This window comes from Epinephelus moara, chromosome 16, assembly GCF_006386435.1.
Source record: "Epinephelus moara isolate mb chromosome 16, YSFRI_EMoa_1.0, whole genome shotgun sequence".
Classification (NCBI taxonomy): domain Eukaryota; kingdom Metazoa; phylum Chordata; class Actinopteri; order Perciformes; family Serranidae; genus Epinephelus; species Epinephelus moara.
The window spans coordinates 37,031,975-37,103,404 of record NC_065521.1 but is presented as its reverse complement, the minus strand read 5'-3'; the positions used below and the strand labels follow the sequence as shown (position 1 = coordinate 37,103,404).

The 71,430-nt window shown below is 40.5% G+C and overlaps 4 protein-coding genes across 8 annotated transcripts; 3 read left to right on the top strand and 1 right to left on the bottom strand.

Annotated features, from left to right (window-relative positions):
* The first annotated feature begins 12,405 nt into the window (after positions 1 to 12,405).
* On the top strand, positions 12,406 to 19,100 carry LOC126403267 (zinc finger protein 90-like). The gene is made up of 4 exons (XM_050065836.1): positions 12,406 to 12,951; positions 13,093 to 13,171; positions 15,226 to 15,388; positions 15,513 to 19,100. Exons 1-4 carry the CDS (start codon positions 12,756 to 12,758, stop codon positions 16,614 to 16,616), a joined length of 1,542 nt encoding a protein of 513 aa, XP_049921793.1. The 5' UTR covers positions 12,406 to 12,755; the 3' UTR covers positions 16,617 to 19,100.
* Positions 19,101 to 21,342: 2,242 nt separating this feature from the next.
* Positions 21,343 to 37,753, top strand: LOC126403350 (protein-serine O-palmitoleoyltransferase porcupine-like). 3 transcript variants are annotated; one of them, XM_050065953.1, is made up of 15 exons: positions 21,343 to 21,510; positions 23,717 to 23,854; positions 23,962 to 24,154; positions 24,308 to 24,351; positions 24,467 to 24,648; positions 24,753 to 24,883; positions 24,981 to 25,001; positions 27,054 to 27,068; positions 27,175 to 27,300; positions 30,620 to 30,720; positions 30,853 to 30,929; positions 31,042 to 31,105; positions 31,315 to 31,400; positions 33,788 to 33,898; positions 34,239 to 37,753. In XM_050065953.1, the coding sequence occupies exons 2-15, from the start codon at positions 23,719 to 23,721 to the stop codon at positions 34,338 to 34,340; spliced, it is 1,389 nt and encodes a 462-aa protein (XP_049921910.1). In that variant the 5' UTR covers positions 21,343 to 21,510; positions 23,717 to 23,718; the 3' UTR covers positions 34,341 to 37,753. The 3 variants fall into 3 exon arrangements, with proteins under 3 accessions (XP_049921910.1, XP_049921909.1, XP_049921911.1); XM_050065952.1 differs by having other exon boundaries at positions 23,712 to 23,854; XM_050065954.1 differs by lacking the exon at positions 27,054 to 27,068 and having other exon boundaries at positions 23,712 to 23,854.
* A 5,591-nt stretch (positions 37,754 to 43,344) lies between these two features.
* On the top strand, positions 43,345 to 54,397 carry wdr13 (WD repeat domain 13). Of its 2 annotated transcripts, none has more exons than XM_050065643.1 (10): positions 43,345 to 43,413; positions 43,968 to 44,055; positions 44,185 to 44,416; positions 44,852 to 44,961; positions 45,213 to 45,343; positions 45,429 to 45,736; positions 48,740 to 48,920; positions 49,086 to 49,227; positions 49,389 to 49,507; positions 53,486 to 54,397. In XM_050065643.1, the coding sequence occupies exons 2-10, from the start codon at positions 44,015 to 44,017 to the stop codon at positions 53,668 to 53,670; spliced, it is 1,449 nt and encodes a 482-aa protein (XP_049921600.1). In that variant the 5' UTR covers positions 43,345 to 43,413; positions 43,968 to 44,014; the 3' UTR covers positions 53,671 to 54,397. The 2 variants fall into 2 exon arrangements, with proteins under 2 accessions (XP_049921600.1, XP_049921598.1); XM_050065641.1 differs by having other exon boundaries at positions 44,185 to 44,476.
* An 8,364-nt stretch (positions 54,398 to 62,761) lies between these two features.
* Positions 62,762 to 67,905, bottom strand: LOC126403153 (probable G-protein coupled receptor 173). 2 transcript variants are annotated; one of them, XM_050065646.1, is made up of 3 exons: positions 67,595 to 67,905; positions 66,891 to 66,974; positions 62,762 to 65,915 (listed from the first exon to the last, which is right to left on the bottom strand). In XM_050065646.1, the coding sequence occupies exon 3, from the start codon at positions 65,746 to 65,748 to the stop codon at positions 64,537 to 64,539; it is 1,212 nt and encodes a 403-aa protein (XP_049921603.1). In that variant the 5' UTR covers positions 65,749 to 65,915; positions 66,891 to 66,974; positions 67,595 to 67,905; the 3' UTR covers positions 62,762 to 64,536. The 2 variants fall into 2 exon arrangements, with proteins under 2 accessions (XP_049921603.1, XP_049921604.1); XM_050065647.1 differs by lacking the exons at positions 66,891 to 66,974; positions 67,595 to 67,905 and adding an exon at positions 66,010 to 66,858.
* Positions 67,906 to 71,430: the final 3,525 nt, after the last annotated feature.

Genomic DNA, 71,430 nt, shown 5'->3' with positions numbered 1-71,430 from the left:
TTTGGCATCACATTACAGCCCAGTCGCCAGAAGAAAATGTTGGCATTGTACATTTCTGCAAACCATGAATACATTACATTTCCAAGCTTCATGTGTATCATATTAATGTTTCTACAGTGACATAGTATGTGAGCTGTCTCCACCAAGGGGAGATGTCTGCTAAGTTGCAGACCAGTGTTCGAGGCTAACAAACAACAGAAAAGGTTTTGATTTAGTGAGCCACTGCTGTGTTTCCAGCAACTTTTTAGGTACCAAATGTGGGGTTTTTTGGAGTCAATCATTGATGTTTTTCTAGCAGCTTTTTAGGCATCACAAAATGATGTTTTATCATGAACCTTCACTGTTTTTACAGCAGCTTTTTAACCAACAAGGCTTTTTAGGCTCCAAATGTTGGTGTTGTGTAGCAACCCATCACTGTTTTTCCAGCAGCTTTGAAGACACCAAATGTCAGTGTTTTTCCAGTGGATTTTTTAGCGACAAATCCCTGTTTTTCCAGTGGCTTTTTAGGCATCAAAAGTTGATGTTTTGTAGTGACCCATTGCTGTTTTTCCAGAGGCTTCTTAGGCTCCAAATGTGGGTGTTTTGTAGCAACCCATGACTGTTTTCCCCCAGCTTTCATAGTGACCCCTCGCTGTTTTTCCAGCAGCTTTTTAGGCGTCAAACTTCAGTGTTTTGTGGCAACCTGTTTCTGTATTTCCAGCTGATGTTTTGGCAAAACATGGGTGTTTTGAAGTGACCTATCCCGGTTTTTCCAGTGGTTTTTTAGGCATTAAAAGTTGATGTTTTGTAGCGAACCATCACTGTTTTTACAGCGGCTTTTGAAGCAATGAACGCAGGTGTTTTGTAGCGACCTATTGCTGCTTTTCCAACGACATTCATAGTGACCTGTTACTGTTTTTCCAGCAGCTTTTTAGGCACAAAACATCAGTGTTTTGTGGCAATCCTGTTGCTGTTTTTCCAGCTGCTGTTAGACCCCAAACGTGTGTGTTTTGTGGTGACCTTTACCTGTTTTTCCAGTGGCTTTCTTAGTGGCCCATCCCTGTTTTTCCAGTGGCTTTTTAACCGTCAAAAGTTTGTGTTTTTTAGCAAACCATCACTGTTTTTACAGCGGATCTTTAAGCAACAAATATGGATGTTTTGTAGCAACGCCTTACCATTTTTCCAGTGGCTTTTTTTGCAGTCTGTCCCTATTTGCCAGTGGTTCTTCAGGCACCAAATGTGGGTACTTTGTAGTGATCCATCGCTGTTCTTCCAGCGCCTTTTTTAGCAAACCAATGTTGTTTTTCCAGAGGCTTTTTAGGCTGACGTTTAGGCCCCAAACTTGGGTGTTTTGTAGTGACCTGTCACTGTTTGTCCAGTGGATTTTTTAGCAACCCATCACTGTTTTTCTGGTGACTTTTCAGGCACCTAACATAGATGTTTTGAGGCAACCCGTCATTGTGTTTCAAGCAGCCTTTTAGGTACAAAAAGTGGGATGGTGGCACAAAAAGCAGTTGTTTTTTTTACCTTGACATTGCTGCTTCTTCTGTTGGGATTTTGCCCCCCAAACTGGACATGTTAAGCCAAAACATGATCTTTTCCTAATCAGAACCAAACCGTTTTGGTGCCTAACCCTTATCACAGACTTGCACATTAACACAGCGAGAGCTAAATGAAATAAATCAATTACTTATATTAAGAAATTAAATCATATTGTAAAATTATATCTTAAATATGCTGGCTGTGTGACGACTCCAGCTGTGAGATTCCAGATTATTCCCAGGCAGTTTTCCTATCATGATGCTTTATCCTTATCGACTCTTCAGATCAATAGAGACTATATCATTCACCCAACCATGTATTTAATGATCAATATTAACATCTTTCACCTTCTGCCTGCAAGGACGCATGTTCACAGACACATACACACACCTTGATGCATTATGAAGAGAAAATGTACAAAATCCCATTAATTCCGGTCCATCCCTCCCTCTCCTCCCTTTAGTGATCTCACCTAATGTGATCCCCAATGGCTGTCCGCTGTCTAAATGCCTGCTTTTATAGCCAGAAGCTTTGATATTTATTCCAGTCCAGCTCAGAGCTCTGGCAGACAGCTGAGCTATCATGTTTCCAACATAAAAACCAATTAAAATTCCTTTCTAATTGCTCTTTAGATGCAAGCGCTGCAATACAACATTGAAATATCTTCTTTTTTTTTGTGCCAACACGCATCAGCCTGGCTCAGACACTTGGAGATGTTTACAAAATAGGCCTCTCTTTCCATCAGTATAACCATATCATAAACAAAACTTATCCCACCCAGGTGTTTTCAGGCATCTGCACGCTGTAGTTCTCCTCCTCCCACATACTCCTACTTATTTGCCCCAGGCTCAGTCAAATCAATATATCATTAGCCATTCTCTCTCCACTCACCCCCCTGTTCTCCATCCCTCACACTCCACTCTCACTCTGTCCTCCCCTCATATTTCACACTATTTCATGCTGTTTTTCTTCCTTCACCTCATCTCTCATCTTCACCCCTTTGGCCTCCACCTCCCCAATCTGGCTCCAGCTCTGCTTCTGTCCTTTGTGTGTTTCTCTGAACCTCACCGCTGATGTGGAAGACAGTGTGAAAGAGGGGTAAAAATGGGAGAGCGCAGTGGGGGTTAAAGGTGTAAGGGAGGAATTTGAGCTGTAGCAGGTAGAGATGGAGATGGTGGGTGAGGGCAGAAATATGAAAGAGGGTGGAGAAGGAGCAGAGCATGAAGGGGGAGGGGAGCCTCCCCGGCTGGCTGGCTGGCTGTGCGGGTGAAATGAATGTGTAATTGCGTTGTCGTGGCTCAACCCTTCAGCAGACAACTGGGTGATGGCAGGGGCGACAGCCACAACATTCCCCAGTGGAGGTGGCTGAGCCTGTGGGCCGCTGTGCATGTTGGGTAAACAGAAAAAGGTTGTCAATATCAGTGTACAGGCACCAACACCACGAGAGAGCAACACGCCCATACCCTGCTGCGTTAAGTGCTGAACATGGCAAGTGATGAGTGGGTCAGGAATGCTTGAAGACAGCATGAACAGTGCCGGCCGAGCAAATTCAGCTTCCCCTGGTCCCACAAAAAAAAAATTTTGCAACACATTCTCACTCTGATCTCATCACATACCAACATTTGGTCATGGACTTTCCACCTCCAGATATGACATAAAAGGTACCCTAGGTGTGTTGGTTGTTGACGTTCTGGGACGCTGTGTCAAGTTCTGCCTGTTACATGCATTGTCTTCTTTCAAAATACACTTCTGTTTTTACAGGAAATTTAATGTTTACATACAGTCTCTTTCAAAAGTCTGTACAACAACGTAAATTAACGTTTTTAACGCAAGTGGTTGGGTTTAGGAAAAAAGAACAGGGTTTGGCTTTATAATCCTATTTGACGCTAACACCGCTCTCCTGGGTGAAAGTCGGTGTTCTGACGCCACCGAATGCATTAAACGAAAACGCCGACCAGCCGTGTATCATGCAACGTTAAAGGACAGCTTTTTTCATCAGTGTCTGACGCTGCAGGCCACTGCCCCTACCAGATTTCATTGACTTTGGAGTGAGACAGGGTGATTTATGATATCTTTTATATTTATTACAAAGAAAAACAAGGGCTTATGAGAAATCAACACTAATAAACAGCTTAGATAACAAACAATAATAATAATTAACAAAGAATAGAAAATGCAGTATGTGCAAATTTGCAAATTTCTTCTTTTTTAATTTGTTTTTGTAGTGAACCTCGGATGGCTTTTCATTTTCTCCTGTCTAATGCTCTCTACATACGCTCCACTCCACCACACCCACCTTAGTGAACACATTAAGGTGATCTACTGGACAAGAGGTGGTGCCCTGACTATAGATTTTTGGACCATTTTGCCCTTATGTTTGATAGTTTTTTAGGGGTTAGCCAGGTAAATACGGTGCATTTTAAAAAAAAAAAAAAAAAAAAAAAAAAAGATATCATAAGTTTTCTGAAATTTTATATTTAAATATGCAAATGGAGCATGGTCCTATTAAAGATGCACTGATTTGCATACATTTCCAGAACAGAAATCTCAACATGGGATAAAACCAGGTACAAAATTCTTGTTTCATTTTGTTGAAATAGTAGAGTCAAAGGTTCTTACGGAGGGACTTAAAGATAAACAATGACTGGCCAGTTCACACAGTGAAAAAGTCCATAGTACAGGCAGGCAGTCCAAAAATGCATCCAAGGCATAGAGAGCAAAGAGAGCGGGCGACACCCTGATGAAGACGCTCTAGTCGAAACGCGTTTGTTTACCCATGTATTAATAAATGATTTTTAACTACAGTCAGAGTGCCTCGGATGCATTTATGGACTGCCTGCGTGTACTATGGACTTCTACACTGAGTGAGCTGGCCAGTCGTTTTTTATCTTTATGAGACTCTTTGCCCCATCCTTGAAGAGCACCCAATTTTTTTCCAACTAACTACACAGAGCCTTAACCCAGTGCAGCACTCCCTTTTTTCCCCTTGTTTTACAGAGGAAATTTTGGATATCTCTTTTGATCTCTCCACAAATCAGAAGATGCTGTCAACAGCCATGCAAAATCCAATCTCACCACGTTGTTAGAAATACAATGTTCTACTGCAGGCTATGGATGATTGATGAACAAAGCTGCTGTGTAAAACCCTTTAGAATATAGACAGGAATAAAACTGAAAAGTCTGGTGTATGTAAGTGCTACTGAAGTGTGTGAAAAAACTCCATGTGAGAAGACCGCCTTTTAAAGATATATAATGGAAAATTCAATACATTTTGAAACAAACATACAAAAAAAGACACTAGGGTAAAAATTCAAACTAATAGATGTCACATAAAACTCCCCCTGTTACCTACATTAAGACAAGATTTATTTGGTATTACAAGTTTTCTGACATGTTATGTTTAAACATGCAATTATGCCATCAATTAATTAGACATTATGTAATTAAATATGTCCTTTTTGCATACATTTCCAAAGCAGATAATTGAAACAAAAGAAACACCTAAATGTGAATTTTGGCCATTTTCTTTCCACTGGTCTGAAAGATGACATGTTCTGTAGCAAAATAGACCAGTGCATGAAGAAACTAGGTCTTAAACAGGGATGTCTCACTTTGAATAAATAAGAATGAAAAAAAAACATTTGGTGATGTGGGTGGTGGCTGATTTGGTGGCCACCTATGTCACCTATCTGTCTGCATAAATACTTGTTATTTTGATTGCTTTAAAACAAAGTGGATGATTTAAAACTGCACTGTATATTTCAGCTGTTAAAAACAGGGAGTGTATAATTGGCCCACTTGTGAAGAAAAACAGTGAGGGCTTGGCTTGTATCTCCCCCTCACTATCTCTTCTCTCCCCTCCGCTTTCACCCAAAACAGGCCACCCATTCACTCACAGCCCACCCCGCCCTTCTTACAGTTTTTTATATTCTCTCCTCAATCTCTTCTTTATTTTCCTCCCCCCTCCTCTCTCCCTCCACTTAGAATGACGCGCGGAGGGGTGAAGAAGAGGGTAATTAAAATGGGGATGCTGTGCAGTGAAATGAAGCCAGTACAAAGACACACCTCATCCCTAAGAGATGGAAATATGTATGGAATAAAAACCACTTGTGTGTGTGCGTGCTGCAGAAATAGGTAAACAATACCTCGTTTTTTAGATGTTATTTTCACCCAAATAAGACTGGAAACAGCCGACTTTGATGACCCACCTGCACCTCTGTCGCTCACACACACACACACGAGGAACAAAGCAGCAGCACAGAGCTTTGATTGATGTGAATAGCTCCAGGACAACTAACGAAAGAGATGAGATGGTGACAACTCACAGAAGAGAAGAGGGGAATCAGATCCCAGGAAGTGTACCATGGTAACTGCAGAAAGAGGGATTGGCAAGACCAGGGACGGTGCAGATGGAGGAGTCACCTTGAGGGAGAGGAGAGGAAGGAGGGAGGGAAGGGACACAGAGGCAATGCCAATTTATTCCTTTTCAGGTCATAAGCTTGTGGATATTAAGAAACACACTTGATGAGCAATTACACTGTGCTCTGAAGTGGAGTGTGGGATTTATGTTCGTACAGAAAGGTTATAATGCACGATAACCACAAAATCGTGTAATCCTGAGGAAAGCTTTACAGGTGTCTGCTACTGTTTGCGTTCATGTGTGTTTGTGGTACAAAACACTGCCTGTGTGTTCAGTGGTGACCAAACACAGCAGTCAGTACGACTCTGGTTTTACTCTCACTGGGTGGAAATGAAATAATATTGATTTAACTCTCAGACACAGCTTTATGGATTGATCTTCAAACCAGAATATGTTTGCACTACATGAGAAGTCGCAGTGGCGTTTATCCACAACATCACCATCCCTAAGCTCACCTGCTTACCATTTATCATGTCCACAAAATCAGGTTTGAGGTCTGTGTGATATAAAAAAGGACTCAAACAGGCACGTAAGTGGGAGGATTCATCAGTTTAATAAAGCCAGATAATATAAAGTCACATAAATTAATGTACCAGTTTGTTTCAAATTCTTCTTTTTAAAATGTCCTCAGGTGTTGATGTTATTTTACTGTTATTTTGAAATCCTAAAAACCAAAGGGGGCACCACTTCCCCTCATTGAGCAACAGTGACATCTGCTGGTGGAGCACTGACACAGACTCAAAGGATAAGTAAAGTGATAATCTATATTTTTCTTGTCGTCAGCAGATGTACAGAAAAGACCAAAACCAACAATCTGTGCTGCCAAAGCCTCACATATCTTATTCAGGGGCGTAAATATAGACAGTGCAGGCAGGGTGGTTGCACTGGGGCCCATGAGGTGAGGGGGCCCATAAAGAGAGGAGGCTCTCCAGCAATATCACAATCAGAGTCAGAAATACTTTATTGATCCCCAATGGGAAAATTATGATTTGTTACAGTCGCTCCGGTGTAAAGAATAGAGAATTATAAGTAGTAAGAATAAGAGTATGATATAGAAGTATGCACATATAATGCAATACAGTAAAGAAAAATAAAATAAAATACATTAAATTAAATTAAATCAAATTTAAGTGAATTAAGTTTGAATAAAGTAAAATAGAAATGAAAATGTGCACTAAAATAAAAAATAAAATAGTACTTAAGATATTAAAAATATTAAAAATTAAAATATATATCATCACTATGCTGAAGCTGTAAGTGTGAAAAGTGTGGAAATTTAACTACAATATGTAGAACAGAAAACAGGGCCTTGTGAGTAATTCAGATTGCCACCTTACATATGAGCTTGTATCTAAAGAAGAACTCTCATTAAATAAAAAATAGTGCAGTTTGTTAGGCTATATATCCTCAAAAAGGCAAACCCATCCCCAAACTATATTTCTAGCTGTGGTAGCTTTGCTGTAGTTCAGCTCTGTCCAGTGTGAGATAATTGGGAGCTTACAAAGCTTTCAGACTTCCCCAATGCTGTCAGTGAGCAGCACGGTAGCAGTGGGTGGCATGTTTGTTCATTTCCAGTAACATGGGCACTGCAGTCATAAATACTCACGAGAGGGCCAAAACTACACATGACAATAGTCCCTGACAAACACTGTTTATTCCCAATTAAGTAGCTTTTGCTAAAAACTTAAGTGCCCAGCTGTTTAAGGAAATAACTGAGCCTTTTAAAAAAAAAACTGCAACGTTTCAGTGACTAGACCTTCATCAGGTAAAGAGTTCTGTAACAAAGCGAAGACATCTTAAGCAGGAGTGACTGTGAGTTTGTGATTATTATCTCAGTTATCATCTCAGCTTTTAAACTGCGACACGAAAACACAAAATCACACAAACAATTCAAATTAGTGCAGCAGAAACTCACAGCTACTCCTATTTAATATGCTTCTCTTTGTTACAAAACTGCCTGATGAAGCTCTAATCACCGAAATGTTGCAGCATTAAAATCAGACAGTGTGCAGGAGTCTTTTCTACAAGTTGTGTTCTGCTCGTCCCTCTCCGATACGCATCTGTTTGGAAATAGATGTGTGAAGTATTCCTTTGTTCCTTTTATAAATGAAATAGCCTAATATCTATATATATATGTAGGCTGTTTTTATATCTAGGACTGAATGGGCGTGGGGCTGAGTGCTGCAGACAAGCTCAGAAAGTACAGAGAAACAGACTAGTGCATGCTTTGTTGACAATATGAAAAATATACAATATCATGAGCCTTATCCTCTAACTTTACCCAGTCTAGGGAAGAATTAAATGAGCAATCTAACTTGTTTAATGACTGATTTGACAAAAACAAAAATCTAAACACATGGGGAAACAACAGCTGCTGTTGAGAGCTGAAGAGCTGAGATTTAACAGTGCAGCCTTCTCCAGTCACCATAGGCCTCTCTCACAGCAGACATTTCTACCAGTCACAGTAATAAAAGCACAGGCGTTACTAATAACATTAATGATGGCTCTGTTCTATCCTCCCAGTAAGCGTCATTAATTTTATTATTTACACTTTCATGCTTTTACTGCTGTAACAAATCAAATGTCTTCCATGTAAAATTGCTCATGGCAGAGCGCACCACGTATCCATCACTGTCACACACAGAAGAAGAATCACAGCTATAGAAATGTACAACGTTTTACAAGACTCACGACATCCTGAGCAGTAAGGAGTCACATCTACTGGTTAATGAATACAGCTTCTTAAAGGGATTGTTTGGATTTTTTGAAGTGAGCTTGTATGGAGTGCTTATTCTTAGTCAGTTTTACATTCAACACGTCTGTCGACACATCCACAGTTTGGAGAAGCAGCAAGAGCGCTGACACGGAGACTAAGGGGTCAGCAACAAAAGTCAATGGCACATGTCCAAACACAATGTTTAATGCAGACAAATCTGATATCTCATTTGGGGTGGGGGTAGCTGGGTTAAACAGTCAAGTGTAATCAGGAATAAGTTGCTTCTGTTTATCTGTGTATGCTGCAATAAAAGACAAGTTTGGAGAAGCAAACAGGAGTACCGCCAACGAAGGAAAGCAGTGTATTGCTTCGGATGGGGGTATTTTCATTGCTTCACCTTGCAAAGCCGTTAACATCTTCAGTTCCCCATCTGTTCCCTCATCAAAGCCACCAGACTCTATTGACAAAAGCAGTAATTTTAGCTCGCTGGACCCAGGAGCTGCTGGTCTACCACTGCTCCCCTCAGTTAGTTAGTTTGTGTTATTGTGTGACTCTTATGAATCTAAACTTAATCTTTTAAATGCCGAAGTCACACAATGACACAAATAAAACAACTCTTCAAGGCAGTGGTTAGACCAGCAGCTCCTGTGTTCAGCAATATTAAATCACTGTTTTTCTCAATGGAGTCTGGATTTGAAGAGAGCGATATAACGGCTTAATTTCCCTGTTGAAAAAATTGCTATCTGACAGTAAGGTAAAGCAATGAAAATATTCTAAATATAGTGTACACTTAAACTAATTTGATTTCTTTAGGTGGGACTTTTTTTAGGTGGCGAAAATACATTTTGCTGCTGCCCCCGTCCACAGCAGTACATTGCTGAGCTTCGGTCTTGGACTCCTGTCTGCTTCTCCAAAGTTGGGGCATGCTAACTGACATCTGCTGTGTGTAATACACTGACTGTGGATAAGTAGCCTACCTCGTACAGCTGCACTTCAAAAGACGTGAATTATCCTTTTAAGGACTAGTGGATATTGATAAGTTACTTGAAAACAGACTGCTACTACACGTGTCTATAACTTGCTTTATATGTAAATGCTGCATAATAGCTGCTATTTGTTGCCTAATGAATTCGAGTAGTGCATTAAACTGAGTTTTTAATCAGAATGCACCATTATTTCAGGATTATCACTTCATTAGTTCTCACTGCATTACTGCGATCCTTCATTTTGAGTAATTCAGCAACTAATAGATGTTTGCTAATTCATTTCTGGCTTATTCCTTACTAATTAATTGCTAGCTACTCACAATCATATGCACCCCATTGTAAAGTTTTATAATGGAAGAGTAGGTGCTAATGCCAGTATCAGAAAGCCAACATTTACCAGCACTAACCAAGAAGGGGACATCCTTGATGTGTCAGAAAAAGGTTTTATTGTAATTGTGTTTTAAACTAAATTATACTCAAGGGCAATTTAGTTTTTTCGATTTGTTTCTGAGTGACAACTGGAAGGAAGCTGCTTAATATAAAGACAGAGCAGTAAGAGATTCCTGGCAGAGACAAAGCACCAGTCTGGGCATAATGGGCCACACAAATACACCCGAGACAGCGGAGGAAGTATTAACATATGGCAGGATATTACAAGCTGGAGCAGCCGACAGTGTAGCTCACACTGTGATGAGCCTCCGTCCTAATTACTGCCACCTCTGTGTGATTTGTAAATGGTCACATGACAGTGGCCACTGCAGCTGTGGGATCATAAGGGATGTGTTTAAGGTGTGGTTCTGCAGAGGAAACCTTTTAATGTTGAAATGCCTCATGTTTTAAAGTACCCCCGAGACTTTATTTGTGAAGATGCTGCACTGATTATTGGAAATTATGTCGGTAAAACCTTCGTTGGAAAGGACCAAGGGTGCTCCACTTCTTGTGAGTGCTGAAACACACATTAATCAGGTGCTAATTTCAGAACACACACCAAAACTTTTCTATTTTAACTGAAAATATTGTTTTAAACTACTTCAGAGAGAATGGAAATTATACTTTAAAGTAAGCTGCATATTTGGATGTCCTACAAAATCAATTTAATCTACAAATTGTCACACAAAAGCGTGTTTATTTATTTGATTTTTTTCATTATTGCCCTGCGTCACACCTCTAATCCATCATAGTGAAGCATAGGTTAATGTGTGCAGGTAATGCAGAAACTACTCAAATCAGTTTTTACTTTACAACATTTTAATTCTGACAAACTATTTGCTTCGACGTGTAAAAAAGCTGTAATGTTAAAGCATTGCACTAATTCTGTGACCTATTATTCTGTGGCATCATGAGGAATTCAATCTATGTTGCACCTGCAAATATTTTATTATACATTTATCCCGAACTGTATTTTGATATATATGGTACCAAAAGTCGTGTCACCATAATATTTGAATGGCATCACAATTTTTTATAACTGGGAGGGAAAAAAAAGGACTTTATAGCCACAGAGAGCGCCACAAAACTTAACTAACAACTTGGTCTTTTTGTTGGATGCACACAAATCAAAATATGTGACCCTCTCTGTGTCTGTGGTTTCATTTCTTTTCTTTGCGAAGATGTTATTTGCAGTTGTGTCCTTGGTTCAATTCCAACCCACAGCCCTTTGCTTACCCCCTTCACACTATAGCTGTCCTATCAAATAAAGGCAAAAAGCCCCCAAAACATATGTTTAATAAAATGCAAGAAAGAAAGTGCCTTCTGCTACAATGTATGTAACACAGTACATATATATATCATTTCATCATCATTTCAGATGCAAATAAATGTACTTTCTACTCCATTACATTTAACTGATGACTTAATGTTACTAGTTACTTTTCAGATTTTGATCAATAATTCAAAATCTAATCAACAAATAAATTATGATGATAAATATAATATAATATAATACAATATTATAATATCATATTGTATTGTATTATGATAAACAATAACTTATAATTTATTCATTTATATAGCACCTTTCAAAAGATACCAGGAGCCTCACCAAGGTATAAAATAAATTATGATGTGACATAATTATGATGTATTACTATAGGATAAGGCTTTATTGAGACCTGGGGAAAAAAGTTTACGTCTAAACAACGTACGACATGACATTGGACAACGTCAACATACATATTACCCAGCAATCATCAGTGCAAATTTGTATATGACAAAAATACCAAATAAAATAAGAAATTATTCATTAAATGCAATAATTTTTATAGTTTATTTGTTGATTTATAGCTTATGTAAAGTAAACGTAGAATTTTATTGTAGAATAGATGCTACTGACTCTACTACTACTGAAAAGAAAAAAGGAAACCATGGTGTGGATGAGTTTGCATTCATAAAGGCATATATGGCAAACTGAATGAGTAACAGGAGCCTGTTCTCTGGACAACACACATTTAACCAGGATGCCCCATTGAGATTGAAAAAAGGAGACCTGGCCAACGTAGCAGCCAATCGGAACACATTTAAAATGCAACAAAAATAACATATAATACAGAAATCCACAATAACACAACGAAGCAAACATAGTGGCCTCTCGAGAAAAATAACCACATCACCACCATAACCACAATTTTAGATCTTTTTGAATTTTGTCCATGGTGCAGAGTAGGAGGATGCAGTTTTGGTACATTAAACAGCAGCCACTTGGAGCTGGTACCTAGCAGAGCTGTTGGAGGGCCTGCTCTCTGAGTGCTTCTCCCGCCGCCTCCAGCAGGGGTCCTCAGTGCACCGTGTGGTGGTGGACACTGCTCCTAAAGAGACACACGAGCACAACAAACCTCTCTTCTACGCTCTTATTTTACGTAAATGAAAACCAAACATTCTGCCAAGACCGATGTTTTTACCTAAAATGTCAAATACAACAGGTAACTGTTACATGTGGTTGTTTATAGCGGGGTTCAACGTTAACCGTTAAGACAAACCGTCCTGTATTTACAAACTCAGCTTATGTATTCACGAGGATGCGCGCGCCACTTGGCAACGGAAGTTGAACGTTGTTGCTGGTGAAAACTTCCTTAACCGAAGCTAAACTACTGTTTCCAAACTGTTTTAAGCTAAAATGTCGGCGTGTTGCGTATCTGGCTGTAAAAGTCGACATTCTTCAACCAGCAAACGGTTTTACAGAATACCAGCCGGGTCTCGACCGTTTCAGGCCAACCGGAGACGTTTATGGCTCCAAGCTATCGAGAAAGTGAACGGCAGCACCAAGGGGCTCAATGGAAATGCCCGCATCTGTGGCGCTCATTTTAAGTCAGGTAAGAACCATGCTATCATTTTACCACATGCTAGGTGACTTAACGTTATTGGTTAAGGTGGACATATTTTGGTGAAAGTGAAATGTAGCTAACGTTAACTCTAAAGTTACCTAAAACTTTTGTGTTGTTTATGTTTTATAGGGGAAGCGTCCATGGACCACGACAGTCCCGACTTTGTGCCCTCTGTGTTTACATATGCTGACAAGAAAAAAGTCAAAAGGTGAGAACTAAAACCTAAATTTGGGAGCTAGTTAGCATCTGTGATGTGCTAACCCTTGTTTGTGCCTCTCATTTAGCACACCAGAGTGTCAAACTGCTGCAAGTAACAGCTTGTGCCATGTTAGTGTGTTAGCTAGCAAAATAGTGGTGGAAACTAAGTACATTTACTGAAGTACTGTAACATTACGTAATTGCAAAGTTTAGGTACTTGTACTTTACTTGAGTATTTCCAGTATTTACTTCTATATACCTATGTTTAATACTCATACTCTACTACAGTTATGAGGTAAATATTGTATTCAGTACTCCAGGACACACCATATTTATTTGATAGCTTTGTGGATTCAGACTAATAGTACAAAATATAATCAACAAATAAACTAAAATGTCTAATTATGGATAAAGATAAAGCTTTATTAATACCTTGGTTAAATTCATAAGCTACCCAGCAATATATATAGTGGAAAAACTTTCCCCCACATTTACCAGCTGCAGCATTAAAGTGTTGTAGACATTAATGTATCGGTAATGAGTGATTTTACGTTTGGTACTTTTAAATATATTTTGATACTAATTCGTCTTTACTTCAGTAAAAATTTGAATGCATGATTTTATACCTAGCAGAGTATTTCTACACTATTGCTATTTTGACTTAAATACAAGATCTGAGTACTTCTTCCACCACTGCAAACCAGCAACTACAAAACCTTCCATTACACTATCAGGCACATGTACTAACATGTTTTTAAAAATCCCCTCATTTACAGGGTGTCTGCGGGTCATTAAAAAGTCTTAAATTCAATTTTATAACAATAAGGCCCTAAAAGTCATTACATAGTCTTAAATTTGAATTTGTGAGGTCTTAACTGTTAAAAACATCTAATTTCATTTATACGTCTTTTAATTTCCTTTTGTGAAAAGGAGTGAAGCTTTTTTTAATGTAAAAGTCCACATTTCTAATGTTACGCATGTTTTTTTTAAAAAATATATATATATATATATATATATATATATATATATATATATATACATACATAGATACATGTATATTCATTTTACTTCATACTCACACTTACCTGTTGGCAAAATTTAGACCAACTTAATTCACTCTAATAACTGTATTCTTACAGAGCACCTACCTCTGCACAAGACCACATATATACCTTTTACCTACAATGCTGCAATACTAATATAAGTCAAACATGATTTGTCCAAAAATCTGTTCTAATTTTGGTTAAAAATGTGTCTTGAAATAGTCTTAAAAAGCATTACATTTACCTGTCTGATACCTGGAGACACCCTGATTTGTTATTACCGAGCTAAGTCTTGCTCTTTGTCTCTTGATGTGGAGGTAATTTGACTTAAAAACACAAATTCAGGGGTTTTAATTTAGGACTTGAACAATAAGCTTATCAATTGATCAGTTGATTGCCAGACAATTAACAATTTTATCAGCAGTTTCAGTAATTTTTCAAATAAAAATGACAAGTATTTTCTGGTTTCAGCATCTTAGATGAGAGGATTTCATTCTTTTCTTCATTTATGATTATAAAATGAATATTGGGGGCTTTAAAACATTTAGTTTAGCAAATGCAGCATTTTTAAAATGTTGCCAGGGGAATATTTCACAACAGGTCAAGAAAAAAAATGGTAGATCAATTAATAATGACAGTCGTTTGTTTCAGACAGATTTTCATGGTACTTCATGTCTTGCACATGTCTGTAGAAAACATGTCTTAAAGGAGAAATACAATAATGCTCAGTCATACATGGCCACAATATGGGGTTTTCGGTCATGTAAAACAAGTAAGCATTGCATATGAAATTACATTTGTGGCACTGTAAACAGTTGGTAAATAAACTTAGCTGTTTATTGAAAATCATTAAGTGTGGTAACTAACTGCTTCAACTTTTTAGTGAACTGAGCCTTGTCTGTCACACCACAGGCTGTTACTGCTCACCATTTTTATTGCATATGAAAAATGCAAAGCTTTCCAATCCATTTTAATGAGTAGACATACGTGACACAATTATTTTTCTCAATTATTTTCAAAGGTACTCCAGTCGTATAAAAAGACAACGATGCACAGCCGAAGAAGAAGAAGAAGAAGAAGAAGAAGAAGAAATTACTCCACACAGAGCTGATTCTCCGGTGGACCTCCAGTCCTCTGATTTGACAGAGGAAATACAGACATCATTATCTCCATCAGAACCAAAGGTAGCAGGCAGCCACTGCTTGTTATTTCTGCATTCATTTAATTCTTTTAGAAAATCAGTCTATTTAAATGTGTTGTTACTGTGGTTTACTTAAGATGGGGCTCTCCTGTGTGTGTGTTTCCTAGGAAGGAGAAACATGGACTGAAGAGGCTGAGACTGAGAGTGAAACCACACCAATCAAATCACAAACAACATCACCATCAGCAGACTATCCAGTACTAGACAAAAGGATTCCCATTGTGCTTCTAAAACGTGTGTTTGTACCAGCAGGTGGGTATCAGTGTGAGCAGTGCAATCAGAACTTCACCAATGTACCACAGCTTATAAAACACAGACAGGTGCATCATGAAGAAGATGAAGAAGAAGAAGAAGAAGAAGAAGAAGAAATAGACAGCACTGTCATTTGTGAATCTTGTGGAAAGGTTTTCACAAGTCAGGCAGATTTCACTGAACACCAGTGTGTCCCAAAGCCTTCCTTTCCGTGCAACATTTGTGATCGAACCTTCACTACAAGCCATAACCTCAAGCGTCATAAACTGCTGCATGTCAAAGATGGCAGGAAGTGCCACCAGTGTGGCATGCTATTCTGTCAGCGTCATAACCATGTTGTATTCACGCCACTGGCCGAGTCTGTAACTGAGTATGAAGAGGATCCCCCCGAGCCTCAAAATTTAGACGCTGATTTGACGCCAGAAAACCATCTGCTGGAGAAGCCAGAGCCAAGCCAGACTACTGACCTGGGTGACGATGCTCAGAGCAGCATGACTGTTTCGTCTATACCCCCAAACCATAAGGCCCAATCTCCAGCCCCATCTCAAGCCTCACACACCAAAGTGTTACCAGACATCCCTCCACCGGTGTTTCTAATACTCCCCTCTGTGTCACGTCTACCTCCACCGGTACCAAGGATCTCAAGCAAATCATCTACCTCGTCTCGGTTTAAGACACCCCTGCCCAAGTATCCTGTAGCCTCCATTCAGCCCCCTCCCCCACCAAATCTACAGCTCCCACCCTCCCTGAAGCTTTTCTCACCACAGTACCTTACCTCAGCATTTCTTGAGGTTAACAGAAATTATGATTATATTTTAAGCAAACCAGCAGGTGTGAAGAAGAGGAAGAATATTGTGAAGGAGGAACAATGCGAGGGGCCTTGGATTTCTCCTCATGAGCAAAGTGTTGAGCGTGTCAAAAAGGAAAGAACTGCTTATGAGATGGAGTTCATGCTCTGATCCAAACAGCGGAGGGAAATATGTCACTTTAAAAACAGTGACTACATTTACATACCTTCATATGAATAATATACATGACAATATTCAGAACTTGATAAGGAACATGTGAAGAGCATTTTCCATTTGGATATTCTGAATTAGACCTTTTTCTGAATGAAACATTTTTGGATTAAGACGTGGGAAACACCTGGATCATTCAGGTTTTGAGAGCATACTTTCTACTCGTATGTAGCATATTTTTGCATTCCCAAAGAAAGGCCCACATTTCTGGTTGGTCCCCCCTCTGTTGGGGTACCTAGCACACAGATCTGGTACTAAAAGGTGGAGCTGTGAACACTGCAGTCTGTTGATTGGTCAATAGAGGACGGTCACTCTGCTCAGGGGTGAGTTGTGGCTGGTTTTGAGGCTCATGTAACCACTGTTCATACTGTGGAGAGTTTTATTAGTAAACTGTAGCTATAAAATGAGAGGATGTTTTGCTGCCTCTCACAGCAGCTGGAGTCTGAGAAATTTTTTTTTATATCACCGAGCCAACCGCCGGCAACTTTTAAGGTGGAACGTCAGCTTGTAATGTTACTCAATGCATAAGTTGATGAGGTGAATCCACCAGCACACCTTAAATTTCACAGTGACAACTTTGACCATACCTTAGTTTTTAATATGACATACACCTTTAGTAATGAGTGGATCTTCAAGCGTTAATATATATTTATTTCAACTGGGGTGGCATAAATCCCAGTCTTCACCCGGAGAAAAGAAAAGCATTGTGGAGTGTCGTTCCTGTGGACTCCAGCAACACTAAACCCCTGAGCTTGCCTGAGAAGGACTAAATGTACAAACCCGCTATTTTTAAACATCCCATGGAGAGAGACTCTCACTGCAGCCTGTTCTATTTTGTTCTGAAAATGTCGACATGCAGCCTCATTCTGTGGTACCATGTCTGAAGGGTTACTCTTGGTTCCAAAGGTACCATACTGAAAGTGTTTGATGGAAACAGGGCTAAAGAAGCAAAATGGCACAAGCGGCTCCAGCTGCTCTGCTTTTCCATATTTTGACGTAATGTGTTAGAGCACGTTATTTGGAGTATGCAAGACTGAATCATCACAATTTAACCTCAGCTGTCAAACTGGCCTGTTCACTAATTCTTAATGTTTGACATTTCCCTACTTCTTACACTAAGACTTGTGCCTTGTATCATAAAGCTAATAGCACATTCTGTCAAACATATTAGTGTGTTCAGTAGACTAAAACATATACAACACCATTTAAGGCTAATTCTGCTCTCAGTAAGCCACACTTATGCTCTCTGTTTGGCATAAAGTGGTCTCACTTTTTGTTTAGTGTTCCTGTGATAACATGTACACTGTGAACGTGTTGCTGCACACTTTAATTTGATCCAAACTAGTTCAACACACCAATTTATTTGAATGTCTAAACTTGTAAAGCTGCTGTTTTTATTAAGCAAGAGTTCTGTATGTAGGATGCGTTCCCGTCTTTATCACTGTTGAGGTGAACTTTGTGTTTTTCACTGTTGTCTGGTAATAACACTGTTCTGTACGTAAGCAGTAGCTCTAACTGACCTGGATTGTGAAACTGCACCAGGTGGCATCTGGACTGCAGGCTATATTCTGTATTTAGCAGTTTGTAGAGTAATAACCAGTTTAATCTCTAAACAAATGCACAGTGCCATGAATGATATCATGAATATCATTATCCAGCATCAAATATGAAAAGAACTGTCAGTGAATTCAGTTTTTATCTACCTCAGCGACCAGGAACAACACAGACAGTGTGTGTTATCTAACATTATAGATTTGTGTTTGCACAGAAATAACATTTCCCCCCATGTGTATATAAAGATACTGTAGCAGTCCCAGTATTTTGGGTACACAGTTGGCTTGTGTGTACTAAAGTCTGGAAGTGGCAGAAGGCAGGGCGGTGTATTGAGAGAGGAAGCCACTTGTTTTTCCTGTAACAACAAGCACCAAGCACCGAATCTGTCAAACTGTAAATGAGAGAGAAACCCTTTCTCCACCTGACACCGTGAACAGCGACAAGTTGAACGCGTTGCATCATATTCTCATTACTGTGGATGCAACACACTCACTGACTGAAGCTACAGGTTCTGAAACGGTTGTTAACGTATCAGCTTGCTGATAATCTTGTTTTTTTATTTTGTGTGTTTTATTTTATATCACCTCAGTCAGTACAGTCAATGGATGATAACTTTGTACCTGTTTTTGTGTGCCTTATACACTGTTGTGTCATAACACTGACATTAAAACTCTCCAGTAAAACCAAATTCCAATTTAAATGTACTGCTGTGTAGCTGTAACTACACTGTGTCCATGTCATGCTGATTCTCACTTGGACACAGTAACTGAAAGACAACCTGTGCAATGTGTCTAAACTTAATTATCTATCTAACATAATCATATATGCAGAAATAAAATCACTATACTAAATTTGCTGGACGTTTTTTCACTGGAGGAATCTTCGGGGGGCAGGGGGTGATTGTGTGGCCCAAAGTGTCTTCAGATTTGTCCTGATGGTGGCACTAGAGAGGTCATTAAATTGACCCAAAACTGTCTGCCCGCTTGTCTCGGACAGGCCCCTTTATCAGGATGTCATATTGCATTAGGATGGCCGGCTTGTTCTGTGAGCTGCGATACAATCCCATTGCAGAAAAGAAGCCAGCAGTACAATAAAAATAAGGTGCCTTCACGCTCTCATTCGACGGGCCTTCTTGTCACTGTATATGCCTGTGGGTCTGAAAGAGTACTTTGACTTCTGTGACCACAGCAGGGGTTAGAAGTAGAACTAAATCAGGCTGCTCCTCAATTTTACAGCTCATTTATAATCAAACTTTTACGTGAAGGGTTATTTTGGATGCACGGGTCATAGAAAAAATGTTTTTTAATGCTCTGCAGTACCACTTGGTAATAAGGAACCTGTTTAAGACATGAATACCACTTATTAATGGTTAAATGCATAACAGATCAGCCTTTTATAAGAACATTTGGGTTGCCAGGTTGTGATGAATCTCTCTGGCAGGTGTTTTTACTCTTTCAGCATCTGCCCCTCAATCATTTATCAACATCTACAGCTGCAGACGTAATGGTTTGTTGCAACAAAAAACAAAATCCTAATTACACTTTATTAATGACATTTTAATAGAGCAGAATTGATGTTATAGTTGACACTCTGGCCCTTTACAGACATTTGTAACTGCAGCTCTGTTGGCTGATTAGAAAATGGAGAACTCATCACCCTCTATCAGTGACTTTTACATTTCTAACTGCAGAACGGATTAATTATTAAAAAGTCTAGATCCATTAACCTTTATTAATGAGGAGAAGAAACAACAGCCAAAGGGATTTTTCACAACCAAATGTTGTTCTTATTAATAGCTTTATTATTACTAATCTATAGCATGAGTAAATATGCTTTTAACCATCAATATAGCCATTAGTGTTGACTTATCACCCCTTAAAAAACTGATGACGTGTTGCCTGTATTACATAAATTATTGTGTGGTTTTAAAGGATTTTGCTAAAAGTAAATACATGTACATATAATAACAATGCATTGGAGCACTATTTACTTTTATTTTATTTTTATTTTTACTTTATTTATTTCATATATTTTATTTTATTTTATTTTATTTTATTAATTTATTTTATTTTATTAACCCCCAGTGAGGATATTTTACTTGTTTGTTTTGTTTTTTCTTTTCTTTTTTATTCACTTCTCTTTCTCAGTATTATCACTAATTATTCATAATTTTCTTTTTTCCCACTTTTTTTTTTTTTTTGCATTTAGAAGTGGAGCTCAGTGTATGCCGGTGGTGATTACATACAGCACAACAAATACACAAGCGAACAGCATCACTCCATCATTACAAAAAACTGAAACAATCAAACAAATAAAAACAGCGGACAGAAACTAAAACAATGTACCTCACACAACACAGGGACAAATAGACCTACAATAGAAAATTAATGTTGGCGTAACAATATAGGCCACATATCTTTTCTCATCACCCCTTGGCTTCAATAAACTTTTCCTATCTATCTAACTGGTGTTTAAGGAAGCCCTTAAATCTACAGATGTACTACTACTCCAGTTACCCTATAAATGAACCTTCTCTAATAATAATAATAATAATAATACAATTTATTTATATAGCACCTTTCAAAACACAAAGTGCTGTACAATAAAACTAAACACAACTAAAACACAAGAAGAGAAGAATAAAACCAATAACATGTCATAAAATGTCATTTAATAATTTAATATAATTAACAGTTGTTAACAGATTGTTTTTCAGCAGCCCTACATTTCATTTTTAGAACATTTTATTTGGTAACTTTCTATACTTACAAAGATAGAAATATAAAGTGCTGCCTGTTCTTGAATTTGTGGCTTTAAAATGTTCCCAAAAGAAAAAACTAGGTTGATTTTATAAGTCATTCCCACAGTTCACCCTCCAGAACCTCTTGTACCACATCTCAGAGCCAGATGCGAGTTCACTGTCTCCTGTCTGATTCCGTCTGCACGCTGTACACATCCCATTGGCCAGCAGGCACCGGTAATGGTGGGCGATAACTCTGATTGCCTGTTCCATCTGTCACTCAAGCGCCCCGACGGCAGTGATTGGCTGACGGGCCCGGACCTAAACAGCTGATTGGCTGTCGCGTCTCCGCCTGGCTGCCTGAATGACAGGCGAGTGGTGCTGATGCTGTGACAATGGGAGTCATCCAGATAAGCATCATCTGGACCGAGTGTGCTTAAAACACAGCGGCAACACACGCGCTTCACTCACTGTAACAGGGACGGGAAAGCAGCTGGGTGAGAAACACGAGGAGGAAGCTCCAGCTGCTGCTCCGAGACGGTAAGTTTAACCCCGGAAAACAAACTGACGTGCCTGGGGCGTCCAGTTAGCTGCTCCTGACGTGGGGGGCTGGGGGACCGCTCTCAAGTACGTCGGTAGCAAGACTGTAAAGCCCGCTGGCTAGGTGAAGCAAGGTTAGCGGTCGTTTCCAGCGCAGGTCTGAGATGCTTTGCTTTCTGCCAAGTGGCACAGCGCTGAGCGGACAGTGCAGTTAATGCAGCGGTTGTAGGAATGCAGCTGTGAGTCAACTCATCCCCTTGGTCGACTGCATTGCGGAGGGAGCATGCCTTGCAGAATAGCATATGTCTCCTATTACTCATACTGCTTTGTATAGAAGTCTTCAATACACAAATACAGCCCTAAATAATTCAGCATGTCAGTGTGCTGTGTGTACATGCAGAGATTTATTTCTTACACATACAGTTTGATGCATTTGGTACAAAACTAAATATATATTTAGATGCCAAAGATAGCGTAAATATATGCTCCTGCCGTCACTGAAACTTTGACATATTGCATGGATTTGCACAGATTTGTAGTGAGGTGCTGAGCATGCTGGGATTTGAAGTTTGATCTAGTGTGTGTCTGTTGACAGTGAGTTAGTGCTTGCCTGCAAGTTTGCATGTATGTGCTTAAAGGGACAGTTCACCCCAAAATCAAAAATGTATATTCTTCCTCTTACCTGTAGTGCTTTTTATCAGTCTGGTTTGTTTTGGTGTGAGGTGCAGAGTGTTGGAGATATTGGCTGTAGAGATGTCTGCCTTCTCTCCAGTATAATAGAACTAGATGGCACTCAGCTTGTGGTGCTCAAAGTGCCAAAAATATACATTTGAAAAACTCAACAGCGATGTCTCTTTGCAGAAATCAATTACTCAAGATAATCCACAGACCTTGTTGTGAGCAGTTTCATGCAGGGACTATTTTCTTTCTACCAAAGTACAGCCAACAACTGTGTCATTGCTCAAAAGGAAGCGTGCATCCACTGCTCACCTAGCACCACTGAGCCAGCTAATGTGACATCTCAGCCAAGGAGGACGCCATTAATATTTACATTTCACTGTTACGAGCTTCTCATCCATGAGTAGCCTAGATGAACGCTTCCCTCTGTGCAGTGATATGGTCGGCAGGTATAGTGCGGTAGAAAGGATATAGCTGAGTTTTTCAGGCTAAGGAACCCTTAGCTCAAAAACAGACGGAGCAGGGACCTCCTTTTACATATATTGTTTAAAATTAAGTTGTACTTGAGGTGATTCTCTGAATATTTTCCGGTCTCCTCTCATTTGCACTTGACTATAGCTGCTAGGTCAGCAGCAGTTGTAACATGACTAGGTGCATTAGCCTCACCCTGTGCGCACTCGGGGTGGACAGTTTTCAGAGTCTCTTGTTTAAAACGTTACAAACTGATCCATTGCAGCTCACAAGAATGTCTGTACACTTGGAATAATAATGATGATAATACAGCTAACTGGCCAGGATGTTTCAATAGTAAGTAAATGTTAGCTTACTGCCATCAGACAGACGCTACAAAGTCACTGGAGAAAATTGCATTATATTATCATGCAGTAATGTGGCAGCCCCCCTGCAGTAACTTAGGACCCCACTGCAGTTGCAGACCCCCTGTTGAAGACCCCAGATCTAGTTCCTTCATATTGGAGGGAAGGCTAACATCTCTACAGCTGGTAGGGTTGCAACAGTATGACGTACAATAACTGTCTCAGAAAATAGACCCTTAAAGAAATGAAAACGGAAAGGGTAATTGTTGGTTGAACAAACGTTTCATTACTGTAATTGAAACTTTAAACCATTTTGTTAATGAAACTACGTGTAAAAAGTCTCCTCTTAGAAAATAACTAAAATATAGGGGAGATTCAACGTTCATCAACTTTTATATCATGGTATACCTTTAAACCAGTATATCGCTGCAACCCTAACCCTAACTCTGCAACTCACACCAGAACAATCTAGTCTGATAAATGCACTACAGTTAAGAGGAAAAATATGTATCTTTCATTTTGGATAAACGTTTCCTTTAAGTGCAGGACACATACAGTATGTTGTACTAGTGCGTTACAGCCATAGATACAGTATCTATACTGTATGTATGTATATATATATATATATATATATATATATATATATGCTGACACTGGCAGTACAGGTATTTTTTGTTGCTGTAAAAATGGCTTCCCTCTGCTTTCAAGTCTAGTGATGGGAGCATTCAGCCGCCAGAAGTTTTTCCAGGAGCTTGCTCATGGCTGCCTGCTGCCTACAGCTCAGCAGGGCCTGGAGCAAGTATGGCAGCTGCTGGTTATCTGCCTGCTGTGTCGGCTTCTCTGGATGTTGGGTGAGAGTCCAGTTACTTTGTGCCCACTCAGTGTTATTCACCCTTCATACAGCATCACTTGCATCATCATAACCACCATCTAATATTTCTTTATCTTGCCTCGTCAGGCCTCCCTTCCTTTGTGAAACACCTGAGCACAGTGGCGGGAGGTTTCTACACTCTCTACCTGTTCTTCGAGCTTCACATGATATGGGTGGTCCTCCTCAGCCTTCTCTGCTACCTCTTCCTCTTCCTGTGCCGCCACTCCACCATCCGAGGCACCTTCCTCTCCATCACGGTGCTCATCTACCTGCTGCTGGGGTAAGAGAGTCAGCCTCTGATGCCTGACAGCTCAGCGGCGCACATCAAGCCTGTGTTTGAAGTGAACACTTTGCAAAGTCAGTGTTGCAATGAAGTGTAATTTGTGGCGAGAACTACATTAAAACTGAAGCTATTCTTGTCCAATTTTATCAGGGAGCTGCACATGATGGACACCACCAACTGGCACAAGATGAGAGGTGGGCTGAGGATGTTTTTTAGCAATGTTTCACACATTTCTAAAAGATGAAAACAATAAATGTGATCATTCTCGATTAACCTTTATGATAACGGTCTTGCTGCTGCTGTTTCTAGGTTCACAGATGGTGGTTGCCATGAAAGCCATCTCTCTGGCCTTCGATCTGGACAGAGGTGTCGTGACCAGTGTACCCTCACCCATTGAGTTCATGGGCTATATTTACTTTGTGGGCACAGTCATCTTTGGTCCTTGGATCAGCTTCAACAGCTACAAAGACGCTTTAGAGGGACGTAAGCTGGTGAGTGTGATACAGTATCTATGAGAGGTTGGGCGAGGGGTGAGGATTATTTAAAAGAGACTAGCTGCTATTTGTTCAAATCTTTGGTTCTCTCTTCTCCTCAGAGCTTTTCGTGGCTTTTAAAAGTGTCTGTTAGCTGGGTGAAGAGCCAGGTCTGCCTTGTTATTTCCAACTGTGTGGCTCCCTACCTCTTCCCTTACTTCATACCTGTCTATGGAGACAAGCTACTACGAGGGTGAGTTTAACAACGTAGAGATAAACAAATCAAAATCCCTGTTTATTCCCCGGCTTGGATAGCTTACGGCTTAATTTTTTTCCTGCTTTGTTTACAGCAAAAAGAGGAGGAAGATCAGGTAATTAACTGTCCACCTCAGTGTTTCTGATACTCAACATTGCAGGCATGCCCTCTACCTTCTTTATTCTTGAATGCATGCTTATTTTTTCTGTTCACCAGTTATGCAACCCCTTCACCTTCACGCATGTATCCACATTATTACATCATTACCCACTCCATAGGTGTAGATTTCAAGGGGGGATGCAGGGGCCACATCCCCCTCAATATTAAGAACGTGCATTTGTCCCCCTGAATAAAAACATTAAAGCAGCAGAGGACTTTATTTTGATAAAATGAAAGACATTTACACCAGAAATTGAGCCAGAAATTGTGCAATTTGGTGCATAAAAATCACCAGAATGCAGTAAGTTAAGTGTTGCACGCTGCACGGCATAATTTTGCCAAGTGGGACATGCTCCTGGATCAATATCGCCACTTGCGTTCCTGGACTAACATTGTGTTTAACCAATCACAGCGCTCTGACATCATCAGTGGATGATGGGCTAGTCAGAGCTAGGACCCTACAATGCCAGAGTGACGACACTGACTGATTGGCTCCTGTGGTATGCTGAAGTTAAGCCTCATGCGCCCTCTAGTGGGGCATGAGGGCATTACCTTTCCGACTAGAAAACCCATTCACTTACAGTATGTCTGACGCGCACTTGCTTGTAAGTTGATGAAAACAGCCTTATTTTTACTTTTAGGCATCTTGGTCATATTAAGTAGTGCTTATAATGTGTTTATTTCAAAATGTAGAGAGTAACATTATGGTAGACAACTTTTTTTTTGTACCTGTAAACGGGTCAACGATGCTCCTATTACGGTAGATTATGGTAGATTATGCTTTTGGGTTTGCTTGATTTTGGAAACACACAAGAATTCCTGGTCGGCAGCAATGCAGCAATACTGAAGTTCAGTCAGTTCTTGGTCGGATATGCAACGCGCTATCCCGCCACTAGAGGGCACGAGTAGGGTCCTAGTCAGTGCTAGTTTTCCAAATTGAAGTTAGTACAATTAAACAAAATCCTTAGGAACATTGAACAAAAAAACCTAAACCTAAGCTACTGCTAACTAGGATGGCTATGCTAATGAGTAAACTTGCCAATAGATGAGAATGTTAGCGAGTTAGCTTGATAAGTAGGAAGGCTATGCTAACAAGTAAGCTGTTCAGTAGGGATGCACCTAATATTCGGTAACCGAATATATTTGGCCGAATATTGCAAAAAAACACACATTCGGTATTCGGTGGAATAAGTTAAAAGCAAGGCCGAATAATAGCGGCGTTTTGATAACGCAATCAAACGGCGTGCCATGACGGGCGGAATAAAATGTCAGTAGTGTGGCGATCTGTCCCTCACGGCACTCGCATTTGCGACTAAAAATAGTTTTGAGCGAGCAAAATAGGCTTAAATCATTCAGCACGCTGTGCAAGCAGCCTACAGATTTCAACCAGCAGCAGAAACGAAAGGCGAATCCCACCNTTTTCATTGGTATCGTACAGCGGGTCCCAATTTTGGTACCATGACAACCCTAATCTGGAGGGGGTTCATCTGCAAAAACTAATGAAAAACTAAACAATGATATTCAGTATTCGGTACTTGGTATTCGGCCAAGCGTTTAATAATATTCGGCTTCGGCCACAAATTTTCATTTCGGTGCATCCCTACTGTTCAGTAACAAAGAGTAAGGATAAAAGCATTTTTCAGTTGCAAAGTCCTGCGATGAACACATTTCCTTCCTTTTTTCCCATGTTGATCCTGGATAGGATACCATCATCATCATCACACTGATTCTGGATAATTTGTTCATGTCGACATTAACATGTCAATGATGGTCCTGGATCAACATCCGTATTGTTGAAACAAAAACTACAACCTAGACCTCCTCTCTGTGCAGCCACATTTGCACCAGGACACCCACCTCACCCTCTCATTCACCACAACTGTTTCACCATCTTGAAAAGCGTGATGAGACGTAGATCATCACACGGCAAATCAATAAAACACTTATATGAGTTTAATTACTAACATTAACTGCTACACTTTCTCTCTTTTATTCTGTTGCTTCTCAGAGGTACAACGGCAAAGTATGTACTTTAGTGTTGTGCTATGATTCATTCGATTCGATTTAACCCGAGACTGGAATGTAAAGTCTGTCTGTGTCTTCCTCTTCTCTTAATGTCAATGCATTAGGTGGCTGCTGGCGTACGAGAACACGATGTCTTTTCACTTCAGCAATTATTTTGTCGGTTATTTGAGCGAGACTACGACTACTCTGGCTGGAGCAGGCTTCACCGAGGAGAAGGAAAACCTCAAATGGTGAGAACTGCATGTTCAGTTTTAAGGCTACAGTCGGTATCTATTATGAAAATAACCTTTTGTCATACTTGCTGAAACTGTCACTGCAGCTGCACAGCACAACGTGACAGATAGTGTGGAAAAACTAGGGTCTGTATTCATAAATATTCTGTCAGGGAGTTCCTAACTTAGTCTAAACATTTCTAGCAGGGAGTCCTTGCTTAGGAGTGATTTAGGAATATTCTCTGAGCAGGAAGGGACAGAGACTTTTTACCTTGGTGAGGAGGTGTGGTTGACTCTGTTGCTAGGTGTGACATTGTCTTTTAAAAGATGTGATTGGTTGTCATTTTGTGAGCCTGCAAAGTGTGGACACCCAGTGGAGATGAAATGAACTGCACCACAATATGACACAGTAGCAGTGTTGTCATTGTTAGTGTGATCACTCTGCTGATGGAAGGCTGAGACAGACCCAAATCATCACTGCTGCACTGTTGCATTTTTTTTCCAGTTGCCAAATATCTCAGTGTTGTGATCACTTTCATTTCTGGCGTTATAGCGTTGGGTGAGAGATGTGAGCGCATCTCTAATGAGATCGACCACAAACATTATCCCTGCATGATCTAATCTGTGGCGTTTCATTAACTCACTGTCATTCAGCATTTGGAGAATATTTCTCCTGCCTCTTTGTCTTCTGCCATTTTCTCCTCTGCTTCAGAAACTCTTAAGCACCTGCAAAGTCCTCCTCTATACTCCTAACAGGTTTTTTTTTTACCCTAAATAACTTGCACCTTTACCTGGATCTAGTCTTAACTGTAAAGGGATAATTCTAGAGTACATGGTCAGTAAGCCAGACCCCCAAAATTTGACTGTAGTGCCAATTTGAAGGGACCATTTTTAAAAGTGATTTTTTCTTGAAGGTATATGTCCCAAGTGTTGGAAAAAGCATGATAACACTGCAGCAATGAATGGAATTTTGTCCTTGACCTCTAACGCTGCAATAGGGCAAATTCTGATTGCCTCTGCAGTCTGCAGTGTGCTTTATATGTCAATAATTAAAACAGACAACACATGAAAACAATGATTTTCAAAAGAGCTGATAAAAACACAAGTATCTAAATACTGAGGAGATTAAAGACAGTCTAAATGAATGCAAAACTCAAGTAAAATCAGGAAAGGCTCCCCAATAAAAGTATGTTTTGAAAAGGGACATAAAAGAGATCAGTGACTCAGCCCTATATCTATCTCCATGTTGATCTGATGTGCATCATAAAGGCACAAAAAGAGCTTTGAAATTACATATTACATGAATAGCCTAACAACAATAACAGCAGTCCTTATCAGAATAACTGAAAAGCTTTGTGAGTATGGCCTCAGGTTATTCTCGTGCTTCTAATGGCATTTGCTAGAATCTACCATGGTGTAAGGAAAACAACCAGTCAGAGCCGAGGAGTCTCTTTTTTTTGGTAATGATTTTTTAAATTAATTTTCTCATTTAACAGTACCTAGCGGAGTACAGAGGTAAAAATTTAATAAAACACTGATAGGAAGTAAAAAATATGAAGTAAGTTAATTAAAAAAAAGTAATAATAATAATGATGAAATATAAACAAAAAGCAAACCAAAGAGCAACAGACAGTTTTGACTTATTTTTGTTTTGTTTTTGAATGCAAAAATTAGAGTGAGAGCTGAATGTTTGAGCAGCTTATGGGCATGAGCAGTGGCGTGGGACCAGGTGGAAAGTGTCTCAGGTTTTGCACCATTAACCTTCACTGTAGATTTTTCTAGAAGACAAATATCATATAACATTACAGCCCAGACTCTGCTCACAACAGGGCTTGGTTTGAACCAGCTTTTAAGAATTGTCTTCCTTGCAGCTGTCGAAGCAGCATGATTATTTGTTTTGTTACAGATGGCAATATAACGTTTGGGTTATAACCGAAAAACCAGAAAGCAAAGTTCTTAGAAGAGGAGAAGACATTATTCCATATCCTAGGCCAGTCCAGGTCAGATCTAAGGTTGTTCAGATCCCTGTCCCATACCAATGTAATACATAGGTGGTTAAGATTATGTGTCAATAATTTATAATACAATGAGGATACAAACCCGGACAATTGAGCCAAGTACATAAATTTTACAAGGAGATGGGAAACTTTGGGAGAGTCCCATGGTACTCCATATTTTTTTAAGGCGGTACGAAGTCAGAGGTAGAAGAACCATGAGGAGCCAGGGAGAGAGTACGACTTTGTGAGGTCTCGAAAGGAGTGTAGCTCGAGGAGTCTCTAACACAGCTGTCAATCATGTCAGTCACTGCTCATGAACTGTGGCCAAACTGTAAAACTAGGCAGCACTGATCAAATATGAATCAGGATTCTGTTACTGCATCAGCTGTTAGGCCTTGAACTTTGTCCCTCTTGCTTTTACATCCGTTACCTTGGAGATAGAACAATTACCGAGTTCACCCGGAGAGCTCTGCTGTTGTGATTTGCAATGTATGTAGTTTAACTTTAAAGTTCTACCTGCACAGATTGTAGATTCTAACATCTTGTACTTGCGACAGTGAAATTATATCCACACTTCTCTGTCGTTGTCATTTTCATAGTCATGTCCTTTTGTTGTTTGTGATACTTATGATTATTTTGTTTACTTGAACAGTCAATATTCCTATTATTACTATTCGACTGGTCATCAGTCACCTGAATGCGCCTTCATCCATCATTGCGACTTCTGACAGCTGTCAATCAGCTGTCAATCAGCTCAGTCAATGTGACGTATCGTCGGTTGCACAGAGGACTGTGGGTCAGAATAGCCAGAAAAGCATGCTGGCTTGCATACTGCAAAATCGGACCAGACGTAGTAGAACATCCTGGTATTTTTGACATACTGCATTTCACGCATGCATTGAACTATAAATACTGCATTAGGACATAGTAAATCATTTTCTGGCGTGCTATATAGTATGGTAGTAAGAGTATTGGAATGCGCACTTAGGCAATAGGCAATGCAATAACAGAATCCTTGTTCATATTTGTTCAGCGCTGCCTTGTTTGACAGTTTGACCACAGTTCACAAGCAGTAATTGACATGATTGTTAGAGACTCCTCGGCTCTGATTGGTTGTTTTCGTTGAGACTCGGTGGATTCTTGCAAATGCCAATACAAGCACTACAAAGAGGCAGAGTAACATGTTTTTTTACACAGATTATCTGTCTTGTGTAATATTGTGTGCATAGTTTCAGCAAATATGTTATTTTATTTATATACATGTTACCAACTACAGCTGTAACATAAAGTGTGTTTCTCTTTATTCACATTTTTAAGCAGCCCCCTCTTCTCTTTTGTAGGGACATGACTGTATCCAAGCCACTGAATATAGAGTTTCCCCGGTCGATGGTGGAGGTGGTAACATCATGGAATCTGCCCATGTCTCGCTTCCTGCACACCTGTGAGTTATAATGTTAACAGTGATTGCTTGATGGCAGCAGCTGTTCTTTGCTGTTTCTTCTCATTATGAACGCCGTGGTAATGGCTCATTCAAACAGACACTCTAAAGCAAGCTGATGCTCTCATCTCACAGATGTTTTTAAGAGTGCTCTCAAATTTGGGACGTTCTCCGCCATCATGGTGACGTATACAGCAAGTGCCCTGCTGCATGTGAGTACCATGTGGACATCTTACATAAGCGATCATACCTCATATACTGTGTACTGTTGTGTGTTTGTTTCAACAAGTGGATTGTTTAGACTCTAACTGTTGTGTCTGGCAGGGTTTGAGCTTTCATCTGGGTGCAGTACTCATATCTCTCGGGTTCATCACGTACATTGAGCACGGTGAGCGTCTGCCTAATGTCGTCTCTTTTCCACATTAGAACCTTTCCATTTAAAAAAGGTGCTTAGCTTTGCAGTTAATGGTTAATTGCGCCCGCTATTACACACTGCTTCTGTTCACTGCAGTGCTTGTAATTTACCTCTTATGGCTGGAAAAAAAGAGCTCTTCCTCTGGCTTTATTTTAATGCTTTGGCCTTGTTTTGTGTTTCAGTGTTGCGGAAGAGGCTTGCAGACATTTTTAATGCCTGTATACTGTCAAGGAAATGTCAGCCAAACTGCACTCACCGGAACAAAAAGGTAATGCTCACCTTTAGCCTCCTTTTCAGAGAGGAGGTCCTCTGTTAACAGTCATTTAAGATTAGCTGCGGGCTCATCAGTGGGTTTTATTTGAGTAATTTATTAGACATTTTTCACAAAATATGCTTATTTTCTTTCCTGCTGAGTATTTGGTGAGAAGATAAATACCACTTTCATGTCTCTAAAATATGTACACTACTGTAAATATGAATCTATAGCCAGAACACTGTTAGCTTAATGTAGCATAAAGAGTGTAAGGAGGGGGAAACAGCTAGCGGTCAGTCATATCAGTTTAAGTGTATGCTATATTTAGAATATTTTCACAGCTTTACCTTAATGTCAGACAGTGATTTCCAAAGGGAAAATGAAGCCGTTATGTCACTCTCTTCACCGCCAGACTCCATTGAGAAAAACAGTGATTTTACATCGCTGAACACAGGAGCTGCTGGTCTACTGCTGCCTTGAACAGTTATTTTATTTGTGTTATTGTGTGACTTTGGCATTTAAAAGATTTAGTTCAGATTCCCAAAAGTCACACAATACCACAAACTAACTACCTGACTGAAGCAGAGGTAGACCAGCAGCTCCCAGGTTCAGTGAGCTAAAATTACTGTTTTTGTCAATGGAGTCTGGTGGCTTTGACGAGAGCATAGACGGAGAACTGAAGCTGTTGACAGCTTTCCCGTCAGAATGGGCTGTCTGACAGAGAGGTAAAGCAGTAAAAAATACTCTCAATATACCATACACTTAAAATTATATTGTTTTTTTAAGGTGGGACTATTTTTAAGTGGCTAAAATATGTTTAGCTTCCGTGGCGGTACTCCTGCCTCCTTCTCCAAACTGGGGGCGTGCCGACTCACATCTACTGTATGTAATAGACTGACTATGATAAAAAATCCCATACAACCCCACAAAATATCTAACACATTACATTGACAACACATTATGCTTTTGTGCACATAAATGTCCACAATGCACGTCCACAGACATTGGAAAAGGAATTACCACTCCTTTAATAAGACAGAAGACAGAAGTGTACAGTTTATTACTACTAGCAGCCATCTTGGATTTTAAGGTCAAGGTTTATGAGGTTCTTCCGACATTCCGAGATGGATATCAGACTTCAGGGGGGCGTTTCAGTTGAAATTTCTGATGAGGGAGTCGGAAATTCCGGTTTCCTAGTGCAAATGGAATGCACCATTATTATGTGCTGGACTGTTTCTTGGCTGGGCACAGTTACACTCACTTTTTTTTAACCTTTAAAGTAGACAAAGCCAGGTCAGCCGTTTCCCTCTACTTCCAGTCTTTATTCTAAGGTATGCTAAGAATTTCCTGGTTCTGACTTCATGTTTAGAGAAGAGTCAAAAGCCAGTAAAATGTCAAACTATTCCTTTAAGAGAGAAACATAATGCAGCTCCAAATGTAACCTCACAGTGTTTTTACAGTTGCTTATTTTTCCATTCATTTGTAGGATGTTTATTATTTTCATTCTTATTTCTGTTTAGTTACAGTTCATTTTTAAATGTTTTTATTTTTACTACATGTACAATACATGCTTCATGCTGCACAAATAGAAATCTCTGCACCAACCACAGGCCTGTGGTGTTATGTCCATGTTTAATACATATCATGGTTTTGTTCCAACTAATTTATCTGTGCAAATGGTCATTGCACTGCCATCGTTGGCACTTCCTCTCAGAGCAGGAGGTGCTCAAAGGGGGCACTACCTAGTAGATCTTCTGGCCTAGTTAACATTCAGAAAAAAATGTGGTCTCTATTTTTACTCTGCATATATTTATGAATTAAAAAATATGAAGCCCTTTATAATTTTTTCCCTTTGATTTAGTAACAAGAAAGAATAATGATAAAGTTCATCAGCAGGCACAGAGACTCTCATTAGACAACATGAAAAATACTCTAATCATTACATTGATATATGTCTCGCCAAAGTCGTGTGTACGTCAGGTTTTAATGTTAGGAAAAAAACAACTGCAGCACTTAAAATACAGCAGCCCCCGTGGTCTGCCATGCGCTGCTAGTTGATGTATTTTGGGAATTTACTGGCATAGTGCCCGGCAAAAATCCCTTATGTTATATTGGTTACACACATCAAGAGCAGCCGGGAGGGGGAATAATGATTTATGCCCAGGAAAAGCAGCCTGCAACATATTGCTGATCGCAATGATATGTCAGCTTCCCTGAAAATGTGGTTTCAGATTATAAGTATTTCTCCCTAAGTTTAAATATTCACCAGCAACAAACAAAGTTAATGCTTGGTAGAGGAAGTTTAAGAGTTCAACATTCAAACACTTAGCTAATCTATTTCATCAAGACATCAAGAAAAACTATTGATATGTCCGTTATTCTTACTCTGTGTCCCTGTGCAGGAGCTATGGGTGTATGTGATTAACATAGCATTCAGTGCACTGGCAATACTCCACCTGACGTACCTGGGCTCTGTGTTCAACTCCAGTGTGGACTACATGGAGGAGGATGAGGTGAGGTCACAGATGTGTAGATGGATATATGCGACTATATTTATCCGCTCTGTACTCATAAAATGTACAGCACACTATGTGACATACGAACATGTGAAGTGCTGTGTAGGAATGTAACCATAGCTGCAGTATTTATAGTTCAAAGGAGAGAAGTGTACGGCCATAAAATTATTTCTGTGTAGAGGTGGTTGTAGATTCTGTTCAGACAGTCAGAAGGAATAAATGATGATTTGTAAAGAAGAAAAAGGGGGGTATATCTTTATGAAAGGTATAAACAAGTAAAGGTTTGTGTCTATGCATTGTCCCATTGAGCTTACATAGCATGTGCTGCCCCCTACAGGACGATATAACCCATCATACCATTCAGAAGTGGTCAGAGCTGAGCTGGACAAGCCACTGGGTCACATTTGGATGCTGGATATTGTACCGCCTCATTCTCTAATAACAGGAGAAGCAGAGAAAGTGAAGCAATAATGAGAGATGTAAGGCTGGTTCTCCACTTCTGCACTGTGACTTTATTCCGCATCAGACCGAAGAGAACCGAATCAACCTGTATACAACAATAAACCAACGCGCAGTGTTCAGGTTGCGCCGCATGTTGGCTGGGTAATCTATTAGTCTAACCTGCTGGGGACGTAGTTTTGATATCCATGAAATGATAGCCCGCTCCCTCACCCCTCCCTTCTCTCCGTATCTCATCCTTTTTATCTGAGCTGCAGTTGTCAAGCCCTCATGTTGTGACAGCAGTTACCGATGTCTCACTGTGAGTCGCAATCAATACCTATCAGCATGGTGGAGATCGGCTGCTCCTTTCTGTGGACACATGATAGAGCCCATTATCTAGGTTTCAGCGTCGACTGTGGCAGATGTCCTCCAGATGTGGTTTCCCCCCTCACCTCAAGTGTTTTACAATAATAGTTTTTAGGTTTGAAGGATGAGGCTGGTGATATTCTATGTGCTATATTCCTATTTTCAACAAACAAATCCCTTGAAAAGACAAACAGTACCTTAGTGTACGGAGGCCCACAGGGGACTTTATTAAAGTGATAATGTAAACTTGAAAATGAAAATGTAATTCCCAAATAGCAATTAAATTTTCCGCATATGTAAATGAAATACAATAATCTAATTTGCATTTTCACATATTCATATAGGCATTTTACGAGCCCAGGCTATTATTTGATAAGATCACTGAACTCAACAGGCCTATATTTGGGACAGGCCTTACACAAAACTGTTGCTCAGCAAGTATGGGAAATAGAGTCAAATTGTTTATTTGAACCAGTATGAATATTGTATAAAAATCAGTCTTTGAATAAGATATGAATTGTGTTACGTTGTGACACTTGTTTCATGACACTCGAGGATTACGGCATCTGGCACACTGACACAACATCACTTTATCCTGTTAAAACAATACTCACAACTCGGATTCATTTTTATGAAAAACACTTCTGATTCTTTTGAACTAACGACCCTTGCAGACTAAAGGAATATAAGTAACTTGACAGGTAATCAAGGAATAGACACATATTCTGACTTTGTGGCAGCTTCAGAGTAAAGGCGTCACCACTTGTTCCTTCGTCATGCTGGCAGTTTTGAATGAATTACAGTCTTCTCTGGTGCTCATGGTTTCAGTAAAATGAAATGAACTGAGCTAAGGATGTGTGGCATCTCCAATATTGACAAACGTTTAAACATTTATTCTTGTATGTGTGATATAAACAGCTAACTAATGTTAGCCTAAGTGGTCCGATTGTGTAATCCGGGTTTTATACATCCAAAGAATTTCTATAAAAATGAACTTCTTGGCGACCAGACCAGGCTTCTAATTGAGACAGGCATTTATTTGTCAAAATGTGTAGCAACACAAGGCTAGTAAAAGAGACTGGGCATTAAATTGGGACTAGGCTTTTAATTGAGGTATTATTGTAGAAATTAAACAACTGAATGACTGAATTTTTCAAAGTTGTATTCTGCTGTGCAGTGGACAAAATTCAAATGTTATTTAATTAAAATCCAGTCTAAACAATCTAATCTGATTTTCCATTCATGCTTACAATATTTAAGTCAAAATGGAAACGAAAATGAAAATGACATCCAACATTTTATTTTCAAAGGCTTAACCTGCTGAACAGTGGACAATATTTTGAATGTTATATCAAATTAAAAAAATTTAAATGCAACATGAAGAAGGGGTGGGCGAACCCCTAACCACACAGAGTCGGTAATAATTTCGCTTTCAGCCATGCTTTTTGTTGCCATGGGTAACAGTATGATGTCAGTATGTCAAGTTGAAATATCAAGAGTATCACGATATTAGTTCTTCATATGATATTAAAAAAAATACCGATATTATGAGATGATATGGCACACCCCTAATATGAACAATGTAGTCCAGTTGTCCATTTATGCAAGCATTATTTAGGGCACAATTTAAAACGCAGTTTTTTTGGCTTTTAAAAATAGAAATGAAAACGGAATCTGAAATTTCATTTTAAAGACTAATGTGAAAATGAAAATTGGATTATTGCATTTGGATCTTTTCTCAGATAACATACATATATGGAAAATTAAAATGCTATTGTGGAATTACATTTTCATTTTGAAGTTTACATTATTATTTTAATTAAGTCCCCAATGGGCTCCCATATTAGCTCATCTCAAAACGTTCTGACTTCCCGCAGCCTGTCTGTGACTCTCAGACAATCCACTCTATATGCTCACATTTTAAAAAAAGGCTGATTTTCTAAAACATGAGAGCACTGTAGGTTTTAGCAGATTTATTGGGAACTATTTTCAGCAGCGTATTAATACACGTCGTGCTCCAGTGAGTATATACGGCGCCAGGACGGCGTACGTGGGATTGACTCAAAATAAACTACAGTGCCCACGTTCATTGCAATGAAGGAAGATGTCACCCAGTGAAACAGTGGCTTACTGATGCATTTTGGACAGCAGGGGAGGTTTATGACACAGATAGATATCAGGCTGCAGCTACAGAGGCAACACTTGTTAGAAGAGTCAGTTACTTGATGGTTTTGGTCTTTTCATGGGATTTGTTGGCAAAGAAGATAACCAGACGTATCCTTTATAACAGAGCGTGTCTCTTGAGCATGTGTAAGACAACAAAGAGTTTACTTCTGAATGAAAAGAGCACAGGCTATGGTTATGACAAGGCAGCAATTATAATGTAAAATTTCCCCCTTTTGTGAATTTTAGATAAAGAAAATGAATCTATGAACTGATTTTTGTGGTGAAATTTCCTAATGGTGTTTGTATTTTGTTTTGTGTTATTTTGATAATTTTCTTTAAATTGAATTATTTGATTTGCTTAGAGAAGGTCTTATTAGTATTTGTGAACATTTGAAAAACTCTTTCACTCTTCAGTATTAAAAATAAAAGTTTAGAATCAGGGTATTTCACGTGTTACTGTAAAGGAAAACACTTCTCTATAAATTTCATATTAGATTAAATGATAAAGTATATTAAATATGTATCCTTAAGTAAAGTTTTTATCACACTGCTGCTTTAAATGATGCATTTACATGTATGTGACTGACTCTGATGGAAGAATCAAACGAGAGTCTATCAGATTGTCTTCACGTTCTGTCTTTATCTTTCTTAAATCTAGAACGTCAAAGGATTTGCTTCTTGACTAAGACTTAGTGTTTTAGATTAGAGTCTGAATGTTTGTTCATGCCTGAGAACAAGTGCTCAGTCTCTTCAGACGTACTCAATCCACTCAATCCGACAAGTACGGTATTTTAAATATTACTCTGATATTTGCTTTAAGCCGACTTTTCTCCCTGTAAATGTGAAGGCACTGACACACCTGTGATATTTTTATAAAAATTTTACATCAAATCTGGACTGCCGTCTGTTTAATTGAATGTCTGAGAAGATGGGAAATGTTAGATCAGGGGTCTTCAAAGGCCCCTCGTCTCAGAGAGAGACGGAGCAGGAGGCCCCTACTATACATATATACACTGATCAGCCAAAACATTAAAACCACTGACAGGTGAAGTGGATAACATCGATCATTTCATTACAATGCAATGTTCTGCTGCCCCACTGATTGCAACAGTACCCCCAATGGCAGTAGCCCCTCTGCAAGGCAGTGCACCATGCCACACTGCAGAAATTGCTCAGGAATGGTCCAAGGAACGTGACAAAGAGCTCAAGGCATCAACCTAGCTTTCAAATTCCCCGGATCCCAATGTGATCATGCAACTGTAGGACAAACCAGAACCCAGAGGTCCTTTGTGCGGGCCTCAATGGGTCAGAGCCAAGTCCGATCTATGGTGGAGCCTTTCTCCACCGTAGACTCTCCATGTCCTATTATCTGGCACCGAGGCATTGTCGACGGATCCGTTTAGTCCTGTGGGTTGTGAGGAAAGGTACTGGCATGCCCAATCAATGTTCGCTCGGATTAGGATCTGGGGATGTTGGAGGCCAGGTTGACGCCTTGAGCTTAGTCACGTCTGCCGAGCCATTCCTAAGCACTTTCTTGTGGTGTGGCATGGTGCACTGTCCTGCCTGGGGGCGCATTTCCATCAGGGAGTGCAGTTGCCAGTAGGGGAGTGGACTTGGTCTGTAATGTCGTTTTGGTGGGTGTAGCATGTCAAGTGGCATCAAGAGGATTGCACTGTAACTAAACGATCAATGTTATTCACTTCACCAGCCAGTGGTTTTAATGGTTTGGCTGATGGGTGTATAATTGAGTTGTATATCATGGGCCTTCATTAAAGGGATAGTTTTGATCTGTTGAAGTGGCGTTCTGTAGGGTACTGATCCACTGTCAGTGTATTAGATACAGTAGATGTCAGTCGGTACACCACCAGTTTGATATCCGACACAGAAGCTCACCAATGTTTTGCTTTAATAGGGGTCGGAACAAAATGTATTTTAGTCACCTAAAAAAATCAATATCAATTTAAGTTAACACTATCTTGAGAATATTTTTACTGCTTTGCCTTTCTGTCAGACTGCCCGTTCCGACAAGAAAGGCGTTAGCAGCTTCAGTTCTTCATCTATGTTCTTGTCAAAGGCACCAGACTCCATTGACAAAAACATTAATTTAGCAGGCTGAACACAGGAGCTGCTAGTCTACCACTGCTTCAATCAGTTAGTTTGTTTGTGTTATTGTGTGACTCTGAGGACTCCAAACTCACCCTTTTAAACGCCAAAGTCACACAAAAACACAAACAAAATAACTGTTCGAGGCAGTAAGACCAGCAGCTCCTGTGTTCAGTGCTGTTAAATTACTGTTTTTCTCAATGGAGTCTGGCTTTGAAGAGTGGGATAAAACAGCTTAATTTTCCTGCTGGATATCACTGTCTAACAAAAAGGTAAAGCAGTGAAAACACTCTTAATATAGCGAACACTTAAACTAATATTCATTTTTTTAGATGGAATTATTTTTAGGTGGCCAAAATTCCTTTTGTTGCTGCCCCCATCCATAGCACTACATTGCCTAGCTTCCATGTCGGACTCCTGCCTGCTTCTCCAAACTGGGGGCATGCTGACTGACATCTACTGTATGTAATACAGTGTCTATGGATAAGTACCCCATACAGCCCCACTTAAAAAAATCTGAACTATCCCTTTAACATGTAGGGTTGGCCTAAAGTGCTGTGTATAAGCATTCCTGTATATGGTGCATACAATACTAAGCTATTAAAATAATGATTATTGACAGATTTATATGTTTATACATCATGGATTCATTCATTTTAAGACATATTATCATTTCTGGAAACAGTAACTCTGAGGACTCCCCCACAGACCCCCTGCTGAAGACCCATGTGTTAGACTATCAGGTACACAGTGAAGCCAGATTCACACAGACTGCTGTAATAAATAGCTGTTTATTTGAATTATTATTTACAAGAATGTATGGACTGTTAGACAGTCAGTCATGATAGGAGGGTGATTTAGGGAAGGGTTGCAAAGGGTTGACAAAAATTTTTTTGCTCAAAAGAATCATCCGGTTTAACCTAGAGTCTGTTTCTGAGCATCCAATCAGCCAGAGTGGACAGTGAGGGGACGGGGACAGAAAAAGGTTGGAGAAGGGAGGTGGAGGAACAGAGGTTGAAGAACATATGGTGATGGATGGAGATCAGGTTCACTTTCTGCCTCTGTGAGAGGTGAGCAGATGCTGTGTTGGAAGGCCGTAGAACAGCCCAGTCTGCGGGCTCAGGGGGGAAAGTGCGGAGGGGAGGTGCATTCAGCCCTGTTTGCCCCGGGGGCTCCCATGTTTACGACGGCAGGACCCCAGCAGTGTCTCCAAAGCCATCTTCACAAATGCCTGGAAGTTATTGCTTCTCTCCCTTCGGCTGTCCTGCTAGGGGATGAAACACAGACAGATACCTTCACTGGGGACACGGCAATCATGGCAGCTCATTTCCACACTGTGTGCCAGACAGAGGGAATATTTGGTCGTGTCCCAAACCACTGAAGGCTGATATCTATCTTTTTTTCCCCCTACTTGGACATCATGTAGTTGCAGATGCAGATTAGATTCACCAGGTTGGAATAACATGCTGATAAAATGAAGCCTCATATAAATGCTTACCTCCTTGCTTCTTGTTATCATCTCCTTTCTGATCACCTTTCTTCGGCTGCTCTTTAGGACTCTGAGGTTGCTGCAAAATGAAAGCAAAAATAAATAAATTGCAGCAACAAACATTTATAAATTGAGGATGACATTTTTAATTTTCTTTAGACAAGTATAGTAATGATTTTCCTACCTTGGTAGCTGACTTCTTGTCCGACTTATTACCTGAAAATAGTGGAAACATTCAGATGTATGTCAAACATTTGGAAACAGGGTCATTTTCCTACTTTTTTTTTTTAAATAACTCATCTAATTTTCTTTCTTTCTTCTAGTATCTAAATAAAAATAACTATTTTGTAGACGTACATTTTTGTTTCACATTGCTTACCTTTTGTTCCTGGCATTTTGGCTGTGCTCCAGTCAGTTCTGATTTCTGAGAATGCAGTGCTTAATGTGGTGTTCGACTCGGTCATTTATGGCCCGTGCTTGTGAATGGCTGTGTCACTGGGGCCCCTTCGAGAAAGAGCGCCATGAACAAGCAAAGAGCCCCGTCAGCTGAGCAGCATGCCCCACAGCTCTGCAGGTCTTTGCTGAGCCAGGCGAAACCTCGGAGCTGACCTTGTCATACTGCCATTGTGAACCCACTGGAACTGTGTGTTCACCTATTGTCACCGACAAGAAAGCATTTTCATCAGGTTACCGGCGACGTGATAGTGGATTTAATCTTTTCTTTTTAAAAAAAGGTCTACTAAGTCAGGGATAACTTTTTTAAATGATGATCAACCACATTAGACACAGGACAGAGGATACAGGATTTTGTCCTCAGGAACTCAGTTCAGAGGATTTTGTTGTTACATATGATTACACTAAAATAGTCTCCTGTAGGAGGATCACAGCAGGGATCGTTAAGTGAGGCTCATATTTGAATGGTGGAACATTTACTCAAGTATTGTGCTAAAGTACTTATACATAACTTGAGTATTTACATTTTATTCTACCTTATACTTCTACTCCACTACATCTATTTGACAACATTAGGTACTAGTTTTTTTGCAGATTCAGATCCGCGATACAAAATATAAATCAACCTGTATATTACTATTATTATATAAATTGTGTTGGGAAGGTAACTTTTGAAATGTAATAGGTAACAGATTATTAGTTATCCTGTTAAAATGTAAGTAGCCTAATGTCACCATTTTAATTACTTAATCAAAGCCATGTAACTTATTACATTTAATTACTTTTTGATTACTTTTCTTACAAATGTTTTAAACTGGGCGATAAAGCTGAAAATGTCTGGACATAGTTTATGCCAAAAGAGGACATTCCCGTACCACAGGGAAAAGATGCAAAGCAACAGAGTGAATGTTATATTCTACATATAAACTTTTTACTAATAATAATATATTAGGATGTAATCCCTTTGTAATCACAAACATTTTGATTAGTAATTGTAATTAAATTACACATTTTCACAGTGACTGTAACTGATTACAATTAGATTTATTTTGTAATTTAACACATGTAAGTTACTCCCCAACACTGTATATGAATAATTATTATATTCTAATCTTCTCTACAGTGGGCCTATACACCACATAAATACAATTAGCTCCACCTTTACAAGATGCTACATTAGGGATCATTAGCCTACATATAAATACATCACTAATTAAAATCCGTTAATATAATATAGGCTGCTTTAGTCTGAAATGGGCCATTCTGTACAATTAGTGCCTCTCAGCATTTAGGTGCTAATACTTGTGCGCTAAGACTTTAAATTCAGGGCTTTTACTTGTAGAGTAAAATAGATTAAGAAGCCCCCACCCCCTTAATTCCTCTCCTAACCAGCATATGGCACTAAATCTGCTCTCAACACATGTATTAAATGGCTATGCTCCAGTAAAAGGTGACATTTCATCTGAATTGCTGCATTGTTGAGATTTATTCCACCAGAACCATTTAAGGTAAACTGATCCAAATTTCTGTCACTGGAAAATAGTGATCTATGTATTTATATTCAGCTGTACATAAAAAGCTTTGATATATGTATATATATGACGATGGGGGTTTTGTGGGGAGAGTCATTCGATTCATTTTGAAAGAAAAAACGGTTTCTCATTTAAAGTAAAAATGTGAAATGAGACCCTTTCTCAGCCAACATTTGTATTTTGCATGTGGCCAATATGGAAGCCGTGCATTTACTACCCACATGGGCACATAGCATTATTTGCTAGCTATACCTAATAATCATTGCTTACTATGTAGAATTAGTCAACATCTAGATAGATAGATAGATAGATAGATAGATGGATAAGCCATTAATATGTCAGGGTTGGGATTTTAGTTTGTTTTATTTAGTTATACAGCTCATTTTGTAGCTCAGGCCTTTACAAGATTTTCATTTTTGTGCTCTAACAACACAATTGGCAACTGTACCAATTTATTTCTTCCAACAGTGTGTTAGTTTATGCATCATCATCCTGCACCTGCTAAAATCATATTCACATTTTTAAATTTTACAGTAAATTGATTTGTTCTTAGGGGAGCATCTTATTCTAATAGTGTACTTTTACACATTGGTTGCTACTTTTACTTAAATAAAAAGCCATTAAATACTGCTGGTATTAACTAATGGATTATTTTGGCCCTGGAGGACAAAATAATAGGATGCTGCTAAATTTCAAAGCCTGTTATGAAAAACAAATGCCATTACTATCCCATGAGAGCATGCTGTTGGACATTAAATAATGTGTTTCCGGTCGTTATGTGTTGCATATGTTAATTAAATAAAACTGCAGTCAGGTGATCACACTGAAACAAACAATAAATCATGTAAATGCCGTGAATCATGATCCGGATCTATGTTCCTGCTCCACATCAGTAAGTGGGCTGGTCACACGGTGTCACGTGACCTGACACTAGAAGCAGCGATGGAGAAAAGCTAAGGAAGGTGAGCCGTGTTTCACATGTATTTATCAGTGTTTATGTGCTGTATTGTCACCATGTATTGTCTCATACTCAGTATAAACTTGCTAACTGATAAACTCTCCCTCTTCACTGAAGAATGAATGAATGACGGGTATTTTTAACGCGAGTACATCGCATATGATGTTGTTGCTAACCTGCTAATTGCTAGCTAACGGCTGTTAGCTTTGCGACGTTAGCTGTCAAGAATTGCTCGCCTGCTTTTGATGCTGCCTCCCATCTGCAGGGGAAAAACGCCCCAAAATAATCACTCTCGAGCTCCATTTAACTGTTTCACTGCACTTCAACAATTATTTTCTGGTGTCAAACTCCACGTAGCAAAACATGGCTCAGTATGAGTCCCTGTGGTGTCATTAGTGTCTGCATCATCACCTGATTCAGAGCTGTGGATGGATGGAGGGTGGGGGGTGACATCTCAGCTCTGTGACTATAACACTCATCAAGCTGGGCGTGACATAAGTGTAAAGTTTGTTAGTTAAAGTAGCTGAAAGATATGAGCTAAGTGTTGTGTTTTGACAGGAATCTGCCCTGGCAGTGGATTCCTCTCTACCCAGAGTGCTTGTGGAATGGCAGCAGTTTGGCAGCAGGTTTTGGCAGTGGACGCAAGGTGAGACTCAATCATGCAGCAGGCCTTTACTAGTCCACACTGATGAAGAAGCTATTCAGACGTGTAATTGCTTATGGATCACTTGTGAGTTATTGTGTGTGCTGTGTCACTTTCCCTCTCCCTCCGCAGGTACAATGCTTACCGCACGCCTACGTTCCCACAGTTCCGAACTCAGTACATCCGCCGACGCAGCCAGCTGCTCAGAGAGAACGCCAAGTGTGGCTTTGAGCCGGGGCTGCGCAGGCAGTACCTGAGGCTGCGCAGTCAGCTGCTGGCCCTGCGCTACGGGCCCCTGTCCGAGCAGAGCAGCTTCAGGGCCAGCAGTGTGCGCAGCTCCCGCACCACACTGGACCGCATGGAGGTCAGACCCAAAGAAACAGAAAGGGCAGGGGAAGTGGAAGAGAAAGAACAGGCGGGGGGTGTATGTACTGATTTGGAAAATGAGATATATAAATATCTGTGAGTTGGAGTGAAAATATAGGATACAACATTAGAGAGCCATCTGGATGGCTAGACCTTAGCTTTCATCAATCAGCAGCATAGCCAAGCAACACTTGGGTTGCCCATACACATTAAGCTGAGCAGCTTGGTTGAAATGGCTGGCATTGCCCATGTATATTGGCAATAACATTAATTTAAAATGCATGATGATTTCAATACGTTTTAAAGAATTATTTAAGGTTATTTCATGATTATTTGTGGTCACAACTCACAAGTGCTGTCTTTACACTCACTCCTATGAGGTTCTGTCTTCCCCCATGGCCCACTTCCCTTCCTATCCTCTCCTCTCGGGCAGGACTTCGAGGAGGACCCCCGCGCCCAAGGGGCTCGTGGTCACCGCCGGTCCGTCAGCAGAGGCTCCTACCAGCTACAGGCCCAGATGAACAGAGCCGTCTATGATGAAAGGTATGCAGGGATTAATGCCACCAAAGATCTTCAGCTTGCATTTAGCTTCTTGTCTCATCGCCTTAAGCAATTGAATTCTCTTTGATTTATTTTTTCTTTGAGCTGTTGTGTTTTGTTGGATTTGCTGGCTGTAATCCTGGTTTGGTTGCACTGAGTAATGATCAGATCTCTCATATTGAGTTGTCAGCTGTGGGCAAGGGTGTGTTGTATTGATTAGATGCTTACATGGTGGTTTTTATTCCTGGCTGCAGGCCTCCGGGCAGTTTGGTGCCCACCTCAGTGGCAGAGGCCAGTCGTGCCATGGCCGGAGACACAACTCTGAGTGAAAATTATGCTTTTGCTGGCATGCACCACATATTTGACCAACATGTAGACTCTGCTGGTAAGTAAATGGTTTTTAATTCACAGTTGTATACATTAAGCTTCAACATTTATTTCACTTTATCCTCCTCTGCTTGTTCTTTTAGTTCCACGGTTGCAGTTTGCCAATGACGACAAGCACCTCCTGGCTTGCTGCTCCCTGGATGGCACTCTGTCCATCATGACGTTGTCCCCATCTCCCCCCAGTGTGAAGGTGACCCTTAAAGGTCACGGAGGTCCTGTCACAGACTTTGCTTGGTCTCTGAGCAATGACATCATTGTGTCGACATCACTAGATGGGACTCTGCGTATCTGGAACACGGAGGATGGTCGGTGCATCCGAGAGGTCAGAGACCCAGAATCCAGCGAGTTGTTGTGCTGCACCTTCCAGCCCATGAACAACAACCTTACTGTGGTAAGTCCCATTTGAGACATGCTGTCATTTTATCTTCTCTTGTACTAATTCCCGGGTACCATGAAAACTTTTGCAAAGGGAATGGTACTCAGTTATGGGAAATAACATTGAAAATCTTGAAAAAGAACTTAATTAGACTGGAGAAATAACCATTTGTGGACAGATGGCTGTCCAACTGGCCGTTTTGTATTTTCAGTTTTCAGGGTTTTTTGAAATAAACTAATAATCTTTATCCTACGTTTCTTTTTTGTGTCATTAACTTTGAAGTCCTCCTCAACTCAAAAATGTATTTCCTTATGTTTATGTCCTCTAAAATGTCTGACCTTGACTATGTTGACATGTATCTGTGCAAAGTTTATCACCAGAGAGGTGTTTTCGTATTCCTCTATTGAAGGGGGCAATGTCTGTGTGCCTCACTAAAATCTAAGGTTCAAATGTACACCAGAGAAACTAGATTCGATTTGTCCTTAATAGGGGCGTTGGTGGCTTAGTGGATAGAGCAGGCGCCCCATGTACAAGGCTGTTGCCGCAGCGGCCCGGGTTCGAGTCCAGCCTGTGGCCCTTTGCTGCATGTCATCCCCTCTCTCTCTCTCTCTCTCTCTCTCTCTCCCCCCTTCACGCTTGGCTGTCCTGCCCAAAAATGTATCTTTAAAAAAAAAAAAGAAAGAAGATTTGTTACTAATACAGGATGTGTGCTGTCGAATTTGGTAAACACAATACCAGCAAAGAAACCTGAAACCTCCAGCACAGAGCGGACCTGTCAGTACAGAGAGTAGAGTTAGCATTAGCATAGTGAAAGTTTAGCCAGCAAACGGCAGATTGTGCAGTTTTTGGGTTGTAAACTGAACCCTGGAGCTCCCTTACATCATCTACCGAAAACCTCATTGTTACAGATATTTTTGTATATTTTGTATGTGTATGCTCACAACCCAAAGCGACGCCGTAGCGGCACGCATTTGGTGTGACGCGCTTGTTTTTCATCCGGCGCACAGCTCCGCGGACCTGCTTCCCCCTCTGGTGTTGTCAGATCCCGGTTCCCCCCCGTTCTGTGTCTCTCCTACTGTTTCCCACGGAGCTCTGCCCTGTTTGAAAGGCAAAGGAGGCCCGTATGTGGAAAGACGTCGCCTCCGAGATGTAGAATGTGTATTATAGAAGAGAAACACACATTTCAGGACCGCTGACTTGTATCATCAGAACAGACATGTCCTGTGATTTTAAGTCTCCTTTCATATTTAATAGAGGGGGCACAATACCTGACAGTAATATTCTCAGCTGTCAGGATGTGCCTGCTGTAAAGGGTAAATATAATCATAGAAGGCTGAAAATCACAGTGTCTGTTCTGATTATACAAGTCAGCAGTCTAAAGCTCAAGCATGTGGGGGCCTCCTTTCATATTTAATAGAGGGGGGGCCGTATCTAAAAGTACAGCTGTCAACATGGCCCCCGCCACAGGCCTTTGCCACCTTGGTCTTGAAAAAACCCAGGGAAAACCCTGTCTTATATGGGAAAACCATGTTAAACAAAATATTAATATTGGTACAAGTATACATACTTAAAAACAGTGTCTGCAGAGGGACTTTAAGAGTTGGGAAGGATTCACCATTTTGTGTCACAGCATTATACTTCAAATGTTCCACTGGATATTAAAGGACATCTTTAAAAAAAATTTCTTTCTCATCTGCACTTTTACATAGTTTACTTTTAGGTACCAACATCAAGGTCCTAATAAGAACAAAATCCCAAACACTAATGACAGTAGTTGTGTTTCTGGACTAAATGTTCAATACCGCCTGTGATACTTTGATGCCACAGTAAATCAGTGATAATTCAGAATTTATTTAAAAAGTAAAATTCTAAACATGTTTTTGGTTATGCTTAATAATCTACTCAGCAGTCTTGAAACAAGTTGCATAGCTGCTGCGTGCATTACTGTGGTAAATCACATGACACTGTAAATTCTGTAGTAGAGCACTAAACATTAAGTGTATGACGCATTATTCTGACATTTCAGATGTCTGAATTTAGCTCCCAGATTACACAGTGCAGCTTGAAAATCTATTTGCAGATTCCGCCTTATAAAAGGAGTTGAACCAGTTTGAATGACATTTGTGTGCCAGTATTTATTTTGTGTCAAATGGGAAAAGGACTATATTAGGACTAGTGTGAACACCTTGTGAGGCACGGCCCCAAAATCCTTTCTTGTCATGTGTGTTGTTACACAGCCGGCTGTTCTAATGCAACGCTTTCACTGTTTGCTTGATACTTGAGGGCACAATCGAATTTTCTGACATAAGACATTTATAATATTTAAAAATGTTCATGTTCATGTCAGATTTGCTTTCCTCTTGTCCTGGACCAACCCCAAATCCATTGCGATGCCTTTTGCAGCTTTTATTTTCTCTTCAATGTACAGAACATGCTGTAAATTAATTAATAATCAGGCATGTTATTTCACTCAATACACTGTCTCATTTTTGTGTGTTAAGTACAACAACAGAGTGGTAAATGTCCCGGATCATTTTGTTTTTACTATGTTTTTTTCATTGGCAAATACTTATATTGATGAGCAAAATGTAAAATGAAAGCAGAATTGTGCACAGCAGTGTCCATTTCCGCCTCATTAAATGGAACATGAGGTTGATGGATGTTTGTTTTTAACCGACAGTCTGTACCAACAACAAGCAGAAACATTACAAGAGGAAGAAATGTGTTTTTTTTTTGTTTTGTTTTTTAATGGTCTGGTCTGTCTCCCAGAGCAGACATGCACTGGTCTCATCTGTCTGAACACAAGATGACAGTAAATGTTTTCTGTTGGATTACACAGTGTTTAGTCATAGACCTCAAAAACAAAAAAAACATATTTTTACAAAGATTAACCTGCTCTGGTTTGTACTAGTCTAACTGCACCAGTGAAAACCCTCCAACCAGTGCTTCTCCCAGTCAGTTTATCAGTGCTGCCTTGTGGAAATAATAAAGGGCCTCACTCCCAGTTCTGTGTTGCAGGTGGGAAACAGCAAGCACCACCTGCAGGTGGTGAACATCTCCACTGGGAAGAAGGTGAAGGGGGGCTCCAGTAAGCTGACAGGCCGCGTGCTGTCTCTCTCCTTTGATGCTCCAGGGAGGATCCTTTGGGCTGGTGATGACAGGGGGAGCATCTTCTCCTTCCTCTTTGACATGGCAACAGGTACACTCACAGTATTTCCATTTGGCAGAGAAAGGGCAAAGTGCGCAGCGACTGAATCCCAAATTCTAATTAGTTTTTGAATCATGCACTGAATGTTGTCTCTGGTTGAGAGGATTGATGTGTCTCTGCCGGTCTCCGCTGTTTCTGCCTGCCCCCCCCCAACAGGGAAGCTGACCAAAGCCAAGCGCCTGGTGGTGAGTGAAGGCAGCTCCATCTGCAGCATATCTGCTCGGTCCTGGATTAGCCGAGAGGCCAGAGACCCCTCCCTGCTGGTCAACGCCTGTGTCAATAAGCTGCTGCTGTACAGGTCAGTCTGTAAGGGCAAGTCCCTGTTTATTAAAAGGCAGTTTTGTCTCTGCTTTGCTGGCATAAAATTCAAAGCTATCTTTATTAGTGTAGTCTGTATGCAAACATGTATATACATTTTTACATTGAATCTGATTTGTCATGCCTCCTTTGCATTGGCAGGGTGGTGGACAATGACGGTACACTACAACTGAAGAGAAGCTTCCCTATCCAGCATGGTTCCCAGCACGTTCACAGCATCTTCTGTCCCCTCATGTCTTTCAGACAGGGGGCCTGTGTGGGTAAGAAATCTGTCATACTGTTTTTCCACCAAACTAACCTTGGTTCTCGAACCGTTTCCACCAGCTTTGAGCAGAACCATTGTAATAAAGGATACATCACCAACCAAGGGCGTGGCCCAGTGCACAACAGAAGCTAATAGTAGTAGCAAGATGGCAGATCACATCGATTACCTGTATGCTGTGATTAGTAACAGATATCTGTATTTCCTAAAACCAAAAATGCTAATCCTAGTTTTAATGATAAGAAGATGTAGAAGACTATAGTCCCTTTTACACTGCCTCTTCAAGGTTGGAATTTCTTACCATTATGCCGCCTGGCTGTTGTGTATAAAAGGTACAATCGCGGAATTGAGGGACAGAGTTGTCTCGCCTTAAAGCGGGTATCGGAGGTAGTAATAACACAGAAACGATGTCTGTATAAAAGATACAGCCGGCAGGACAGGATCATGATGTGTTATGCGTCCGACCCACTGTGGGAGATTTAAAAATTAAGGAGTAGCAGTTAGCAGCTAACTCAAAGAAAAATAATAGTGGCTGAAAATGTCCACAAGTTGGGAAAACAATGAGGTCTGGGAGCTCCTTAACGGACAAGCAGAAGCCATTAAACAGGGCCAGGTAATGATTGTTATGCCATGTTAATGTTATTGTTTGTGAAGCGCCGCCAATGCGTACATGGCACACTAAAGCTGTTGTGTTACGGGTCACGCCCATCATGCCTCTTATGCTTCCACGATGCTGGCATGCTGTCTAAAATCACACACTGGATCGGCATGATGCTGCTGTTGTTTGTTTCTTTGTAAAAAGTTTTTAAAATAAGTTTATTATGCGTAAGACTCACTTCAGTTCAAGAAAAATGTGCTAGTTTTTAGTTCAAGCTGGGAACAATCTTTTGGATTCTGAACAAATTTATTTTTGGTCAAAATGTTCCAAACGGTTCAGAATAAGGTGCAAAAACCACAATGGAAACCATTCCATGTCAGTAGAAAAGGGGCACCTGTATTCCTGCTGTGACATTTGAATAGAAAATTAGTCCATAGTTCATTGTGTGAATCAGGCTGTATTGTGTGTAAGAGAAATGCAAAAAATAACATAATGCTGCTTTTGGATAAAAAGCAAAATTACCTTGTGGAATTTTCTTGGCTTTGTAATGCGTTCATGTACCAAAGGCTTGTAGAATGTAATAGGAGTATATAATCAACTGAAGTTACACAGCCTGTTGTTTGCATGAGTAATACTTGACCCCGCACTACCTCTGAGCTTCACCTTCTTTGACTTTCCACACCTTTTATTATTTGCTAACAATCAACAGTTCATTTCATTCAAAGCTTGTCAGTGTTTAAATTATCAGGTCGGTGTCCTTAATTAACAGAAGCAACCATTTTTAGTGGTTTAAAGTTTGTTGCTTTAACTTATCATTATGAAGTTAATGTTGATTGCATGATGTAATGGCTATAGATTAATGACACCATTGGCGTTTAGATTGGTTCCCTATAAGTCTTGCTTTCACCTCGCAATAAAAAGATCCTAAGTCCCCAAGACGGGGGGCTGGAGCCTATCCCAGCTGACACTGGGCGAGAGGCGGGGTACACCCTGGACAGGTCGCCAGACTATCACAGGGCTGACACATAGAGACAGACAACCATTCACACTCATATTCACACCTATGGGCAATTAAGAGTCACAAGTTAATCTTGCCGGCATGTCTTTGGACTGTGGGAGGAAGCTGGAGAACCCGCTGACACGGGGAGAACATGCAAACTTCACACACAAGGGCCCAGCCAGCAAGTGGGTTTGAAACTGGAACTCTTGCTGTGAGGCGACAGTGCTAGTCACTGCATCACCGTGCTGTCCATGGTAATTTTTATGAATAAGACAAAACAATGCAAGTCAAGGCCTCTGTTCTTGAGGAAAAAGAGACAAGTAGAGACAGAGGAAGACTATCAGTCAACATTGCTCCTGCGCTGTTGGGTGTGTGTCCCCTTTTCTTCTTCTGGGGATCAGTAAAGTACTCTATGTACTTACTGTTGACTACAGACCACAGCCTGATAGGGATAATATAAACAGAAGAACATTAGCTTGATCTTTTCTGGCTACAACAATATATCATCAAAAAAGGTCAGCAGCAAACCTACAGTATCTGTCCTTTTTCATATCTCTTTAATGTTACCACAGAAATAAGGAGTACACAAACCTGGCTGACATCATTGATCTGACATTAGGCTAACACCTTGTGATGTAGGTTAGCTATACATTGCTAACATTAGCTAATTTAAGATGTGACTATAATGTAATGTGTCCATGAAGACTGTGAAAGTCTCCCAGTCACATCTTTTATATCATCATATACATCATCAAAATCTGGGTTTCTTTGTAGTGTTGTTAACCAGCACATAGCCTAAGTATTACAAGAAAGCAGAAAGCTGACCGAGGTTCTGCCAAAGCTAGAGCAATAAGGGGTGGGGACTTAGGAATCTGCCAATCTGTATAATTTACCTGGAAAATAAAGGCTCAATTTACAGCACAAAGGAAGTGCATCAACCAGAGGAAGATTTTACCAGTAGCTGTCCTCAACTAGCAAAAAGTTTCAATATAAGTTTTTTGCAGTTGCTATCCCTGGTAGCTGAAATGGTGGATGGTGGAACAGCTGAAGTAACTGTGGAAGCTACCTGACACAAGAAAAAGAGCCCCGATGCCAGGTTCTGAGGAAAAACGATCCGATTGTCTTTGCAACAACAATAAAACCACTTGGAAACACTAGTTAGGGAAATAGTTGCCTGTTCTCACTTTGAGGATGTGTTGTAATTTCTTCAGCTAACGTGACGGTTAGCCGCTTTGTTTGCATGCAGGTTGCAGGAACATTAGCTATAATAGCTAGGAAAAAAGACTGCTAAACTATTTGCTACAGTTTTCAGGTGATTTGCCAGGCTGGTTGTGGATTTGTGATGTACCAGTTTCCCTAAGAATATCTGGCACTCAACTTTTTGGGGGTCAGTGTTGAAACTATTCCAGGCACTTGACTTGATAGTGTATCTATAAGCCCATTATGTTAGATCACACTGTCAGAGTCGCAAAACCTGTAGCAACATCACTCAAGACACCTCTCACAAGTATTTTTGATACCTGAGCAAATTGGTTTGACTTCTTAAAAAAAAAAAGGCATTAGCAATCCTGCAAACTGCAAGACATTATTAAAAGGTGTCAGGAAATTAGCTGAAAGAGAATTATTAGAAAGAAAATTAGAAATAATGAGAAGAAAAAAGCTAAGGGAAAATAACAAGGAAATTATATGTAAAAGTATTATGATATTACATTTAAAATTAAGTTACTAAAAAAATAAATATACTGATGTTTTTTGTTTGTTATTTTTATTTATTTATTTATTTTTTATTTTAGCCCATTTTTCAGGTCATTTCCTGATTTTATTTTACTTTTTTTGTGTGCTAATTTTTTTTACTTGTTTGTAACTTTTTTCTAATATGCTAATATTTGAGTTATTTCTTGTTTTTAAAGAGATCATTTAGCTCAGCTTTCAAAGGGTTAAATGTCCTTGTGTGAGAGCAACCAATTATTAAAGTTGATGCAGAACGATTATCTTGGACTACAGTTTCTTGCTTCATGGGCTTTTTGTGATTTTCGGGGTAATGTTATAGAAGAACAGATCATTTGAGAACTGATTTGGACATCGGTTACCATGGCAGCAGATGAAGCTTTGAAGCTTTGGGGTCAAATCTAGTAATTTTGCATGGGACATGAACAAAGTGGCTTCATATCTGTATCTCTGAATAGTTGAGCGGCTTCTCCTGCTACAAATTTAAAGGCTGTATTGTGCATACAAGTGATTTTAATATTGCATCTCTTGACACTTTTGAGATTCCCATTTTCAATCCACAATGACTTCTTAGAATAAACTATCATTTATTTATCTCTTTGTCCTTGTAATTTAACTTCATGATCCTCCGATTTTTCCCTCTGATACAGTGACTGGCAGCGAGGATGCCTGCGTGTACTTCTTTGACGTCGAACGCAACACCAAGGCGATAGTGAACAAACTCCAAGGTCACGGGGGACCAGTGCTGGACGTCAGCTTCAACTGTGACGAGAGTTTACTGGCATCCGCCGATTCCACTGGCATGGTCATCATCTGGAGGCGGGAGCAAAAGTGACTGATCCACCAATAAAAATGCTTCCATCCACCTGCCGCTCTTTACCCGTCCAGTAACAAGTCTGTAGGTTTTCACTGGAATGTAACAGGCTGCATTTAACGTTCAACGTAATAATAACTCAAGTGCAATCAGATAGAACACCGTGCTGTGTAGGTGGTAGGGAATGTCTTAGAAATTCAAGGGACTGGGGGGTGGGTTGTGAGTGTGTATGTATGTATGTATGTGTGTGTGTGTGTGTGTGTGTACTCCTACAGCTGCAGCTGAGAAATTGCTTTTCAACAAAGAGAGAAAGAGCACTACTCCCATGCATGTGTCATGGCTTACCTCTGACTTGTACGGATATGACTGAATTCATGTGAAGAGGCTACAGCGTAATCTTCCAGAGAGAACAGGTCCAACACTTTGTATCACACTGACAGCCCCTCTGGCATAGATCTAGTTCACTATTTATGTGACTGTTACTCAAGCGGTGTAATCAAGTGTAGTAAAAAAATCGCCGTCTTTGCTTTCAGTTCTGCAATTGCCTGTTTGCATTTGAGACCATGTGCATGACATAGAACTCCGAATCGGTCTGTGGGCATATCAAATTGATCTTCACAAAAGACAAGTGTGTTTTTAAGTATGTGTTTGTACTTATCTGTGTCTGTGTGTGTGTATTCAGTTCATGCTGGTTGCAGATTCATATAATTTATTTAACGCACATACAGAATAAACTACTGTAACTGTCTGCAGTCTTTGGTTTATTTTGGTCGAATATATTGTAACAAGAGAATTTTAAAAAACGGAAATACCAGTGACAGCTTCATAATATAGTACGGTGGTCAAAACCACAGTGTAGGAGAGTGTTAGTCATCGTGTGGGTCTTCAACGTGTACACAGGATTCCCTCTACATCAGTGACTGCTGTTGCATTTGGAGCTGGGAGATTGATCTATATTGCATTATTAGATAAGGTGTTGTCATGGGATTTTGATTTTAACATTGTGAAAGAGCTTACATGTTGCGTTTTCATGGTCTTAAAGGCTTTGAGGTTCAATAATATTTTACCTTTTGAGTGTGTTCCAGCCCGTTTGGCCATCAATCCAAATATATGGATGTTAGGGCGGGGTATTGTTTAAAAGATTACACTACCAGTATAAATATCAATAGAGTGCGTCATTTGATACCATTTAATACTTAATTCAATACCCATCTTGTACATGAAACAGGATTCCCCTGTTCATGGAAAACCTGGAAAAGTCATGGAATATCACAGTCCTCTTTTCCATTCCTGGAAAAGTCATCCATCCATCTATTTTCATCCACTTATCTGGGGCAAGGTTGCAGGGGCAGCAGGCCCAGTCCTCCCTCTACCTAGCAACACTTTCCAGCTCCTCCTGGGGGATCCTAAGGTGTTCCCAGGCCAGCGGCTCTACTCCGAGCTCCCTCCGGATGTCCGAGCTCCTTAACCTATCTAAAAGGCTGAGCTCAGCCACCCCACGGAGGAAACTCATTTCGGCTGCTTGTATTCGCAATCTCATTCTTTCGTTCACTACCCAGAGCTCATGACCATAGGTGAAGGTTGGGGCGTAGATGGACCAGTAAATCGAAAGCTTTGCCTTCTAGCTCAGCTCCCTCTTCACCACGACGGCCAAGACTGCAGAAGCCGCACCAAACCGCCGATCCATCTTGGCATAATGGCAAATTTATTTTCTAGCAGATGATGTAATGTAGCTCTAATATGTGTCGATGTGTGACAAAGTTTTGTTTACTGCCACATAAGTTTCTTGACTTTTTCCCCATGTTTGGTCTCCACCCTTCATGTGTCCTCGCTAGCTAAAATTATGTTTGAATAGAGTTTGAATCTAATATGTTTGAAAAACAACGGGCAAGTAGGGCATGAGGGCATTATGGGTCCTTGAAAAGCCATGACAAAGTCATAGCCATACTCTCCAACATTTTGGTGGAATCTCGGCACACTGAGCTGCCAACTCCGTCAAATACTGCGCGCTTGACTTCACCACCCCACAGACTGTATGGGTTGTAGCTGCTGCGATTTGAGCCATATGCACAACACATTAAATGGAAGAACACTTGCGGTGATTGGTTGCAAGCAAAACCCTACAAATAGTCATGTTTCTAGATGTGAGCACATGAACGATCGAATGCAGGTATCATTTGACTGGAGAAATATTAATACTACTTGCTACAGGGTTATTTCTGTTGATAAAGGTTTCAAGTACGATTGCCCTAATGCACCCCAGCCCTAATGGAAGCAGGGTTCCTGCAGATCCTTATAAAGTCTTAAAAGGTTGATAACAAATAGCAGATACACTGCACACAAGAGGGCTTAAATGCTTCTTATTTTAATTTAGTCTTCATTTTGAAATGCTACAAACGTGTTTCGCCCATGGCTTCATCAGGTTTGTTGTAATATACAATGCACAGGTGCTTTTAACAAGGCCGCAGCTGCAGTGAATCCAATTAGCAGCAGGATAATTATGTGCTGAGTAGATCCATGTATGGCTCTGTACACATGCCCAACATCCAAGAACATTGTATGTTACAACATACCTGATGAAGCCATGGGAGAATGGCATTGTTTGTAGCATTTCAAAGTGAAGACTAAATTAAAAGAAGAAGCACTTAAGCCCTCTGTGTGCGGTCTGCTATCTGCTGTTTGTTATCAACTTGATGTTTCCTGTCATCACCTGCACCAAGTTATGAGGACTGACAGCACTGTGCACGGGGTATGTGCTTTTGAATGAAGTCTTGAAAGGTATTGAATTGATTGATCTAAAAATAAGGTCTTTATTGGTATTAAAGCTTTTTAAACCAATTTTCTAAGTCTTAAAAATGCTATCACATGGAAATAAGGATCTTATGAATCCTTTTTTCTGATGTTGCATTGTAAAATCTAAAACTAATTGGTAACATTTATGTTTCCTAGATAACTGACCGAATGTCTCTCACATTAATGTTGCTACTGCAGAACCAACAACACTCATATTTTGCTTCCACTTAGGATGTTTACAGCAGAGGATCCACTGTCCCCTAACTAGCTGTCATTGTACCCTGGACGACATGGGGAAAGGCAAATCCAACAAAATGGAGCTGTTTACAGGTAACTATGGTTTCATGCCATGGCTGAAATGAGTACAAGGCAATCCTAACTCCACATATTTTATGTCAATTCATGTTTTTTTCTTTAGTTTTGGTTTTTGTAAAATTTGTCATAAATTACTTTTCCATTACTTCCATTCCAATTATTTAACTAAAGACTGATGTCTTTCTCCCTGATTTTGTGTTTAGATGGGCGGATACAATTTCAGAGTTTAAAAAAACTCCCTACGTTGCAGAACCAATAGTAAATCCGCAGGGCGGTCCTTCGGTGGCTCGCTGAATTTTTTTACTCGTAAACATAGTCCAACTGTGTTAAAAGTTTCAAACAAAGTTGCTGTAGGTCCTTCATTTCCACAGTCTTGTGGACTGAGCACACGTTTGATAAAACGGAGTTAAATCTCTCGGCATCCATTTTCAAGCTCTCTGTGTGTTTGTGTCCTTGTGGACGAGAAAAGGGGGAGCGCACATTTCCGGAAGGGCGTGTCCTTTTAAAAAATGCAAGAGACGTTGCTTTGTTGCCGGCCGTTTTCTCCGGTGTGTTAAACACACTTTAGAAAGGAGTGTCCCCAGACTATCAGAAGGTGGAGATCTCTGATTGTCTGGTGGCGAGACTAGTTCTTTACAGACATGCATGTTCCCCAGAGGATGAATCCAGCTGACTTTGGTGATCCCTTCACTTTTCATCCAGTGAATTTAATTGGCTTTGTAAAATGTTTATACACCAAAGGGTTGTAGAATTTTATAGAAATATCTAAAATCAGTTGAAGTTATTGTCTGCATGAGTAATGTTTGACCCTGCTCCACCTCAGAGCTTCACCTTATTTGACTTTCCTCACCTCTTTATCTCCTAACAATCAACAGTTCATTTCATTCAAGGTTTGTCACTGTTTAAATTATCAGGTCGGTGTCTCCAATTAGCAGAAGCATCACACTCATAAAAATGCCCTCGAGCATCTTCAGTCAGGGAAATGTTGTAATGTTATTGTTACAAAGGCCACTGAGGTTTAAAACACAGACGTGCATTCTCCAGAGGATGAATCGCACTGACCCCCTGACCTTTCTTCCAGTGCTGCCATGAGGTTCACATTTGTAGTTTTGCGTGATCCTGGCCAAACATCGGGTCAAAATTCAAATTTGTGCAAAACTAGAGCTTATGACTTTATGAACTAATACATGACATTCACACCCACGTCTGTACTTTGTGTTTAGTGCTAATTAGCAACTGTTATGACACTAACATGCTAAACTAAGATGGAGAACATGGTAAACATTCCTGCTAAAGGTCAGCATTTTAGAATTGTCACTGTGAGCATGTTCCCCCAAAGTGCTGCTGCAGGAGTGCATGTCGTTGAAGGAACAGTTCACTGAATCAAAAACACATATCTTTCTTCTTACCTGTAGTGCTATCTATTAATCTAGATTAACTGTGGTGGAACTATTTTCTTTATACCAAATTAGGCTACACCCGCCAATGGCATCACTGTGCAAAAGGAAGGTGAATCTACTGCTAGCTCACCTAGCAACACTGAGCTAGCTAACATTACAGCTCAGCAGAGGAGGACGCCATTAATGTTTACAGCTCGTGCTGTCTCAAGGCTCTCGTCCATGAGTAGATGCACGCTTCCTTCTGCACAGTAATACAGTTGACATGTGTAGTTTGGCAGAAAGAAAATAGTTCCTACATGAAACTGCAACCAGGTCATGATTTCTGGACAGACACATTGCTGTTGAGTTTTTCAAATGTATTTTTTGGTGCCGAGTGTCTAGTTCCATTATTTTCAAAAAAAGGCAGACACGGCTGATATCTCAATGCTTGGCAACTCACACCAAAACATCTAAACTGATAAACAGCACCACAGGTAAGAGGAGAATATATTTGACTTTAGGGTGACCTATCCACTTAACAAGTAGTCTTGCTCAGCTATTTAAAACACCAACAATAAAACCTCAAAATTATTATTATTGAGGTTTTCGTTCAAATATTTCATAGTAATTGATGTTGACATCACTACGGTGCAGCTAGATGCAGGAACTGTACAGTCTGTCAGGTTGGTCAGAGCACCCTGACCTTTTCAAACTGTGATCCCTTAAAATAAACATGCCCTCATGCTCTTAGAGTGGATATGAGTTGTGAGCAATTCAACCATGGAGTGATATTTTCTTTTCCGATTTTGTTTCATTTGAAGGATTTTTAGAGACTGGAGAGGTTTAAAAATCTATTTCACAAGGGAAAAAATGCACATAATGGTTAGCAGAGGTGTCTGATGGGCCTTAAAATGTTTCTTGGAACCATTTGACGGATGCTGACCCCCAGTTTGGGAACTATTGAGACGCAGATTCAAGGTCCTACACCAGGGTTGGAAATAAGCACCAGCCACCGGCCAAATGTTGGTAATATAGGAAGTGGCTGCTACTGTAGATTTGTGTCCCTCACCAGCCAAAAAACAATGGTAATCTATTGGGCGGCTGGTAGATTTTGGAATCCATCAATCACAGTGGCAGGTGGACAAAAAAGTTCATTTCCAACCCTCTCCTACACAGGTAGAAATTTCTGATTTTAAGGCTTAGTCAAGCTACAAATATGATGCATTGTGGTATTGCATTGTCAGACTAATGTATCATGGCAGTCTTGACACTTTTTGCACCATCTCAGTGTTGGAAAAAGATACAAACATTTTGGAAATAGGTTGGGAAAAGTCTCTGCGAGGCACAGTGCTAGTACGAATCTGTCATTTAAAGCTTCAAATACCTTTAAATGATAAATGCATAAATGCAGCGAGTTCGGATTGTTTTCCTCTCAAGGTTGGTGAGGGTATTGTGACGTATAAATGTGGCTGTGTGGGTGTGAAAGCACAATGAATGGTTGCTGTCAGGGAAGGTCAGGGCGAGGCTTTGTTTGAAACAGGCAGGAAAAGTGCAGATGAAAAAAAAAGACAAGGATTTCTATCCAAGAGAGCATCACAAAATTTCTCCTCCAGCGTGAACCCGAGTGCTCTGATAGGACAACTCTGCATCTTCAGAACATACAGTGGGCGAGGATAAGTTCTCACAAATGAGTAAGACAGCCTTTGTTGTGGTGTATCTTGGAGAGAAGTGGGAAGAAAACTAAAAATAAGCGCTTCAGATGAATCTTCAACATCAGTTCTGGTGAGACACAGTCGGATACAACCTGTTAAACCTGGACTATTTAGGGGATGTTCTCACAGTTGGTGCTGCTCACTATGGAAACATCTCTTTCATCAGCCAGGGTCTGAGCGCACAAATAAAGACAATGGAAATTATCTCTCATTCAAATTCAAAATATAGACTTATTGTTTATCGAGAGAACACATAATCATACGACGGCTGGATTTCAATCAGGCCTAATTGAGACTGAGAAATATTATTTTATCCCCAACCTTTCCCTTTTGTTTCATAATGTCAGAAGCATAATTATGCAGTATGGTTGGTTGCATGAGGTTTTGTTGTACATGTGGAATCTGTTTGAGATTCAGCGCATGACGTATTTATGTTCCTTATCATGCAGAGGAGTTCACCGTTAACAACATTTAAAATGTGTTCTATCAGCAGTGGCATGTTTTCAGATGCTGTTATTCCTCTGTTAGAGTGCAGTCTGGATACTTGTAAAATTACCTTTTATTCATCCAGATATCGCACCACGAGCATATGTGAGTTTTACGGAATGAAATTTGTTTTTCTGGTCCGTTGAGCGATTGGATACCGCCTTAAACCCATTTCTCGGTTTACACAAGTGATTCCACAGCAGCTGCTTGAAAAATCCTCGCACAGAGGAGCGGTTATTTTTATTGACATTATTTTACAGCCACCATTTCTGGATTTTGTGTTGTATCAAATCTTCTTTGTTATGTCGTATGATGTGGTAAAAACACATTTCATGGTTCTGCTTCGGAGAATCAGTATCAGTATAGTTTTAGGTCTAAATATTAACGCTTACGCTTGAGTCCTCTCAGACCTACATGAGAGGCAACATATATTTTTTTGCTTGTTTGTTTAAAGTGAGGCTAGGTAACCTTTGAAAATAGAAATCACATTCTTCCTCTCACAAGTGAAAAGTTAAAGCCATAAGATGTAAAATGCATCCTTGCTCAGTTCAGTACAGTCACAGGTTTTGCTGCTACAGCCTCACTTGGTCTGGTATGAGCAGTAATGGTGGCTAATGCTAACAACCTTCAGATAGGTACTGCTGTATAACTTTGTATGGCACTGCTTAGTCATGTTCTTCAATTTAGGACTCTCTGTTTGTGCTACATTTATTGTTATCCTGTAATTTTCAGTGATAGCCATTCTGGCTGCCGATTAACAGAAGTTACATACCAATTTTGCTGCAGGAAGGTTTAAAGGGACAGTTCACCCCCAGATCACAAATACATTTCCTCTTACCTGAAGTGCTAATTATCAATCTGCATTGTTTTGGTGTGAGTTGAAGTGTTTGAGATCTCAGCTGTAGAGATGTCTGCCTTCTCTCCAGTCCAGACGTCACAAGCAATGTTGTACATTTCTGCAAACCATGGGTACATCATATTTGTGCGTTTCATAAGTATCATATGAGTGTTTCCAAAGAGACATAGTTCTCATTACATGTATATGAGCTGATTTTCACATTGGAAAGTGGAGGGGATGGTGGATATCATGACACCAAGGCAAGATGGCTGCCGAGCAAAAAAACTGGTTGTTCATTGGCGCCACATCGTAGCTTTTTTCAGAGGCGTTTGTGCCACTAAACCTGGGTCTTTTTCTATCGACATTGCAGAATAAAAACCTGATATTTTCCTAGTCGTAAGCAAGTGGTTTTTGAGCCTAAACATAACCACGTTAACCATAGCATTAAAACGTAAAGTTTCAACATATCTGCTACATATATGATACAAAAATGTTGCATATCTGTGGTTTGCAGAGATGTACGATGTCAACATTTATTCTAGTGAACAGCAATGTCTCTTTCCAGAAATCATGACCTGGTTACTCAAGAACGTCCACAGACCTTGTTGTGAGCAGTCTCATGTAGGAACTATTTTATTCTACCAAACTACACCCGCCAACCGTGTCACAGCGCAGAAGGAAACGTGCATCTACTGCTAGCTCACCTAGCACTACTGAGCTAGCTAGCATTACAGCTGAGCCAACGAGGACGTCATCATGTTTACATGTTGCACTGTCTACTGCCATGAGTAGATGCACACTTCCTTCTGCCCTGCGATACAGTTTACGGGTGTAGTTCGGTCAAAAGAAAATAGTGCCTACATGAAACTGCTCACAGCAAGGTCTGTGGATTATCTTGAGTAACCAGGTCATGATTTCTGGAAAGAGACATTGCTGTTGAGTTTTTCAAATGAATTTTTTGGCACCACATGCTGAGTGTCATCTAGTTCCATTATGCTGGAGAGAAGGCAGACATATTGTCAGATATCTCCAACACTCAGCAACTCAAACCAAAACAATCTAGCCTGATAAATAGCACTACGGGTAAGAGGACAAATATGTATTTTCAATTTAGGAGTAAACTGTCCATTTAAGTACAGCCACCCACTATGTTTTGTTCCCAATAGTTCACTTCAAGCCTTGTATAACAATTCTAATTCACTCTAACTCAGGGGTTTTGTGTGTGTGTGTGTGTGTGTGTGTGTGTGTGTGTGTGTGTGTGCGCGTGTGTGTGTGTATATTTATATACCTGTCTCCACAGATTTGAAAGGTTGGCACTTAAGCAAGAAATCACAAATCCTTTTGACTCTACAGCGGTTGTTGGTCAGTGTTCAGTGGAGAGGAAAGTGTCAAGACGACTTTTTCATTTCATGCAGTGAAGTGTACAAAGCTAGACTGATTTGTCACAAATCGTACCCTTTTTTCCCGGGAACTCAAATGCACACAGGATGTAATTTGTGCTACATGTACTGTAAAGTGGTCTATTTCCTGTTAGGTGCTCTCCGCAGGGATCCAGCCGTGTCAACATCCAGGCAGGCCAGAACTCAGAATGCATCAAAAGTAGAGTCTTTATTGATGAGTGGGCAAAAGAACCACCTCAGTTAAACTGTACAGTTACAGAATATCATCTCGCGAAGGAATGCCAGACGTAAAAATTATGGACCTCAGTTCCCGTTTCACTTCGTCTTTCCATATCAACATCTGTACAAGTTGTAATCCCCAGTCTTGAATCTATGAAATGCAGTGGAATGCATGCTAATACAGTATGCTGTGCAAGTGTCCACATTTAGAAAATTGACTGCACAAATATATCTATTCCTAACATACTGTAGGTCTGACATTTGTATTACATGAATCTTAATTTGGTGAGACAACTTCATGTAGTCTAAGCCGGTTTCCACACACCAAAACATCTCTAAGGTCGTATCCAGCCTTTGATTTTGAACTTACTCCAGGACGCTCAAATGGTGACATTTATGTCGGGGTGGGGAATATAAGACGGCCTGGTAACATTCAAGTTTCCTTCACATTAAGTGCCACTTCATTTCTTCATTTTTTTGTATTCTGGTGAGAGCATAACAGTACTTTAAAAACATTCCCAAGATCATCATTTGCAAATAAATGTTCATTTGCTAATGATTTTTTTTTTTTCAACGACGTAATTTACATCATCATTCAAGTCATTAAATCCTCCGGCCTGTTTGCAATGCACAAGTGTTGTTTTCTAATTATTCTGTCCCTCTTTTTCATAATCCATCTGCACTTCACATTTGCTTGTACATTGAAAAAATCAGACTACATTTTCAGTTACGGAAATCCAGTTAAAGGATACATTTCCATATGACGACTGCTCAATTTTGCATGATTTTGAGACACCAAGATGAGGCTGCTTTCATATTGACTCAATATTACTGGAACCTATTCTATCATCATTATTTCTCTCTCATCTTCCTCCCTCCCTCCTGTCTTCCTCTGTCTACCTCTCACACACACACATACACACAAATGCTATATAAAAACACACAAGCAGGAATATACATTCCTGTACAGTCTGTACAATATGAAATCAAGTCATATTTCAAAATAGTGTCATCTGCTTAACATGTATAGTTTACAAATAAAGGAAAACAGGCAATTTTTTTTATGATACAAAGAAACCTGACACGCCCTAAATCAAGTCCAAAAAATCAAGCATGTTAGGGGCTTCTTGGGTTCACAACAGCTATTTAAATGTATCCAAGGTTATTGGGTCCATTCGATATTTCTGCAGTCCTCCTTTGAATTACATGAAAAGGCGTCCGGGGTGGTCTATCAATCCATTCAGACCCTTTTGAGTTCCTTGATGTGTTTCAGAGTTAGTAACGCTCTGATCAACACTTTCTATTCACAGTCCGCGGCACATTTCTTCAAGGATTTCAACCCTCCGTGTGTCTGTCTGTGCCTCATGTGACACAGAAACTCATTCTCAGTTGAAAGCTCTGGGGCGTGTCCCACTGAAATAAGGCAACATTATTTTTAAAATGGCATCTGTCACACTTAGTTGGAGTGGTGATTGTTGTGATCTTTCCTACCTATTAATCATACAGTACATCATCAGAAATACAAAGTGTTACTGGGGCTTCTCTGTCGCCTTGCTCAAACCTCTGCACCACTCAAATATCAACATTCTTAATAAAATGGCGTTGTGCCTGCATTTGTTGGCAAGAAATTTGATTTTGTTGTGCAAAACAACAAAACAGACACAACCAAGGTACGTTACATCACTTCCAGTCTCCTATTCTCCCTTTAAAACCTGAAACATTCTCTTCGTTACGCTCATATCTTATCACATAATGCAGTAGGCCTCATCCTGGGGCAGGTGTTGTTTAGTCCTCCAGTAGGTGGGCAGGTGAGCTCTCAGCACTTTCCTCAGGTCCTCGTTAAGCAGGAGACAGAAGATGGGGTTGACTCCGGCTTGGGCGAAGCTCATCCACACCGTGATGGAGAGGTACCTGTGAGGGATGGTGCAGGACTTGACGAACACCCTCCAGAAGCACGCCACGATGTAAGGAGCCCAGAGGACCAGGAAGAGCAGGGTGATGGTGTAGAACATCCTGCCCAGCCTCCGCTCTGACCTCACCTCTTCCATCCCGAGCAGCCGCCGGTGTTGATTGTGTAAATTTTGCCTGATGCCCAACAGAGTGGGTGGCATGGGGCCACGACCGAACCCTGCAATCCAATTAGCCGCGGCTTGACCTGTGGCCCCGGGACCGTGGAAGGTCCAGTTCTGGCTGATAGCTGGCACCAGCTGGACGGGTTTCATCTTGCGGTGCCTGTACTCAAACAGCAGCAGCTTGGCGTAGAAACCGTGGGTGGCCAGGACCACCACAGCCAGCATGAGCATGAAGCCCAGGGTGTCGTTGGTCTTCAGGTAGCGGTGTTCAAAAATGCACTGATCCTCATCACGGATGAACTTGTATGTCCCCACATCGAAGACGGGTGGGAACGCCATGGCGACGGCCAGAGTCCACACCATGCAAATGATGGCGGCACAGGTCCAGATGGTCATGCGCTTGGCGTAGAATCGGTGGTGGGCGATGGCAAGGTAGCGGGTGACGGCCACACAAAACAGCATGAAGGCAGCGTGAAAACAAAAGAGCACAGCCATGAACGCCACAACTTTACAACTCAAGGCGCTGTAAGTCCAGGCCGAGCTGTTGTGGACAGAAACCAGCACAAAGGGGAAGCAGGCGGCGGAGCGAACTGCATCAGCCAGGCACAGGTCCAGGAGAAAGAAGTAGGGAGCCTTGTGAAGTGTCCTGTCTCGTAGGACCAGCAGGGAGACCAAGAGGTTGCCTACGAGGCTGACACAGATGATCAGACCCAAGAAGACCAGCTTAAAGTAGGCAGACACATCTGTGGCAGAGATTCCTCCACTGTTGCCGCTGCCGTCACTGCTGCTGCTGCTGCTGCTGCTGCCTCTCGCCATTCCGCTCTGCGAAGCCAGCACAGCCAGCAAACTGCCGGGGCCATCGATGGCAAAGCTCTGGTTAGCCATTCTATCACCTTCCGCGAGAGCCTGCCTGGTTGGGGCCCTTTTATAAACACTACAGATCCTCCTACAGCCGTCGTCTCCCGCGGCTCTCTCGTCTTTACAAGGAGAGGCCGTGAGGATCTTTTCTACATGACAGACTCATCTTTCCTCTTTGTCCACAACCTCCCCACCTGCGAACAGAGACACACATTTTTGAGGAATGGAAAAACAAGATGTCTGACGTGCTCGTTAGTCCTAAAAGACTCCTGCTAAATGGAAACTTACATTTAACAGCGTGGATACAGAAGTGCTGTGTTGGGCAACACAGTGGAAATCTTTGCCTTCCTGTTTCTCTAAGGCTGGGATCAGATCAGCAGCTCTACAGCATGCCAGCTCCTTGGCTCTCTCAGTAATTACCTTGCCCGTTGCTAAGATACAACAGCTCACATACTTTGTGCAAGTGTGGGTGTTTGAGTGAATGCATGGGGGTGTACAGGGGGGGATGGAGCAGACACAGTACAACCAACACTGGGCATGTCCAACAAACAGAGATGTTGTAAATGAGCAAAGAACATTTTATGCTTTCTGTGCTGCTGCCGTGTGCATGTGCGTGACAGTCAGTCAAAGAGCAGAGGGTGTAATCTGTACCATTCACAGCACATAACCAATATGAGAATATAATGGCAGAGCAGGCAGCCATTTGTTTTTTTGCGCCGTATAGGCCTACGTGTGTGAATTTAACTCAACAGGAGGAGGAAGTTATCACTGTGATTATCATACAGGCCTCAGTGTTTTAAGCAAGGAAGACATGATTAAATGAACATTCAATAAGAATAAGGCAAATATCGAGACGCAGCCTCATGTGAACACTCATTTATAGGCGTGAGGTGATAATAAAACATAGCTGAGCTTGTCTGGGTGGGCCTTGTCTATGTAGGCCATGAAACACAATATGATCTGCTGTTACTGTGGGCTTATTTTCCCCACATATAACAGCCCTCTGCCACCTTGACAAATATCATTTCACCTGATTAGATGGCTGCCATGTCAGCTAGGCCTGAAACACAGGCTGGAGTGGGAAAAAAACAGATGAACAGGTGTCAAAATCACCTCTGCTGTGTGTATGTGTGTGTATGTGTGAGGAGGAGAGAGAGATGATAACCTACCTTTCATCCCCTCATCTTTTTTTTTGTGGATCTGCTCTTCTCTCAAGGCAAAAACAAAAAAACGATCCCAGTCGCTTTGTTTCACTGTTTGTCAAATGGAGAGAAAAACACATAATAAAGCCTCATGCTCGTGCTGGGCTCTCGAGGGCTCAAACAACACCTGTTATGCATAAATCCATCGCGGGGAGAAATCGGCAAATTGGGCAACATATAACAAACATAAGACGGCGGCGGAGGCTATCTAATAATAATCAACAGCTGATCAAACAATCCGGGGTGATGAGGAGGGCTCGTGCCACATTTAAGAGATATGTATGAAAAAGCATCCACCGCCACCCTTTTACAGCCTCACACAGAGGGGATGTGTTCATTTGTGTCTGAATATCATCCGAGAAAAACAGATTTTATGTTGCATCACGTCGAAGATGGATTTCCAGGAGGCTGGAATCAGACGCGATCAAAAAAACATATCTTGTTCACATATATCCAAATGATGTCAGATTTTCAATGCTTATAATAACCCACCCACAAACGTTAGAGAGGAAAAAAAAGATCGCGCATCCCCTAAATGAATCGTCTTGGCATGTATATTGGCTAGTGGCACCAGAACAATTAGTCCACACAGACAACAGCCTCCATACGTCTCTTATTCCCATCTTTCAGTCACTATTAGAAAAAAAAACCCACAGAGGCGATGTATTTACCCTGAACTGTTAATATGCAGTCTTTGTTTTGCTGTCCAGCGAAGGTGGACTACATCTTAATAGTCCACAATCAAAAAACAGCCTCCGTGACAGAACAGATACATTTCTGACAAATCCAGCGATGTCACGGGGGGATTCACGTCGCCATGCGCTGTCGAGATCACGATCTGGGGGGGAAAAGGCAAAAAGAAAAAGAAAAACAACGCGGCTGGATTAGGCGAATTATTCCTGAATAATCCCAATTATGGCTGCTTGCAAGGAGGCAGCTCGCACATTCGCGGAAAGCGTCGGTTTTATTCGGAGAGAGGAGAGAGAGGAGGAGGAGGGAGGAGGGAGAGGAGGGAGGGAGGCGGACCTGTGCAGTACTGTGGGCCCATAACTTGAAAGTGATGTTTTATTCTAACCGTCTCTCTCTCAGCATCATGTATGACGCTGCCTGTCTCCAGTGTGGAGCTCCAGCTGGAGACATACACTGTGTTTCATTGGTCCAGTGCTGCCCTTGGTGACAGACTGGACCCAACATGACACAGTAACACAGGCCTGACAGGGCAGCAGCAAGGAATTATGGGTCCTGTGGAAGAATATTGGGCCTCAATTGTTAGAATTATTTTTTTAAAAGATAAATAATAATAATAATAAACCGTATATTCCATGGAAACCTCATCTCATACAATATACTGTACAGTTTGTAGCACATTGTATTATACCATACAGCTACATAAATACCCTAAAACTTCAATCCATGCCTGGTGTAGCAACACATTTTGACAAATAAAGGCCTGTCTCTTGACCCTTCACTAAGTCCCGCCCCCGGACACAGACTGGCCAATCATAACATAGCATCAGGCCTGAGATTTCCTTCATTTTCAGGCTGGTTTTGAGGATTTGGAGCTAAATGTTGTGCCTGGGGCACGTCGTGTATTAATGATACTCGTTACCTGGAGAGGTTGGAAAAAGATATACGTTTCTTCCCTGTTCCAAAACCAAAATCAAACCCTGAAAAGTGTAGGGTTAGCTAGCTAGCTACTGAAGATATAGCCTACTGAATGTATACACATGCTGCTTTTGCTTTTTAATGATTATAACGGTGAACAGTGTTGTTGACGTACTGATGTCTGACTCTCACAAATGCCATTCGAGTGCATTAAAAAAAGCATCAAAATAGAGCTTGTTTACAAAAAACAGACCCCCAACACAGGTCCATGTTGTGCCCCGAATATCCTCAAATTCTGTGTACACCTGACCTGTGCTGTGCTGCTTCAACTGGATTTGCATCTTTTCAAATATGAGTGATGACAGCAAATGTCGAAAGGTTGAAAACAGGCAGTTCATTTATTATTGATGAATATGTTTAATGTTTGTTTATTAACTGGCCCCTGGCGTCCTGTAATTCTGCAAAAGTGGCCCCTGGTATCCCTGCTCTGCAATATCATACTATATTGTGTTAATATGTTATGCTGTCTTACTACATTATTTACTGTACTATATTTCTATTGTGTTGCTATATTTCTATATTCTGGATTATTCTGGTGTACACTGTTTACATAATACTAGACTGCTGACTCGTTGCTATGAACCACACCATGTCACTTTACCTCATAACTTTGACTTTAATTGCTCTTGTAAAGGTCATATTTTTATTTCTATTCTCATACTATGTCTTTTTTTTCTTTTTTTAAACTTTATAGTTAATTTATTTCTTGTAAATTTTACTGCTGTAACCAGTACCTTGCATGTTGATCATTTCTACCTCGCATCTTCCTTTATTTTATTTTATTGTATTTTTATTTTTTACTTTTATTTCATTCTATCTCATTTAAGTCTAATATGTGCTGTTTTAGCCGGTGGTGCTGGGGCTGTTGCCATAAGGATGACAATGTTCATCCACCATTTTGGTCCAAATTGAAGTATCTCAACAAATGTGGACTTAAATTAAATTTTGTACAGAACATTCACAGTCCCCAGAAGACACTGCCTAAAGATTATGTTAGTTCCCCAGAAGTTAACATTTTGAGTTTGAGTGTATTTTAATTATATTCATGTCCCCCTCAGGATGAACAGTTTTTGTTGACCATCAACTTTTCATCTTACGCCATCATGAGGTAAGAACATGACATTCCCATCAGCCTAAACTCTCACCGTCTTGGTGCAAGTGCGACCACACTAACCAACTAAGCTAAGATGGTGACCATGGTCAACATTATACCTGCTAAACATGTTAGCATTTTCAATGTGAGCATGTTAGCATGCTGATGTTTGTCTCAAAGCACCTCTGTGCCTAAGCACTACCTAACAGAGACACTATTGTGGCTGTAGAAAACTTGTAGTATATTATGTATGTATATACTATATTCATACTTGGTGTAGCAGCTGGCTCACCTTTAAACATCAGTCCACCTTAACTGAACCTGATCAGGTCCCAATCAGCACCAGGTGTAGCTAATTTTTGCTCCTCTCTATATATACACCGTGCAAACCTCCAGGCTGCAGAGACAGTGGCCCTGATCCCTGTGGTGAGTTATTTGGAAGTATTTATTCAAGCTGTTTTTTCTTTGTTTCTTATTTGTATGCGTTGAGGTCCTGAATGTGGCTTAGAAGGTTGACTGATTGTTTTGATGTTAGAGGCCAGATTTTCCCTCGACTGCCAGCACACTCCCTGGGTCGTGGTGACTGATGATAAAGAGGTGAAATCCTGTTCCTACCACAAGTGAAAGCTGATTCAACCCATTTTGTGACTGTTAAGGCAAAACCCTCCTTTTAATACCACCAACAGGGTTTTGGTTATTGTGTCATTGTTTTTTAAGGCTCAGCGCTGGTGATAGCCGCGGGCAGAGGCATAACGTTTTTGGGTTGTCCGTTTGTCCCATTCTCAAAATGCGATATCTCACGAGCACCTTGAAGGAATTTCTTCAAATTTGGCATCAATGTTCACCTGGACTAAACAAACAAATTTTGGTGGTCAAGAGCCAAAGGTCAAGTTCACTGTGACCACGTCTGTCTCATTCTCGTGAACGCAATATCTCAAGAATACTTTGAAACCTCCACTTTGAGTAAACAATGCCTGATTAGATTTTGGTGGTCAAAGGTCAAATTCAATGTGACCTTGCATCCGTCTCATTCCCATGAAAGCGATATCTCAAGAACGCCTTCAGGGAATTTCCTAAAATTTGGCACAAATGTCCACTCACACTCGATAATGAACTATTTCGAATTTGGTGATCGAAATTCAAAGGTCAAGGTCACTGTGATCTTGTGCCATCTCATTCTTGAGAATGCAGTATCTTAAGAACACCTTGAGGGAATTTCCTCAAATTTGGCACAAATGTCCACTTGGACTCAAAAATGGACTGATTAGAATTTGGTGGCCGAAGGTCAAAGGTCTAGGTCACTGTGACCTTTTGTCAGTCTCATTCTTGAAAACGCAATATCTCAAGAATGCCTTGAGGGAATTTCATTCAATATGGCACAAACGTCCACTTGGGCTCATGAATGAACTACTTTGAATTTGGTGGTTGAAGGTCAAAGATCAAGCTCACTGTGACCTAACATAACATATTTTTGGCCATAACTCAAAAATGTATCCGTGAATTATGACAGAATTTCACATTTTAATTAAATAAAATGACAAAGTGATGACATTATACATCCAAAGGGTCAAAAGTCAACTTCACTGTGACATCATACTGTTTTGCAAAAACACTTTTCTACCACTTACTCAGCATCATAACTCAGGAACAAAGGGGAAGACTTTCATCAGATACTTAATTGGTGACACTAACATTGGATGTCCACCTTGAAACTGTGCTGACTGTATAGATCTTCTGTCCTTCGAGGTG

Bases quoted from the DNA above. Each gene is read 5' to 3' on its own strand.
- LOC126403267 (XM_050065836.1), top strand. From the start codon at position 12,756: ATGTCGGCGTGTTGCGTATCTGGCTGTAAAAGTCGACATTCTTCAACC. The intron at 12,952-13,092 runs GTAAGAACCATG...TATGTTTTATAG, and splicing joins TGGCGCTCATTTTAAGTCAG to GGGAAGCGTCCATGGACCAC. The intron at 15,389-15,512 runs GTAGCAGGCAGC...TGTGTTTCCTAG, and splicing joins TATCTCCATCAGAACCAAAG to GAAGGAGAAACATGGACTGA.
- LOC126403350 (XM_050065953.1), top strand. From the start codon at position 23,719: ATGGGAGCATTCAGCCGCCAGAAGTTTTTCCAGGAGCTTGCTCATGGC. The intron at 23,855-23,961 runs GTGAGAGTCCAG...TTGCCTCGTCAG, and splicing joins TCGGCTTCTCTGGATGTTGG to GCCTCCCTTCCTTTGTGAAA. The intron at 33,899-34,238 runs GTGAGGTCACAG...TGCCCCCTACAG, and splicing joins ACTACATGGAGGAGGATGAG to GACGATATAACCCATCATAC.
- wdr13 (XM_050065641.1), top strand. From the start codon at position 44,015: ATGGCAGCAGTTTGGCAGCAGGTTTTGGCAGTGGACGCAAG. The intron at 48,921-49,085 runs GTACACTCACAG...CCCCCCCAACAG, and splicing joins CCTCTTTGACATGGCAACAG to GGAAGCTGACCAAAGCCAAG. The intron at 49,228-49,388 runs GTCAGTCTGTAA...TTGCATTGGCAG, and splicing joins AATAAGCTGCTGCTGTACAG to GGTGGTGGACAATGACGGTA.
- LOC126403153 (XM_050065646.1), bottom strand. From the start codon at position 65,748: ATGGCTAACCAGAGCTTTGCCATCGATGGCCCCGGCAGTTTGCTGGCT.